The 72,089-nt window shown below is 42.4% G+C and overlaps 1 protein-coding gene and 1 pseudogene across 2 annotated transcripts; both read right to left on the bottom strand.

Annotated features, from left to right (window-relative positions):
* Positions 1-26,177: 26,177 nt before the first annotated feature.
* LOC128328651 (uncharacterized) lies at positions 26,178-26,276 on the bottom strand (annotated as a pseudogene).
* Positions 26,277-28,875: 2,599 nt separating this feature from the next.
* Positions 28,876-68,974, bottom strand: LOC128328487 (plasma kallikrein-like). 2 transcript variants are annotated; one of them, XM_053258524.1, is made up of 15 exons: positions 68,909-68,974; positions 67,085-67,143; positions 55,419-55,581; positions 54,843-54,946; positions 52,834-52,993; positions 50,431-50,540; positions 49,532-49,691; positions 47,986-48,095; positions 47,694-47,853; positions 47,481-47,596; positions 43,084-43,258; positions 40,654-40,829; positions 40,369-40,464; positions 36,984-37,123; positions 28,876-29,226 (listed from the first exon to the last, which is right to left on the bottom strand). In XM_053258524.1, exons 2-15 carry the CDS (start codon positions 67,140-67,142, stop codon positions 29,071-29,073), a joined length of 1,884 nt encoding a protein of 627 aa, XP_053114499.1. In that variant the 5' UTR covers position 67,143; positions 68,909-68,974; the 3' UTR covers positions 28,876-29,070. The 2 variants fall into 2 exon arrangements, with proteins under 2 accessions (XP_053114499.1, XP_053114500.1); XM_053258525.1 differs by lacking the exons at positions 47,481-47,596; positions 47,694-47,853 and having other exon boundaries at positions 68,909-68,972.
* Positions 68,975-72,089: the final 3,115 nt, after the last annotated feature.

Genomic DNA, 72,089 nt, shown 5'->3' with positions numbered 1-72,089 from the left:
AATATTCACTAAAACACTCCATTTTCATTATCTATCTATCTATTTATTTATTTATTTATTTATTTATTTTTGCTGTCACATTAAATTTGTATTCAAAATATCCTATTTGACTCCCAAGCTACTTAATAAAAAAAGAACCGGGAATGTATACATATATCTAATTACCGGAAAATATCACATGACCCTTCTTCCTGATCTCTTCCAATTGCTTAAATCCTGATCTCTTAGATTGCTTAAGCCACATAGAGGGGGAATGAAAACTTAGGGTGATGGTAAGGTAAAGTGTGCCGATTTCGACTCCTGGCGCCCACAGAGCCCTGTGGTTTTCTTTGGTAGACTACAGGAGGGGTTTACCATTGCCTCCTCCCGCGCAGTAGGAGATGATGCCTTTCAGCATCTTCCTATATCGCTGCTGCCTGATACAGTACCAGCGGGGATTCAATCCAGCAACCTTCTGCTTGTTAGTCAAGCATTTCCCCACTGCGCCACTTAAGGTGACAGGGTAATGGTACCGCATGGAAATATCTGGACTTGAATATTGGATTTCAGGTACTATTATGTTTTGTTTTGTTGCTGTGTGGGGAGGGGGTATTTTAAAACTTGTTAGTGCTTTGTAACATGCTGAAAGTAGATTTAAGTACTGATAATTGGAAGGAGGCGCTACTTTAACATGAACAAAATGAACTAATGTTATAGAAAAATGGAAAACAACTTTTAAGATTGAGGGTAAATAGAGGAAGCAACTGGATCGAGGCATACTGAAGGTTTTAAATGCCAAGGTTGGAAAGCAAGTGGGTATTTCGTTAAAATAAAGAGGACAAATCATTACTCATATGATTATGGAACATCTTTTTAGATGCCTCACTCCTTTAGATGCCTTACCCAAATCCAGTGAGGAGTAATCCACACAAGGAAACCACCATACACACTGCAGGTTGGAGGAATTATTCTGTATCCAGCAGCTCAAGATGCATACGCTCTTGGCCCCAATCCAAGAATCCACAAATGAAAAAGCAGGCTGGCTATATACTTACTACAAACAGAACATTTTAATATGTTCAGATATGGCTGAATGGAAAGTGGTTTTCAATCATTTGAGAAGCAAGATGGAGACACAGCTTTCCTCTTGAAATACTGGAGATATATGTAACTGGAATACATTTTGTATTGAAGCTTATTAGCTTGGTTATCCTTAAAGAAGAGTTTTGAATTCATTGGCGATACTTCCTTTTCACTCTTACATCCCTTGAACATACATACATTCTGCATTCTCTTGAATAAACTCAATAGAGAATATGTTGCTTATTCACGAAACCTAAATAGTTGACTTATCAAAGGCCAGAAGCAATCTTATATTGTCTATCTAGAGTGCCTTTTAGATATTATAGTGGTGTGGGAGCTACTTTTCCATGGGTTCACCCCAAGGTGTTGCTGTAGAACCACTGCCCATAGCTCTCTCTATGCATTCAGTCATGTCTGGATCTCGGTCACTATATGGATCAATGCATAGTTACTGTCCATATAGGCAGTATTTATTGTATGTTCATTAACAATTTGATTGCCACCCTCCAATCCTAGCCATGCAATGTATGATTCTGTCGATGCCCTGTTGGGAACCTAGAACAGGGAACTCATCTGGGCAGTAGACATGATTGCTCCTAAGCGTCCCTTCCAAATGGCTTCAAAAATGGCCCCTTAGTATACTGAGGAGTTGCGGGGGCTGAAGCAGTTGGGTAGGCGACTAGAGCACAAGTGGAGGAGAACTCGGCTCGAATCTGACAGGATACAGCATGTGACCCATTTGAAGAGTTATGCGGTCGCGGTCCGTGCGGCAAAAAAGAGCTTTTGGTCTGCGCACATTGCATCTGCAGGTTCGCACTCAGCATTGCTATCCTGGGCTGTGAGGAGTTTGATTTCTGCTCCTTCTACTTCAAATCAGTCCCCGGGGTCATTCTGCTGTGATGCCTTTAATGGGTTTTTTGCAAACAAGATCTCCTGTATTCGGGCCGACTTGGACTCCACTGTTTTTACAGGATCTATGGAGGAAGTATCCAGCAATCCCTCTTGCAGTATTAGATTGGATCAGTTTCAATCTGTGACTCCTGAGGATGTGGACAAGCTGCTTGGGGCTGTGAAACCTACCACCTGTTCTCTGGATCCTTTCCCAACTTGGCTGCTTCTATCTAGCAGGGAGATTGTTGGAGATGGCCTAGTTAATATCATAAATGCATCACTGAGGGAGGGTAGGGTGCCCCCTTGTTTGAAGGAGGCATTGATTAGACCACTCCTAAAGAAGCCTTCTCTGGATCCCTTAGTGATGGACAGTTACATGCCAATCTTGTCACGCCCTCGATCTCCGACAGCGAGGAGGAAGGGGAAGCTGTCAACTTTCCAGGCGATGCAGGAGTGTCTGAGGGGCAGAGCCCGGCTGTCAGTATTCATGAAACAGCTGTGGATAATGACTCTGAGCAGGCACAACAACCTGAGGCAGCAGAAATTGTGAAAGACCAATCGGAAGAAGAGCTATGTAACCAACCCCCGCTGACCCCCCAACAGCGGCGTGTCACGAGATGCAGGGATCAATTAGAGACTCTTAGGAAAAGCAAACGCCTATTGCAGAGGGCTGATAAGCCTTAAATCCCTGCCAGCTGGGAGCTCTTGTGGCTTGCACTATATATCATGTCGTCAGTCGGCTACTCCCTGCTGAAAAACAACATTCGTCACTATATGTCGACAGCGTGCAGCCAAGTCCGGTCGAGACCCCGACAAATCTCCAATCTCCCTTGGTTGGACAAGGTGATTGAGAGGGTGGTGGCCAACCAGCTCCAGGCAGTCTTGGAGGAAACTGATTATCCATTTCAAACTGGCTTTAGGGCTGGCTATGGGGTTGAGACAGCTTTGGTCAGCCTGATGGATGACCTTTACCGGGGAATCGACAGGGGAGTGTGACTTTGCTGGTTCTTCTGGATCTCTCGGCGGTGTTCGATACCATCGACCATGGTATCCTTCTGGATCACCTGGGGGAGTTGGGGATAGGGGGCACTACTTTGCAGTAGTTCCGCTCCTATCTCTCGGGTAGATTCCAGATGGTGGAGCTTGGTGACAGTTGCTCCTCAAAACGAGAGCTGCTATATGGAGTCCCCCAGGGCTCCATTCTGTCACCAATGCTTTTTAATATCTACATGGAACCGCTGGGTGAGGTCATCAGGAGATTTGGTGCTGGGTGTTATCAGTATGCTGATGACACCCAAATCTACTTCTCCATTTCATCATCAGAAAATGGCACTCATTCTCTAAATGCCTGCCTACAGGCAGTAATGGGCTGGATGAGGGAGAACAAATTGAAGCTGAATCCAAGCAAGATGGAGGTGCTCATTGTGGGGGCTCAGAATCTGAGGGGTGAGTTAGATCTTCCTGTGCTGGGTGGGGTTACACTCCCCCCAAAAGGAGCAGGTGCACAGCTTGGGAGTATTCCTGGACCCAGGCCTCACCCTGGTATCTCAGGTGGAGGCCATGGCCAGGAGTGCTTTCTATCAGCTTCGGCTGATTCGACAGCTGCGCCCATTCCTTGGAGAGGATGACCTCAAAAGAGTGGTGCATCAACTTATAACCTCCCGGCTCAACTACTGCAATGCTCTCTACGTGGGGCTGTCTTTGTACATAGTCCGGAAACTTCAGTTAGTTCAGAATGCAGCAGCCAGATTGGTCTCTGGGGCAACCAGGAGAGACCATATTATGCCTGTTTTGTAACAGCTACACTGGCTGCCGATATGTTTGCGGGCAAAATACAAAGTTCTGGTTATTACCTTTAAAGCCCTGAATGGCTTAAGTCCAGGTTATCTAAGAGAGTGCCTTCTTTTACATGATCCCCACTGCACATTAAGATCATCTGAGGAGGTCCGTCTCCAGTTGCCACCGGTTTGTCTGGTGGTGGACGACGCAAAGGCGGGCCTTCTCTGTAGCTGCTCCTGCTCTGTGGAATGCACTCCCAGCAGAAATTCGTAATTTGAGATCATTGCTGTCCTTCAGGAGAGCCCTTAAAACCTACCTATTTGGCCTGGCTTTCCAGGGTTTTAAATAATTTACTGTTTTAAATTAATGCCCTGATTTTCAGGGCTTTTAGCTGTTTTATTGGTTTTATTGTGTTTTAATAGTTTGATTTTAATTGTTATTTGTTTTAATTGTTTTTATCATGCTGTGAGCCGCCCTGAGCCATTTTGGAAGGGCAGTATATAAATCTAATAAATAAATAAATAAAATAGTCCAAAAACATCTGGGGGGCCAAAGTTGAGCAGGCCTGCTCTACAGGATCCCCACTGGGATAAACTTCTCAACAACACAACATAAAAGATTACTGGATAGAATACAACATGTCTTCATCCAATTTCTAGGGACTCTCCTCTCCCTCTGAAGGTATTTCTACCAATGCCGCTACTGAGGGTCCTTCAGCTCTCAGGAATGGCTTTTTGAGGGGCTCAGAGAGGGTTGCAAAAAGGAGGTGGACAGCAAAAATGTCTTGCACTTGAGCTGTTGAGTGAGTGCTGCTCTGGAGGCTATCCAAAGTATTCACATGCATGTACACCTGGAGGGGAATAAGTGAAAAGCTCTCTGATGAGTCTCAGTAGAATATCTCAGTTGTCTCCAAAAGTATGCTATTTGCACCAGGTGCTATGGACGTTTCATTGGTGTGGTTAAAGATTAATGGTCCATTCATGCAAATTGTTGCTTGATGCTGTAGACAACAAGTGATGAAAATGCATGTATGAACCAGCTCCATACATTATGCTTGAGAGATCTCCATTCATTCTATAGGCATCATTGTATAACAACAGGGAAAAGGGCAAGTCCAAAAGGCATTTCATTCCTTTCTCTTGAGGTGATCATAACAATTGAAACACCAAAGGCCTATTCGCACAGTCATCAAGATTATGCTTCTTTGTAGCAAATCAAAGGGCAGCTGCTGATGTCATGAGGTTTTCCAGTCTACTGGCAGTGCATGCTGGGAAGGCATGAAGGCCTCGGAGGACTATCAGCTGCTGATTTCAGTAATGGACACTTCGTGCCAGGCATGGCTTAATTATTTTCCTGAAGATTTGCTAACCCAAACAGAGGTTCTGATAGTCTCCTGCTAATAGTCTGGGAGCTCTCTAATCTCCAACCCATCCCCAGAGGTTGTGTGAACAGGTCTATAGTCTGGCAATGCAGCACGGAGACATGAGACATCCAAGGATGAGGCAATGTAAGGAAGCAGTGCCTGCTCAGGAGTCAGGCAATGTACACAATAAGAGCAAATCAATTCTTAGCATCAAGTGCCACAACTATCTTAAAAACTTAAATATCTGAGCCAGAGAAAATGAAGAGAAACTAAAGAAAGGGCAGAAAGCTGGTGTCAGTACAAGAAAGAAGCAAGAAATCAAATGAATGAATGAATGAAGAAAAGGTGTGGGAACCAAAGTTTCACATGGATATCATACATATTTTGTGTCCTCTGAGATCTGATCTGGCTAATAAACAGTCCAATTATCTGAAAGATCCTGTTCATTTAGAGACTACCCAGATGCTCAAGAGTACCCCAATAGCTCTTTTTAAAACATAAAGCCACTTCCAAAAGGAAGGATTTAGAGAAGTGGCAAAGGAGAGCAAGGTCCCTTAACTCCTTTCTTCAGCCACTATTTTTCTGTTATCCCCTGCTAGCTTGGCTAAGAGGCACCTTTTAACGCGATGATTCTCTTTATTTAGCGGAGGAGAGTAACTGGCCATATCCCCCCACCACAGCACAGTACCTCCAGTGACTGTTGCTGGTGTCTATCTTGCATTTCTTTTTAGATTGCAGGCCCTTTGAGGACAGGGATCCATCTTATTTTATTATTTCTCTGTGTAAACCGCCCTGAGCCATTTTTGGAAGAGCAGTATAGAAATCAAATAAATAAATAAATAATATTCCAAATCATTCCCCAAAGCAGCTTTTCCTTAAGCCAGGAGGAAAATAATAATAATTTATTGTTAAATAAATAACAAAAAATACACATTTGTAACACCTGGAGGGGAGGAAAAACATTGCTTGAGAGGGTGAGACTGGAGTGGAGAAATTGTTGGGAGGTGCTGAAAGGTTAAATGCCCATTCCCTCCCTTGCTACATCTTTGCTCTAAATTTCCTCCTTCCCAAGTGGGCCACTGATTCATGTTAGCACATAACATGTAGTTTACTCCTTAAGTTTCTTAAATGAGCTGATAAACACATGTTTATTTTATTTAATTATAAAAAAATATTTTCCTGATGTCTCAAAGCCTTGATTTTAATTATGTGCAAGGCAATTCTGCCTCAAATGGTTCAATAGTCTCAACATACAATAATTCAGTTTGAATCTGAAGGCCACTAACTAACCATCTTGGTTTCCAATTTGCATATTTCAAAAGCCACAGATTCTCCATATTCTTTATGGAATCATTGTTGGCCTTGTTTATTTGAATACAGAAAGTTAAAATTGCTTACACTATTTGTGCTCCTGACATTTTATAGCATTTCCCATAGGATTCAATACTGTAAACAGTACTATAAGCAGCAGATCAGCTGCCTCCATATCCTTCAATAAAGTAAAAACCAGAAATTATACTTCATTCAAAATGATTTTGTTCACTGTCTGTTAACCAGATGATGTGTCATTTTATGGTATTTGACTCCAGAAAGCATTTACTCAGCATGGCTGTCTACCCCCATCTAGTGCTAGGAAACATACATAAGCCTTAGGAAATGAGTGTCAAGAACTGATGAATTAATCAACCCTTAAAAATTACGCTTGGCTGGGTTATTTGCTCAGATGGCAGCTCCTTGGAGTACACACTCCAGTAGTGGTTTTTGAGCTGTGTTCTAGGAAAACCTAGAGTCCCCTGAAACTTTGCAGAGGTTCATCAGTGAGAAGATCTGCACTGAGAGACAAAGTTGCTCTAAAGACAGTTTGCCCACTTTCAGTCTTCTCTTGCAGTACACAAATTAAGGCAAGTATTAGGTGTGTTTCAGGTGTACTCTCAGTTCATACATAGTAATGAAGAAGCCCAACTGGCCTGCTAAACACTCTGGGTGAGCTGACCGTGCACCTAGGGCAAGTCCCAGAATATTTTACTATGTGTAGCAGACATGCACAGGTTCCACATTTCACGTGCCAATGTGCAAAAGATTTCCTGAGGGTAGAAAGTTCAAAGAACGATTGCATGACAGTAATGCAAAAATATTTGTACTTTTGGATACAAAGGTATCCATACTAGGAGAAGTTTAATAAAACTCTCAATTTGGGGAGAGAGGGTTTAACACCCAGATAGCTAATGTATTATGACATGTATATCCTGTCCTTCCATCATGGATTTCAAGGTGGCATTCATGAGGTCCCCAGGCTGTCACCTATATAGTCAGTATCCACACCTAGATCTGTTTCAGTAGTTGTATCGTGTGTCCTCAGACCATGCCCTGAAATATATAGAATTACCAAAAATAAAAATAAAAATGCTAAGATCAATATCACTTCTGTCTTACCTGGATTAAGTCTCAGTCTGTTTGCCCCCATCCAATCCAGAACAGCCTGCAGACACCAGTTCAGGACATCCACGGCCTCTCTGGTATTCACATATAGTTACATCTCCTTAGCAAAGTCTTTAATGTCTTTTAAATCTTATTCTGTCCTCATCCATATTGAATAATATTTATAGAAAAGAGGGAGCAGGGTCTCTTATTTAAAGAGGAATATTCACTTTCTATAAGGCTCCATCTTTTTTTCTGTCAAGATGCTCTGTGCCTTTAACATGCATAGTAGTCAGAGATTCAACAGGTGCTGATTTATCTACCACTATTTATCCCTTCCAGGATAAAGTATCTGATTAATATGTGCCTGAATAACAGCTTCAAAGGCATAAAGCCTCTGTAAGAAAAAGATGACCATTATGTAATTTTTTTGTTGTTGCTGTTCACGTGACTGTTTCCAGAATCCCATTGTGCTTTGTAGAAAGGATTGATTGATTGATTGATTGATTGATTGATTGATTGATTGATTAAGCGCCATCAAGTCAGTGTCGACTCTTAGCAACCAAATAGATAGATTCTCTCCAGGACAATCTGTCTTCAACTTTGCCTTTTACTGTAGGACTCTCAGTGGTGCATTCATTGCTGTCGTAATCGAGTCCATCCACCTTGCTGCTGGTCATGCTTTCCTTCTCTTTCCTTCTTTTCCCAGCATTATGGACTTCTCAAGGGAGCTGGGCCTTTGTATAATGTGTCCAAAGTATGACAGTTTGAGCCTGCTCATTTACGGGGGTGTCCGAACCGGTCTGGCGGCCATTCTAAAGAATGGCCGAACTGCCGGACCGGTTCGGCCCTGGCTGGTCCAGGTCCGGGTGGGGGGTATGTCTTTAAGGGCGGGAGGGCTTGCTTACCCCCCCCCCACCTCTTTTCCCCCTCCAGCGCCCATATTTAACAGAATAACGGGGCGCTGGAAACCAGCCGTCCCCACCGCCGCCCCCTGCCGCCGCGAGCAGATTTAGCCCAAAAGCTACCGATACCACTGCCGCCGCTGCCCGCCAGCCCTCCCTCCCTCCCAGCCGCCCGCCCGCCCGAGTCCTCACCCGATGCTTTGTAAATAACAAGAGGAGCTACCGAACAGAGCTCCTCTCGCTAGGAAGTCCTGCAGCATACTGAAGCTTTGAGCGCGCACGCATGCGCGCACCGCAAAGGACACCAATCGCCGGAGGCCCGGTCTACCCGCCGGGAAAAGGCCGGGTAGACCGGGCCTCCAGCAATCGGAGGCCCGGTCTACCCGGCCTTTTCCCGGCGGGTAGACCGGGCCTCCGGCGATCGGTGTCCTTTGCGGCGCGCGCATGCACGCGCAAAGCTTCAGTATGCTGCAGGACTTCCTAGCGAGAGGAGCTCTGTTCGGTAGCTCCTCTCGTTATTTACAAAGCATCGGGTGAGGACTCGGGCGGGCGGGCGGGCGGCTGGGAGGGAGGGAGGGCTGGCGGGCAGCGGCGGCAGTGGTATCGGTAGCTTTTGGGCTAAATCTGCTCGCGGCGGGGGGGCAGCGGGGGGGGCGGCTGGTTTCCAGCGCCCCATTATTCTGTTAAATACGGGCACTGGCGGGGGCAAAGAGGCGGGAGGGGTAAGCAAGCCCTCCCCGCCCTAAAAGGAAGGCCCCCCTTCGGTGCCGGTCTGGACTGCTCCGGACCGTGCACATGTCTATGCTCATTTGTGCCTCAAGTGAAAATTCTGGATTGATTTGTTCCATGATTCATAGAAGGTGCAGATAAGACCAACCAACATGATAAAGGGGTTAGAGCACCTTCTCTATTAGGGAAAGTTAAGGTGTTTCAGGCTTTAAACTTTTAAATTTAATGTTTTTTATCTATTTTGATCGTTATCTTTTTATGAGTTTTAAATGTTTTATATTATATTTTACATTTTAATTCTGTACACACCTTGAGATTTTTATACTTGGCGGTATAGAAATTCAATAAATAAATAAATAAATAAATAAACTAAGTAAGTAAGTAAGTCATGGCTGAGGCTTATAAAATTATGCACAGTGTGGTGTGGAAACAGATGACAGAGAGAAGACTTTCTGGGGGTCATCCAATGGAATCTAGTAGTAACAGATTCAGGACAGTATGTTTGCACAGTGCAAAAGAGTTCACTGCCATAAAATGGGGTAATGGCTCCTGACTTTAAATGGATATTAGACAAAACTCATGAGCAATAAGTCTGTGGATAGCTATTAGTCATAACTGCTATATGAACGCTCCATGTTCAGACAGTAGGCCACAGGATACCATTTCTTGGTGCTTCTCGGCAGCAATAGCAGGGAAGAGCTGTGGCCTTCATGTTCTGATTGTCTCCCAGAAGCAACTGGTTGGCTACTATTAGAAACAGGATGCCCGATGGCATTCATACAGCATTGCTCATCTTATTTCTTATGTGCTCAGATAGAATATAATTTTCATGTCTATAGCTATGACATGCAAAGCTTTTCATATCCTGACCCTGCATCCTACATTTCTCATTATTATAATAACAACAACAAATATTTATTTACTGCTTTTCAACAAAAGTTTCCAAAGAGGTCTACATAGAGAAATAATAAATAAACAAGATGGATCCCTGTCCCCAAAGAGCTCACAATCTAAAAAGAAACATAAGATAGACACCAGCAACAACCACTAGAGGGCTGCTGTGCTCAGGATGGGTAGGGCCAGTTATTCTTCCCCTACTAAATAAAGAGAATCACCACATTTGAAAGCTGCCTATTTGCTCACTAAATATTCCTTTGTTTAGTGAGTTCCAGGGGTGTACTCAGTCTGTAGAACCCTTTGATGTTTTATCAGAGAACGTTCTTAAAACAGCATCTTTTTATTGTAAGTCGATTACAAAGCACACAACTTCAGCAGATACAAAAACACAGCAGAACATGTTAGCCCACTTGCTGCACACACAACAATGCAACTAACTGTGCTCACAGAGGAGCAGGAGGGAACCTGGGAAACAGCGTTCCAACCTTCTTAAAGGTGCACAATACATATGCCACAGTCATGGGCTAGATACACCCCGCTCTGCTCCGCATGAGTTTCAGTTTAGTTTATTTACAGTCACAGACCAATAATTTAGACTATACATAATAATAAAAGAAGTGTGAACATAAAATATATACATAAAATATAAAAACATATATATGAAATATAAAAATATATTCAAAGGGTCTAATATTATCTCACCCTAGTCAATATCTCAAATTTACACAATTTGATTTACTATCTGTTGTCTAGCATTCTTAGCTGCCACACAAAACTTAGCAACTTTAGTTGTTACCTCCTCCTTCTGATCTGAGAGCAAATAATAATTATTTATTTTTATTTTATTTTTATTTATTTGATTTATATACCGCCCTTCCAAAATGGTTCAGGGCAGTTTACAGTTAAAACAAACCACTAAAAACAATAAAGAGCTAAAACAAGTTAAAAACAATATAACAACTAACAATTTTAAAACATTTTAAAACAACAATTAAACCATTTTACAGTAATTTAAAAAAAAACCCAAATCAGGTTTTAAATTTTAAAATAAACCAGATTTTAAAACCCCCCAAAATTTAGGATACTGAGTAAGCTTGGGTGAAGAGATGGGTTTTCAGGTGGTTTTTGAAAATTGCCAGAGATGGGGAGGAACGTATCTCAGCAGGGAGCGCATTCCACAAACTCGGGGCAGTGACCAGGAAGGCCCGTCTCTGTGTAGCCTCAGATGACCTCAATGGGCAGTGGGGCTTGTAATGAAGAAGACACTCTCTTAGATACCCAGGGCCTAAGCCATTTAGGGCTTTGTAAGTTATAACTAGCACTTTGTATTTTGTCCGGAAACCTATTGGCAGCCAGTGTAACTCCATCAGTAAATTAACATAAGATACATCTGTATGCCCTGGGAGATCAGCCAATAAAAGGAAATATGTAAGAGAAGCAAAAATCCCTATAAAAAGGGCAATGAAGTAAAATATGGAAAATTGGTTCCTGTTCTCCAGAGCCACAAGGGCATAATCTCTGCTCTTTAGCTATTCCTCTAAATCTGCCCTCTAGATCAGCTGAAGGTAACATTAAATCTGGTCAATGTAAACATTCTGCAATATTTGACAATTGTGAGCTTATCTAAATAATTTTGCAGGTTTAATATTATAAGGTGGTAATTTTTTAAAAGAACTTCCTTCAGAATTAAAGACCGATCAATCTGTATTTCCATGTCATAGAACTGCTGTTTTAGTACCAGTCTTGCACGAGAGAATCCCATTTTCAATAAAACATCTGGACTAAAAACATATAAACATAGTCTACGAGATATTGACAACTTCCAGCAAGAGTTGGAATTATCAGTAAAGATTAAATGGACAAGGCCTTTGGAGAAAAAAAAGCAACTTCAACCAGTAGCTCAGAATGGAGAACCTCATCCGGGTCTCCACCATACTGGTTTCCAACCACAGTATTACATTTGGAACACATCTAGGAGTTGGTAGAATAGATCTCAAGAACTTCGTCTGAACAACCTCCAAAGATGCGTAGTTAGTATACGGGCCCAGCTGTGATCCTTAAAGTAACTGAGAACAGGCTTTAGCCATAAATAATTTAATGGCTGCTGGTACAAATTGAGCCTCATCCTGATAGAAATATGATTGTATGGCGAATGACAATTTACATGCATTTTGGGTAACATATTGCAGATGCGTGTTACGTTTCATAGAGGCCTGAAAAACAACCACTAAATATTTAAAGGTCTTTACTTGTTCTAGTTTATGTCCAGCCAGAGACCAATTCAAGGTCTCTATAATTAATTTCCAGGGCATACTCATTTCAAAAAGAAACCAACGAAGAGAGTGATCTACGAAGACCAATAAGAGACTGAAATAAAATACAGCATCATCTGCATAAAGCAAAATATTAACCTGTCTATTGGCCAATTTGGGTGGATGAAAAGATGGATTTGTAATGAAATCAACAATGGGATTAATATAATAATTTAAAAAAGCTGGAGCAAGTATACAACCTTGTCTTGCTCCTCGAAAGGTAGAAACGTTTTTAGTGAGGATTCCGGCTGAACTGCATCAGATCTTCAAACATGAGTTCTTATGGAGCTTATAAATCAGAAGTAACAAACGTCGATCAATTGAGGAATTAAAGAACCTTTCCCATAATTTCTCTCTGGATATCAAATCAAAGGCTGATTTAAAATCAACAAAAGCAGCAAAGAGAGTGGAATGGTATAAATTAGAATATTTTTCTGCTAGATGTTGTAAAACTAGAGCATGATCAATACTAGAGTGATTGGCCCTAAAGCCTGCCTGCTCATCAGCCAAAACCTTCTCTTTATCCATCCAGTCCTGTAATTTGGTAAGTAAATGGGATGCATATATTTTACCAATAACATTAAGAAGGCTAATAGGGTGATAATTAGATGGTAAATGTCTTTGACGTCTCTTATATATAGTAATGACAATCGCCAGACCCCATTCGTTAGGGGGCGAGGCCATCTGATCAATAGCTGTGAACAGAGAGGCTAGTACTGGCAACCACCAGTCCATGTTATTCTTGATGGCCCCCACTGGTAAATTGTCTGAACCAGAGGCCTTACCAGATTTTAAAAGGTTCACTATTGAAGCAATCTCTGGAAACGTTACTGGGGTCCACTTAGGTAATAAATTGGGATCCAACTCTTGTTCTAGTCATAGAAACATCATAGTTGATCCCTCTCTAGCATATAAAGTATGGAAATATTCAGTCCATTCTCCAACAGGAATGAAAAAGGATGGCGGAGAAGGTCTAAAATTAGGATGAGATGTTACCCCAAACCACCAGATGGTATAGTGAATGCTCTTTTGCTACAACGTTTGTCCAAAGATTTGGGTTGTAACTTTCAGGGACTTACTCTTAAGCTGACCTTTGATCTATTGGATCCTTTTATTCTTAAAGGTCCTACAGATGATGGTTAGCGAGCGGAATATTCCCATTGGGCAGGTAGCAGACCTTTATTCATTGATTATATAGCTATATCTCGATCTCTAATCCCCTTTTTAGAGAAATTTAAAATAGATAATTACCTAGAAAGTGACCATCTTCTGGTTACTCTTTATTTGAAAGGGTTTGATCAAAATAATATGGGACCTCTTGATATTGATTTAGGGCTATTTAATGCAATTCATCCTAGATGACTTAAATGGACCTCTCAGCTAAATGAATGCATTGCTAACCACTTAAATACTGAGGTTTGCATGCAGTATCATGCTAAGATAATAGATGCTGTAGATAATCATATTTTAATGGGAAATTATAATAGGTTAATATGTTCTTTTTATCCAATTTTTTCTGTAAATAATTTTAAAAATGCTAAACCTTACACTAAATTCTCTCAGCCATGGTTTGATCATGAATGCTGTGCAGCAAAAATGGATCTTGTTAGCCCCTATAATCTGTATAGGTCTAATTCTAAGCAGGTCACTCCTCAAGATTTGATTGATAAAAAAAGATCTTATAAAATTTTACTTACAACGGGGGGGAAGGAGGCTAAAAGGAGGCATATTATCTTTGCAGCACAGGCTAAAAATGTATCCTTGTTTGGGTCTTTGGTAACATCTGTTCCACATGATATAAAAGCTCTTTACTACAGGGGAACAGTAGCATAGCAGTGCTTGTCCTTGATCCAAAAAATAGTTCACACACAGGATGCAATAACCACAATGTCCAAGCCTCTGGAAATAAACTGTTTGTATGTTACAGCTGTACCATGGTAAGGAAGAAGACCATTGCTGGCAGATCTGCTTCAGGAGTTTTAACATTACAGAGCGTTTCCTCCTGACCAGGAGCTGACCCACTTACTTCAAGAGAAGTGGCAGCTCTGCAAAGATATGAAAGGATCTTTAACTGTGCTGATCTCCCTGTATATTGAAGTAAATGGACAGTCCATACCATCAGGACTTCCATGTGCACAAAAAAAGTGCACAGGACTCAGGAACAAGCTGGAACATCACATTCAGATACGATGGCCCCAAACCAAAGACTGCAACACAAAACTAAGAGTATTTGAGGGAGTATTTGAGGGAGCGTGCATCACATCTGCACCACAAGACAAATGCAAGCACAAGAGAATGCACTCAGAAAACTGCTTCCATGTGCCAATCATCTGTGCTGAATATGGATGACTGTTTTTAATTCTTATACAATCAATAGTGTTGCACATTTTTCATGTTTAAGTCAAGACCCGTCAGATATTCAAATTGTCCATTCAATGATATTATCCTTATTTAGGATTTCAATACTTCATATTTCAAAATCTGAATCACATTTCAACTGACTTGGTTTTGCCAACTTTATGAAAATTACTATAAAGAGTGCCATCAATTGCTGTCTACTTGGAAGAAAGCTGTTCCATGTGCTTAATATTTAGAGAATAGTTCTCCAACATTCACTCATAGGTCCGCTATAAATTGTGAAAGACTGACAGCTAGCATTATGTCTAAATTACATGCCTGGTTTAAAAGTCTATGGACGTTTTTCTTTCATTGACTGCTAGAGTTCGTATTCATAGCCTTGTTTGCTTTAGTAGTACAGAGTAGGCATTAGACATTTACTAATCGAGGAGGAAACAGAAGTTGGAGCTAGGATGAAGAGTGACAGTGCTTCCAGTCATATGTGCAGTTCACAAAGCCTCATCTGTGTTCCCTGAATGCTGGCTGCATAGAAATTAAACTGGAAGATTGGAAGTGGCAGTGCTTAATGCAGGTTGGAAGTGGAACCATTTGGTTACTCCTTGCAGCATGTGAAGAAATAGTTCTCCCTTTCTTATTAATTCCATTCATCAGCAGGAGAAAGCCAGGGTTGCTCCAGGCAGGAGAGAACTATTTTGCAAGCAAGTCCATGTACAATAAGGCAGTGCACTATAGGCAAGATCCCTAAAGATTTCCAGCTACCCAGATTTGTTCATTATTTTTTAAGAGTGCCAAAGATAAGTGCCTTCTGCTTTCAATTTTTTTTTAAAAAAAAATTAATATAAAAACAATAGTTTTTTTAAAAAAAACCAAGATGTTGTGGCTGCTGCTACTACTACAAATAATCACTAGACTCTAAGGCTATTCTTGTGCATGCAAAACCAGGCTAAGGGAGTCCAGCCCAGTTTTGCACACGCATGTGTATTGCCGGGATCGGGTCAATCCCAGTGGCACCACAGTGGCAAACCTGCCTTCAGAAGAGGAAACTTCTCAGAAATGAGGGGACTGGTAAAAAGGAAGTTCAAAGGGAAGGTCAGGAGGGTCAAATCACTCCAGAAAATGTGGAACTTATTTAAAACCACAATACTAGAAGCACAGTTGGAACGTATACCAAGAAGGAAGAAAGGTACCGCCAAGTTCAGGAGGACGCCAGCATGGCTAACAAGTAAAGTCAGGGAAGCTATAAAAGGGAAGAAGACTTCCTTCAGAAAATGGAAGTCCTGCCCAAATGAAGATAACAGGAAGGAACATACTAAGCAAAAGAAATGCGAGGAGACAATAAGGGATGCACAGAGAGAGTTTGAGGAGCATATAGCTAGAAATTAGGGATGTGCGAACTGGTTCGGATCGGAACCGGTTCGGATCCGAACCGGTTTTGGTTTGGCGGTTTGGATCCGAACCGAACCACCCCCAGTTCATTTCGGATTCGAACCGAATGGGGGATGTTCGGTTCGGACCAGTTCGGACCGGTTTGGATCAGTTTGGACACCTGAAAATTGGTAGGATGGTAGCTGACACCCAGGGGTACCTGTCACCCAAACCCCAAAGCAATTGGACACTCGTCCAATTTTTTTAATGAATTTTTGAATATTATTTTTATTTTTTTTCTCATAGGATATAATACAACTCGAACCAGGCCATTATTCCTTATTGTGGAGCACCCATGGGTGCCAACAACCATGCAAACCCTGAAGCAGTCAGACACCCCTATGATTTTTTATGAATATTTGAAATATTTTTAATTATTTTTCTCATAGAGTATAATGGGACCCGAACCAGTCCATATCCCCTATTGTGGAGCACCTAGGGGCACAAAAGCGGGGTGGGTGGTAGACAGACAGGGGTGCCTACCACCCAAAAAATCCCAAGGCAATTGGACACTCCTCTGATTATTGGTGAATTGTTAAAGTATTTTTTAATTCCTCGTAGAGAATAATTAGGATTGCATCAAATGTATAGCTTCACGTCGGGGGGAAAGGGGTGTCGTAGAGTGGAGTGTGGTGACTGATAGTTCCTAGGGTGGGCAAGGAAGCTATCAGAATTATTTGAAAGGAATTGGGCAAAGGGGTGATATTTAAGTGATTTTTGAAGTTTACGCGTCTTTAAGGTTTTTCTCCATAAAGAAGCATGGAGGTGTCAGCAAATGTATAGCTTCACGTCGGGGGCAAAGGGGTGGCCTAGAGCAGTGTGGGGTTGCTGGTAGTGACAGGTAGGGGCAAGGAAGCTACCTGAATTTTTTCAAAGGATTTGGGCAAAGGGCTGATTTTTGGTTAATTGTTGAAGTTTACGCGTCTTTAAGGTTTTTCCTCATAATAAGTTATAATGGAGCTTTCAGCAGCCCCATAGGTGCACTTGGGGGGTGATGGGGTGGCCCAGAGCGAGTGGTGGTGTAGTGCACATAGGGTGCCAACCACTCCCATGGGTTTCTAACCCATGGGGTACAGGGTTCTCTTGTTTCTGAGGTATTGAGTGTGGATTCTATGATACCAAATGAGATTTTCAATGAGACACCATGAATCCACTCTAATATGCTATCATAGAATAGCATAGCACCACCACTCACTCTGGGCCACCCCAGCACCCCCCAAGTGCACTTATGGGGATGCTGAAAGCTCCATTATAACTTATTATGAGGAAAAACCTTAAAGACGCGTAAACTTCAACAATTAACCAAAAACCAGCCCTCTGCCCAAATCCTTTGAAAAAATTCAGGTAGCTTCCCTGCCCCTAACCGGCACTACCACCAACCCCACACCGCTCTAGGCCACCCCTTTCCCCCCGACGTGAAGCAATACACCCTTCATTATACCTAATGGGGGGGGGACTTAAAGACACGTAAACTTCAACAATTAACCAAAAATCACCCCTTTGCCCAATTCCTTTCAAATAATTCAGGTAGCTTCCTTGCCCACCCTAGGAACTACCACCCACCACACTCCACTCTACGACACCCCTTTCCCCCCGACATGAAGCTATACATTTGCTGCAATCCTAAATATTCTCTATGAGGAATTAAAAAATACTTTAACAATTCACCAATAATCAGAGGAGTGTCCAATTGCCTTAGGATTTTTTGGGTGGTAGGCATCCCTGTCTGTCTACCACCCACCCCGCTTTTGTGCCCCTAGGTGCTCCACAATAGGGGATATGGACTGGTTCGGGTCCCATTATACTCTATGAGAAAAATAATTAAAAATATTCCAAATATTCATAAAAAATCATAGGGGTGTCTGATTGCTTCAGGGTTTGCATGGTTGTTGGCACCCATGGGTGCTCCACAATAAGGAATAATGGCCTGGTTCGAGTCCCATTAAATCCTATGAGAAAAAAATAAAAATAATATTCAAAAATTCATAAAAAAAATCGGACGAGTGTCCGATTGCTTTGGGGTTTGGGTGACAGGTACCCCTGGGTGTCAGCTACCATCCTACCAATTTTCAGGTGTCTGAACTGATCCGAACCGAACCAGGGGGTGGTTCGAACAAAACCAAAACTGAACCACCCCCTCCTGGTTTGGACCCGGTTCGGATGCGAACCGAACCGGGCGAACCGGTTTTGTGCACATCCCTACTAGAAATGTCAAGGGGAATAACAAAACTTCTTTAAATACATCAGAAATAGAAAACCTGCCAGGGAGGAGGTTGGCCCCTTAGATGATATGCACATATAAGTAACTTTCCATTGCCTCAACCATGTGGATTAAAACAAAACACATATATCTTTAAACTATTGTTGTGAGAACCTCCTGTTCAGGGGCTACAAGCAGCACCCCTCTATATGATTTGGAACTGCAAACTTGCAGTCCCCATCTTGGCTACCTGGATTATGAGCCCTCCACATGCCCATATTTGGCCAAATCTCAAGTTAGTCGCTCAGCACAAGCTGCATGGGGGGCAGGCAACACCAGGTCAAGTATGATGGACAACTACAAGGTGATTTCCCCCATGCTTCTCTCCATTCACAATTCAGAAGGGTGCTGGCTGAGCAGACAGGAGCTATGGAGAAAGACTATTTCTCAAGAGAATAGTAAAACTCTTCTCCTTAGAACAAAAGATTAGTCTTGCTAATCTCCACAACAGGAACTCAGATACGGCTGAAACACTCCCACCCCACTATCGCAGTATTAATGGTCTGGCATGGGCCAGAGGAAGAGGCTCATTAGTTTAAAAATAATTCTGATCTTCCCACCTGGAAGGTCTTCCTGATCCGCGAGATAAGTTTTGAACTCGCCCATTCACCTTATCCTATACCGGTTTTAAAAACCATTTCATTTTATTGTTCAAGGTTGCACACATCCGTGATTGAATCATACAATACGTATTCATTTGTTAACCACAGATATCATTCCCTGCAACCAGGAGGCGATTCCATCTACCGCAGCTATTGCTCCAGCTTCTAGTTTGGACCTGTCTCCAGATCCACACCACATTTTTAGGGACAAGTTGTAGGGACACATAGGGACACCTCAATGGCATAGTTTGTGATGGTGTCATCCACCCCGATCCAAGATGGCAGACTAGTAAACTGTTGAGGAGCAAGTGGGCTAACTTGTGAACCACTTAACCGATTTGAACCAAATTTGCTACAGCTGTAGGGACACATGGGGATGCCCAAAGGGCGTGGTGTGTGATAATGTCATCTACTCTAGTTCAAGATGGCAGGCACATGAACATCTGAGGCACAAGCGGGCTAATTTGTGGAATGCCTAGTGTCTAACCAATTTAAACCAAATTATGTATTGTTGTAGTGCGTGACACACAGGGACACCTCAGTGATGTCGTTTGTGATGATGTCATCCATCATGATTCAAGAAGGTGGAACCATAAACTTTTGAAGCACAAGTGAGCTAACTTGTAAACTGTTTAACTGATTTGAACTCAATTTGCTACAGCTGTAGGGACACTTAGGGACACCTCAGTGTCAAAGATTGTGATGATGTCATCCACCCTAATCCAAGATGGTGAGCACGTAAACATTTGAGGCACAAGTGCACTAACTTGTGAACAGTCTAACAATTTTGAACCAAATTTGCTACAGCTGACTGGACACATAGGGATGCCCCAATGATGTAGTTTGTGATTATGTCACCCACCCTGATCCAAGATAGTGGATGCATAAACCTCTGAGGTGCAAATGCACTAACTTGAGGATTGTCTAACTGATTTGAACCAAATTTGGAACAGCTGTAGTAAGTGACACACAGGGACACCTCAACAGAAGGCTTTGGGATTACTGAATTGAGTTATTGACCATTTAATCAACTAGACACAAATATAAGATTAGAAAGTGATGGTCATATGTATTTCCTCTTTAGATAATAAATAAAAATATATGCTGGATCAAAAAGGATAATCCAATTAACCTCCCCTCAGATATATAGCATAATTCACTTGGTGTAAGAGGCAGTTCTTCAGTTAAGGATGCCACCCCCCCATTTTAGGCCTGGGTGCTTTTCAGATTACACACTACAACAGGGATAAAATGCTTCGACTTGGCAGGATCGTATTGAAAACAATCTCCAGAAACTCAAACTCCTACAATGGGAAAATACAGCTATTTTTCTGCAACTCACTTGCAATGTTGTAGCACTATAACACAAAGATAAAATTGTTGTTGTTGTTGTTGTTAATTCAATTTCTATACCGCCCTTCCAAAAATGGCTCAGGGTGGTTTAAACAGAGAAATAATAAATAAAAAAGATGGCTCCCTGTCCCCAAAGGGCTCACAATCTAAAAAGCAACACAAAATAGACACCAGCGACAGTCACTGGAGGTACTGTGCAGGTGCTGGGGGTGGAAAGGGCAGTTATTCTCCCCCTGCTAAATAAAGAGAATCGCCACGTTAAAAGGTGCCTCTTTGCCAAGTTAGCAAGGGTTAACTTAACATCCAAAAGAAGGCATCGGAAATGTGAACGGCACCTTGCTGTCAGCACAGGTACTGTGGTGTCACAACACAGGAATTATGGAAGCACACTTAGCAAATCCATAGTGACATTGTTATAGTGTTTAATCTGGAAAGTGTCCTGGAGTCTCCTCCTGGGCGCTTTCCAGATTACACACTGTTCAGAAGTAAAATGCTTCGGCTTGGCAGGATCATTTTGAAAACGTAGATAGTTTGCACAACCCTCCTACAACAGGAAAATACAGCTATGGTTTTGTGATGCATGTGCAACACTGTAGGACTAAAATGCAAGGATAAAATTTGAAAGAAGGCATCGGAAATGTGAATGGCCCCTTGCTGACAGTGCAGGGACTGCGATGTTGAAACACAGGCAGTACGAAAGCACACTTAGTGACACTGTTGTAGTGTGTAATCTTGAAAATGCCTAGGAATCTCTATTGGTCTCTAAGTTAGTTTTGAAAGGAATCTTGGAGATGGAAATGGCTTGACATTGGGGAAAATATTATTTAAAATATTGTGTAAAAAAATTCCAGGAATATTTTCAGTCATAGCTGGCAGCACCTCTGTTTAGGACCTTTAGGTAGAGCAACTTGACCCAGGCTCAGACGGGGCATGAGACTTAATTTGAGCAAGGGCTTCGTCCTAGAGAACTAACTTAGTTTCCAGAAAAATTACTTTAGAACAAGAGCCTCTAGGATCTTCTGATTTTGAGGGAAAGGGATTGGGGAAATTGAAGGTACACATCTACATTCAAGGTCATACATGTCATGCACACATTCAAGGGATATTGATGTCTCTGATACCCCACCACCTGAAGAAAATGTGATATGTGCCCAGCACTAGGAGATATACAAGCAAAGTCTAAATGGCTTTAAAAAAAAATAAAAATCATCTTTGTCCCCAAATGACACCTTTTTGGAGTTTCTTTATCTCTTTTTGGAGTTTCTTTATTGGAAACCAATGGACATGTGGCTTGGACTGACTTATGCATAAAGCTTTAAGAGCTGCTACTACCATTCCTTCACAATCTTTGCATTTTTTAAAAATGGTTTCATATGGCTGTTTCAGCAATTTTTGAGAAAAGGAAATTGCTTTAAAAGGATGTTAACGACTGTAAGGTTTGATCTCTCTTAAAGAAAAGCTCTTTTGATGGGTGAGCCAAGGTAACTTCTTTATCAGGAGAGAGGCAATTTTACTAGAGCAGAAAAGACAAGCTAATTTAAAAGCCAAGATACTTTGTGCAAAGAATCTTTTTAGGCATAGACAGCTTTTGTGGGAAATATGGAACATAAAGTAGTATTTTAACGGAATTCATTGTAAAAGTGTTGGACACAATGTGCCTTTAAAGTATAGTATGTATCTTGTTAAAAGCCCTGCTTCCTACACCACAATAGAATATTCTAACTTTTCAACATTTTACACACACACACACAAATGATATTTAGGCCTGGATCCAAATGGATCGGCCTGCCACCACCTCCTCCTCCTCCTCCTCCTCCTCCTCCCAGCGGCCACCGTGTGCTGCCACCATTGTCTCCCATCCCTGTCGCTATCTCCCAGGCAGCTGCTCTTGCAAGAGCTGCCACACATGGGATTAGTGACAGGTACTTTTAGGAGAATTAAATATATACTAGCCAACCCCGCACAGAGCATTTGTGAGGCGCTTTGGGGCCGGCTGTTTCCCCCTCCCCCTCCCTCCTGCCCCGGTTTCTCCTCTCTTCCCCTTCCCTCCAGCTCCGCGCTCGCTAGCCCTCCCCACTCCCATTTCTCCCCGCAGACAGAGCCTCACCGGATGGCCAAAAAGGGCCCCCCCGCCCACTCACCGCCACCATTTTTTTCTGCCTCCCATTCACCTGCCGCCACAGCTTTTCTCTCCCGTCCTCCGCCCGCCTGCCTGCTGCTGGCACTTTTCTCTCCCTGCTCCACCCACCGCTTTTCTGTCCACCCGCCTGCCGCTACCACTTTTCTCTTCTTGCCTGCCCACTGCCACTGCCATTTTTTTCTCCCCCCTCCTCAGCCCACCTGCCCACCGCCACCACTTTCTTCCCCCTCTCCTCCTCCCTCCACACTCAGCTGGACCTCTTGCCGGAACTCTCACAGCGTGTTGCAAGAGTTCCGCCGCCAAATCCTGGACACGCATGCCGGCTAAGAGAATTAATTATATTTAGATAGATGCATCATTGCATTTTCATTTTTTGTAAGCAGCTACAAAGGGTTCTAATCTGGATCAAGGTAGCTGCGCAGGGGAAGAAGAGGTTAACCCTTCCCTTGTACCATTATCTTGGTACAGAGAATGAATCTGTACCTCTTCTGAAGGAATTGCCACTCAGGAGAATCATCACTCCTGAAAGATTCACAGGAGATCAACTAAAATGCCCTCAAAACCTTTTAAGAAAATGGGAGAGCAGTGATGGTCAATTGCTGTAACAGCTGAGATGGAACTCTTCTCCAAACACAATTCAGTCTTCAAAATTAGTGGCGGAGGGTAGTCGGCCAGAGCCTGGCTGCTGGGATCTCTGGTTTGTGATACAACTCATGGTGTTTTACAGTTGTTCTAACAGTTGTCCAGGATCCACAGACAGACTTTGCCACAAAAGCTGATCTTACAAGCAGCTGGGTTCTACAGTAAAGTTGGTGCCACCCAGGAGCAAATCTAGAACTAGTTTGGGGGAGCAAATAGGTGGCAAAAAGCATCATTCAGGGAGTGAGGATTTTGCTACACATTAAATACTTATAGAGGTCTTCAGGATGTCAAAAGCAAACTCTCTCCCGGAGGCCTGCTAGGTGATGGTTGGGCTAGCCAGGAAGGTACACATCCAAAAGACAGAAACCTGGAAAGGTTACAAGTACTACTGAATTCTATAACAGATATTTACTATCAATTCAGAATAGACAAAGCAGAATGGAGGCTACCTTATAATGAGGAACAAATAAACAAATTTGACAAACAGAAGCTCATTATCCATGCCACAAAAGCCATGACTCTCTTCAATGAAGAATGTGTCAGCAAATATGGAACCTTTTAATGTTAGTTAGTTTATTTACCTTATCAAGAAGCTTGCTTGAAATTTTAAACTTATTCAGAAAATGGGTCAGATTCCTCTTAGAAAAGACTGTCTCTTTTTGGATTCGGGCAAGCAGAGGTGCACCTAGGCAATTTTGGAGCCTGAAACTAAAGGCCATTCAGAGGCAACCCCGCCCTCCTGCCACCGTGTGGGCAAACACACCTGGCCCTCAGTAACCCCATCCATCCTCACAACAGGAGATTGGGTAGGCAGGTGGAGCAGGCCTTTTAAGATAAACGGAGGCCTTTTAAAGTAATTCAAGCTATAGACCCATAATATATGATGATGACATTCACACAATCAAAAACAGTGTTCTAGCCAGGGCACTTTCCAGATTATACGCTGTTCAGTGGTAGTTTAATTTGGCTTGGCAGGAGCGTCTTGAAACTGTAAATAAAGGGTGTTATGCAAAGCCACCTGCAGGGGGAGTAGTCTTTTCTAGCTTGCGCAAACCTACAACAGGAAAATACAGCTATCTTTTTACAACGTTGTAGTACTGAAACGCAAAGATAAAACCCGAAATAAGGCATCGGAAATGTGAATGGTACATTGCTGACAGCACAGGGACTGCAATGTTGAAACGTAGTATGGAAGCACACTTAACAGACACGTAGTGACACTGTTGTAGGATGCAATCTGGAAAGTGCCTGGGTTTAGGAGCTGTGTGTGCTCCCAATTTTCAGTTGTGTGGAAGCAAACTATGAGGAAAAACCTCAGTAGAAGTGATGGTGTGGAAGCAAAGTAGGAGGAAAAGCTACCCAGGTTTTCCTCCTACCTTGCTTCCACACCATTGCTTCTATCCAGGTTTTCCTCTTACCTTGCTTCCACACAACTGCAAAATTGGGAGCACACACAGCTCCCAAACCTGGGTAGAACACAGTTTTTGATTGTGTTAATGACCTCTATGAGTGTATTTCTACAGTTTGCTGTAAAGTTCCTGTCTGATGGATGAGGGAGTGAAAGGGGGATTAGGAAATACCATATTTTTCGGACCATAAGACGCACCTGACCATAAGACGCACCCAGTTTTTACCACCCACCCAACCGCTCAACACAAGAAAGTCACCCCCCACACTCCGATGACGGGCCGAATCGGCCCAAACTACAGCCGACGATGACCGACCGACCGCCTTCCCTCCCAGCCGACCGCCTGCCTGCCTGCCCGAGTCCTCACCATAAGAGAGAGGTTGTTCAAATAACTTGTTCAAATAAGAGAGGAGCTCGCAAACAGAGCTCCTCTCTCTGCAAAGTCTCGGCCCCAACTGGGGCTTTGGGCACAAAGGACGCCTGGGGCCGAGACTTTGCAGAGAGAGGAGCTCTGTTTGCGAGATCCTCACTTATTTGAACAAGTTATTTGAACAACCTCTCTCTTATGGTGAGGACTCGGGCGGGCGGCTGGGAGGGAGGGAAGGCAGGCGGGTGGTCAGCTGGGAGGGAAGGCGGGCGGTCAGTCGGCCGTGGCGGCGGCTGTAGTTTCGGCGGATTTGGCCCCCAATCCGGTCGCGGGGGGGCGCCGGGGGCGGCTGGTGCATTCGGACCATAAGACGCACCTTCATTCCCCCCCCCCCATTTTTTTGAGGGGGAAGTGCGTCTTATGGTCCAAAAAATACAGTATTTTGTGGGGAGAGCTCACTACCCCTTGGAGTCATCCCTGGTTCCATCTAACAGTAAACACTTCTAAATGATGGAGCACCCAGAGTCAAGGCCCGGTATTCCAAATCCAGCAGACTGGTGCAACCTGGCAGTAGCTCTATTTCTTACCATTTTCTTTTCCTTGTATGAGAAATTGAGAGCCAGCTTCATTCAATACCTTGATTGAGATTTGAAAGGGCCATGCATCAGGGCGTAGGTTGTTGTTTTGGGACCCTAATTCAGCATGTGTTGCTGGTTAAGTAACTCTGGGATACAGCATGCAAGTAAGGGAGAAGAAAGCTCTAAAATCATGTTCAAGTTAAGTTGGTCCCATAAGTAACTCCACTGGCTAACACAATAGCTGCACAGAATAATTTTGCTGATTTTTCAGACTTAACATCTTGCTGAAACTTTTCTTGTGACTCTCAGCAGTGCTGTTCAGTACGTTTTTGTCCACATCCTTCTTCTGGTAGATGTTTGCTTCAGACTCCATTAAGTCAACATTGCTGACTTATTAGACCTGCAACTATAGATAAGAATCTGAAGGTAGCAATTTGTTGCAAGTTTAAAAAGCATACTGCTGCAGCAAATTTGGAGAACAATTGGAACATGGGAGCTGTAGGAAACGGTGGTGTGAGGACCAAACTAGACTCAACCTGAATGTTGTACCTTTATTTTGCTTTTCTTGTTTTGTATATGTGCATTGATGCTATTTGGAAGCTTCCCTCCCAAAGCAAGTAGCAGCCAAGGGGCCCTGATCCAGACTGAGACCATGTTGTTGGGGGGGAGATTTAATTTTCCTTCTCCACATAGGCACCTCTATCAATCATGAATTTGATGTCATCCTTGTGCAGGGGCAATGCTAATCTTCTCTGTATCATTCCAATTTTAGTATATGTGTTGGCACGTTTCAGTGCACTACACATGGCAGTTTTGGAAGGGTGAGTCAAGAAAGTACCATATGCTGAATGTCTCTGTTGTTATATGAGAAGCATAGAAATAACAGCTCATGTTGTATTTTACTGTGATTTCTATAAAGATATTTGCAGAAAATATATATTACATTTTTATTAGTTTTCCAGGCCATCCAGACTGGTTTTTCCACTGGATATATTTGTCTGAACAGAGCAATGAAATCTCAAGCAACATAGCTAGGTTTGTCTGATCGCAAGCAAAGTCCGACAGGAGATGTCCACACAATCTTGAATTAGCTATAGTTTCTTTCTGTAGTTAGCACATTTTGGTAGGTGTATGAATATATGTATGCCAGTGGATGGTTGGTGTGGGGGCTTGTGAGTGGGGTAATTTAGGATATTTCTGTGTTATCTAATGAAGATTCAGGCTGGCTGCAAATGGAGAGGTCGTGTAGAAGCCTGGAGCCCCATCCCTTCCTGGAGCTCAGGCAAGCCTTGATCCAACACTGGTGCTTGAGCTAGCCTCGCCTTCCTCCCAAAGAGGTTCTGAGCAGCCAGGCAAGCACTTCACTTCTGGTGTTGTGTTTTGCTCTGGCACGGCATTGCCTCTGCTCCTGGGGTCCCAGCAGCAATGGAGGGCAATCATTGATTGGACAGGAGCCTCACTGGGGAGCACCAGATTCCCAGCATTCCAGGTCTTCTCTAAGGGGACCACTGCAAAAGGGAAGACGAGCTCTAGCTCTTCAGAGTCTATTGAATCTAGGATGCTTTCACTGGGGCAGGGGGTCTCAGCTGGGGCATGCTCCTTCTCTGAAAGGGTATCCTCCAGGTTGGAGTCCAGGTGGGTCCTAACATCTGTGCATAACTATTTGTGATGAACAGACCTGTGTTTACCATATCTGGTCCCAACTCTTCTTGCTTTGTGAGCATCCAGTCCTCTATAGCCTCCCCCTACCCTCTTCTTCCTCATTTGTTTGCTTGTGTTGGATTTGCAGAAGAAGAAGAAAGAAGAAAGAAGAAGAAGAAGAAGAAAGGACGGGGCGGGGGGGGGACACACAACAACAATATAACTTCAATTTTCTTTTCTTTTTTAATGTGTGGGTACCCTTTCTGTACACATCTCCCACAGATATCCAGGAAACTTCATCTACCAGATTCTCCTTTTCTGGATAGTTGCAGATTCACATTCAGTTTCATTTCTCCTCTTTCTGCAGGAAGCTTGCAAAAACAGCATAACTGATCAGAGCCAAACCACCACCTAGTGGCAGTAGGAGAAAAAGATTCTTATGCAGAGAAATAAATATACATCCCATTTTGTTGTCATTTGATTCCTGATTTTTGTGCTAGCCAATCATTCTCTTAAACTGGATAAATATATTAGACTTCAGAATATTTAGCAGAAAATACTTCTTTTCCCTCCTAGATTCACCATTTCTGTTTAATTTTGAATAGCTCTTTCTTGGCTGTGGCACTGGCAGTGAAATACATCTATCTGCTGTCTCTGTTGTAACATCCTTTTGTGGGAGGGAGACAAGCTGTCTTTCTATTTGGGCGGCAAGGACGCAAAGCGCCAGTTCGGGAAGAGACTTTAAAGAGAGTGGAGCTCTGCATGCGAGCACCTCTCTCCTTCTGTTAATCGAGAAGCGGATCAAGCGGAGGATGTGTTCCGGGAGCAAGGAGGTATCGGCAGCTGGGTGGGCGGGCGGTTGGTCGGCGGCGGAAGCTGCGGGGGCAAGTGGCTGGGCCGATTTGGCCCTTAATGGGGGGGGTCAGCTGGGAGGGAGGGTCGGCGGCGTCGGCTGCAGGTGCCTTTTAAAAAATATTTAAGTGGCCTCCGCTCCGCCCCCGGCCTCCGTCTCTTTTGGCCGAGGCAGCGGCTAATAGTGCATTTTATAGCTGATACTCATAGCCGGATCCTCTGCAGTGTAAGGCATGCCTAAACTCACTGAATTCTGTATAGGATCAGGTCATTCCATAGAAATCAGTCCCTCTAGATTTATTGGGAGTTGCTAGTGAGTAAACATGTTCAGCATGAGGCCATAAGTGTCACTAGTTTTAATATTTATTTATTTATTTATTTATTTGATTTATATACCGCCCTTCCAAAATGGCTCAGGGCGGTTTACAATTAAAACAGAAAACATTAAAAACAATTAAAACAGAGATATAAATATAAATACCAATTTAAAACAACTTAAAAAACAATTAAACTATCAAAACAATTAAAACCCTGAAAACCAGGTATTAAAACAATTAAAACTGATTAAAAACCCTGAAAGGCCAGGCCAAACAGATAGGTTTTAAGGGCTCTCTTGAAGGACAGTAAAGAATCAAGATTACGAATTTCCGCTGGGAGTGCATTCCACAGTCCAGGAGCAGCTACAGAGAAGGCCCCCCTCTGAGTCGTCACCAAACAAACTGGTGACAACTGCAGACGGACTTCCCCAGATGACCTTAACGTGCGGTGGGGATCATGTAAAAGATATGGCCATGCATTCTTTCTCTGTAGATTAGAATAGCTTATCCATAGATAAGAACACACATTAGTCAACTCAGCATGTGCACCTAGAAATAACACTTGCTACTTGAAAGGATTTTTTAAATTTTATTTTCATTTTCTTTTCATTCCATACATTTACAACAATTGTTTTGTTTTCCAACTCTGCTATACTTTGGTAAGATGAGAGAGTAGATTTCCAGAACTTCAGCATTTCTCAGAGAATTCCAAAGGTGTTTGAAAATGACATTATTTTACAGATACAATTATCTCACTGAATATTTCTTATACTATGAGGTTTTTTCTAGAATCCAGTCTACAAACTCAGCCACATTTGTATAAACGCCTGGCTGCTCTGGACGAGCACATCCTTCACCCCAGCTGGTAATGCCAACCACATACCAGAGCCCCTGGTGTTTACATGAAAGAGGGCCACCTGAATCTCCCTATAGCAAGGAAAAAAGAAATGCATACAATGTAAGTTGTGTCTCCATATGCCTAGGTAAAGTGAATAAAATGCTTCCTGAATAAAATATTCAAATTAACAACCGCCAAAAGTCATTTTACAAATATTACACTGGTTACCAATTTGTGTCTGGACTCAATTGAAAGTGCTGGTTTTGGTCCTGAAAACCCTGAAAGATCTCAGACAAGGTTATGTGAACCTTTGTTACTAGCAATGCTTTTCTGCCAGATCTCAGAAGCGCCCCCCCCCCCCCGCTTATGTTTGAGTCCCCAGGCTTGGAAGATCTCACTCTTGACATGCTCAGATGCCTCACAGCATTGTGAGCTCTCCATTTGTAGCACATGGAGGCAGGTCAATTAGTTCACAGTAGGCTTTTCACCCCTAGATTTGGCTACTAACAACAAGCAAATTGGAAAAGGAGAGCAGATGCACACCCTCCCTATGTGGGACACATAGATTGGTTTTTCTTCTCTTGCAATTTTCTAAAATCATTTTGTCAATCAGGAGCTAAGTGTTGCATGGATTGACTACAAGAAAGCCTTCGACTCATTGCCTCACACATGGATACTAACACGTTTAGAAAAAAACTGGTGCAAAAACCATCAAAAACCAGCAAAAACATTCAGATAACCCTAACCCTAACCCCAGAAGTTAACTAAAGCAGGTTAACTTCCAGTCAAGGCCACTCTGCACTTGAAGTGAACCTGCTTCAGCCCCTCCCCTCCTTTTGCGAAGGATAGCAGCAAGCGAATGCACTGATCAACTCAGCAGGAAGAATGCAGCTAAGGCTTGCAGCAGTAGCTCACCTCCCTCATAAAAGAGGTTGAGTCAGTGATAAGGACCTAGAGATGCACTCCTTAAAAGTACTGATTGGATTACTGGACTCTCCATCCATGCAGATTTCCTCTTCTCATGTCTATGCACTCTGTTTTCATGACAATCAGCTTTGGCTTGCCTCGGCAATTCCACATTGTTACACTCAGGAAGAGCAATCAGCAACAATGGAATCCTTGCTGGTTCCACCCAACACACATACTCAGCAAAAAAGGTCAATTGGAATGTTCCCCCAGGACATGAATTGGGATATATCAGGCCCCAATTCCATGATCCAGTCTGCTCTTTGTGTACCAACTACCAAGTCACCAGCTGCTTGGGTGATTTACAGGTCACAGGCCACCACACCAGGCTGTGTTCAGCTCTCCAGACTGGCTTTCTTGCCCAACTTGATCTACCCAGTCTTCCTCACAAACATAGGAAGCTGGTTCCACAGAGGAAGCACCCCCATGGATTCACCTCTGTCAACTAATCCCTCTAGTCTCATTGCACTTGCCTTTGCCTGAGCTGTCCCTGAGGAACGAGATCCTTTGGTTGTTCCAGGAGCCCCGACGTCTCTTTGCCCAAATCAGGTTATATGACCATTTGCCCCTCACTGGGCCCATATCTATCCCTATTCTCCGTTCTTAAATCCAACCACCTCTCTCTCTCTAAAAGTCTCTTTCTCTTGCCCACCTGGGAATGTATATAATTAGGTCTTTAAGCAAAAACACCTCTTTGCAGTAATATTACTAATAATTTAGTACTATTGCTTTAACCATACATTTCTTCCGCTGTACTCCTACCTACAATAAATACTTTCTTTTGATTTTTGAAACTTATACCTTGCCTCAATCCAATCATTTCCTGGGTACACAACTTTGCACAAATTTAATCTGATGCAGAACTGTTACTTTCTGAGCTAATTTCCCCATGCAAGCCCGAACACAATTTTGGGGGTGTCTACCAATCACCCCAGGGCAGTTCCATTAATACATTCTTCTATATCAGCTATGGAGCCCTGCTGCCTGGGCTGCCATTAATACAACATTTGACTGCAAGTCAAATTCCAGAGGCAGGAACTTCTCAGTGGTTGCAGCACAGGTGTGCCCTCCTTTTCTTCAGACAGATGGTGAAAAGTTCTGCTGCTTGAAATTGATATATATTCTAATATATTGTTAAACAGCTGCTATCTATGTTTTTACTTTGCTGTTGTATTTTACTTTTTTATTTTTATATATCTTGTGAGCCACAACTGAGTTGTCCCAGATTGTAAGAGGGCTACAACATGCCCCTCCTCCCTTGAACCAGAACTTAGAACCATCAGTCACATGCTGTAACACTTTTGATGAGTTTTTTGTGGATACTATTTCTTGAATTTGAGCCAAATTGGATTCCACAGTTATTGCAGAGTAAATTATGGGAGTGTCCAGCAACTCTCCGTGTATGGTTAGACTGGATCATTTTTAGTTTGTGACTCCTGAGGACACGGACCAGCTGCTTGGAGAGGTTCACCTTATCACTTGTTCTCTTGACCCTTGCCCAACATGGCTTATATGATCTAGCAAGGATATTATTAGAGAGGGTCTTCTTAATTTCATTAATGCCTCTCTGAGGGAGAGCAGGATGCCTCCTTGTATCAAGTGCGCTTTCCAGATTACACCCTAGAACAGCAGTAAAATGCTTCCGTTTGGCAGGATTATATTGAAAACGACCCCCAGAGTCTCAAATTCTACAATGGGAAAATACAACTATCTTTCTGCAACTGACTTGCAACTAGGGGTTTGCAATTCGGGATTTCGGGTGATTCGGCTCGGACCCGAACCGAATCACCCCTGTTCTGTTTTGTGCCCGAATCTGGGTCACCCGAATCACCCTTGATTCGGTTCGGATTCAGATTTAATCCGAATCCGAATCCGAATCGATTCGGGGGGAAGGAGCCCAGGGGCAAAATTTTGGGGTGGCGTGGTAGTGCCCAATGGGTAGAGTCTACCACCCCAATTTCAGGGGGATTGGGAAAAATCCTGATTTTTGGTGAATTTTTAAAGTTTTAGTGACTTTGGGGCAGTTCGGGGGCATAGCATGGGATCTGGGCAAAAGGAGTGGGGTGGGGTGGTATTGCCTAATGGGTGCAGGCGACCACCCCAATTTCAGGTGGATTGGGCAAAGGGCTGATTTTTGGTAAATTTCTGAAAATTTCATGTCTTTGGGGCAGATTGGGGCCTATTGGGGCAGAAAGTGGGGCCTGGGGCAGAATAGTGGGGTGGGGTGGTAGTGCCTAATGGGTGGAGGCTACCACCCCAATTTCAGGGGGATTGGGCAGAGGGCTGATTTTTTGAGAATTTTTGAAGTTTGGGTGTCTTTGGGGCAGATTGGGGGCAGAAAGTGGATCTGCCCCAAAGGAGTGGGGTGGGCTGGTAGATAGTGCCTAATGGGTGGAGGCTACCACCCATCCCCAATTTAAGAGTGATTGGGCAGAGGGGTGAATTATGGTGAATTTATTTGTATGAGGTTTGTCTTCATAAGGTGAAATGTGCTAAATTGATTACTTCCTCATATTATTCATAGTAAAGGAAAGTGTGAAAAAGTGAAAGTGGGGTCATGAGAGTTGTTTAATTGAAAAATATCTCATTTGCTATGATAGAATGAGAATTCACACCTCAGAAGTTTTTTCTGAGGTGTGAATTCTCATTCTATCATAGCAAATGAGATATTTTTCAATTAAACAACTCTCATGACCCCACTTTCACTTTTTCACACTTTCCTTTACTATGAATAATATGAGGAAGTAATCAATTTAGCACACTTCACCTTATGAAGACAAACCTCATACAAATAAATTCACCATAATTCACCCCTCTGCCCAATCACTCTTAAATTGGGGATGGGTGGTAGCCTCCACCCATTAGGCACTATCTACCAGCCCACCCCACTCCTTTGGGGCAGATCCACTTTCTGCCCCCAATCTGCCCCAAAGACACCCAAACTTCAAAAATTCTCAAAAAATCAGCCCTCTGCCCAATCCCCCTGAAATTGGGGTGGTAGCCTCCACCCATTAGGCACTACCACCCCACCCCACTCTTTTGGGGCAGATCCACTTTCTGCCCCCAAACTGCCCCAAAGTCACTAAAACTTCAAAAATTCTCAAAAAATCAGCCCTTTGTCCAAACCCCCTGAAATTGGGGTGGTAGCCTCCACCCATTAGGCACTACCACCCCACCCCACTATTCTGCCCCAGGTCCCACTTTCTGCCCCAATAGGCCCCAATCTGCCCCAAAGACATGAAATTTTCAGAAATTTACCAAAAATCAGCCCTTTGCCCAATCCCCCTGAAATTGGGGTGGTCGCCTGCACCCATTAGGAACTACCACTCCACCCCACTCCTTTTGCTCAGATCCCATGCTATGCCCCCAAGTCACTAAAACTTTAAAAAATCGCCAAAAATCAACCGTGAACCGAATCACCCGAATTTTTCGTGCCCGAAATTCGGGTGATTTGGCTCGTGCCAGAAAAATATCGGGGGACATCGGGGGTGATTCGGTTCAGCCCCGAATCACCCGAAATTGTTCATTTTGGGCACAGATCGTTCTGTGCCCGAAATTTTTTGCACATCCCTACTTGCAACGTTGTAGCACTGTAATGCAAAGATAAAACCCAAACTATAGCATTGGAAATGTGAACGTCACCTTGCTGTCAGCTAGGGGTGTGCCCGAACTGGTCCGGAGGCCATTCTGGAGGCCTCCGAACCGGTCCGGTTCCGAGCCGGTCTGGCGGCTCGGCACGGAGGGGGGTTGTAGCTTTAAGGTCGGGGGGTAGTACTTACCCCCCGCCGCTCTTCCCCCTCCGGCACTGTAGTTTTAGTAAATGTTTCTGGGGCAGCAGCGTTCCCTCTGCCGCCCCTGGCCCCGTCGTTAGCCCTGCAGAGCTCCAGTAGCCTATACGCATGCGCTCGTTCTGGCGCGCGTGCTCACTCGCCGCCACCGCGTGCGCGCTTCGTATGTGTCACACGTCGACGTGTGACGTTTACAGAGCGCGCGTGCGCACTCGCCGCCACCGCGGCGCACACTCCATATGCGTCACACGTCGACATGTGACGCATACGGAGCGCACGCGCAGCGGCAAGTGCGCACGCGTGCCACAACGAGCGCATGCGTATAGGCTACTGGAGCTCTGCAGGGCTAACGACGGGGCCAGGGGCAGCAGAGGGAACGCTGCCGCCCCAGAAACTTTTACAAAAACTACAGCGCCAGAGGGGGAAGAGCGGCAGAGGGGGGGGATAAGTACTACCCCCCCACCCTTAAAGCTACAACCCCCCCCCGTACCCATCCAGACAGGTTCGGAGGGATGCACATCCCTACTGTCAGCGCAGGGACTGTGATGTCACAGTACAGAAAATATGGAAGCACACTTAGCAGATCCATAGTGACACTGTTGTAGGGTTTAATCTGGAAAGCACTGAGGAGTCAATTGTTAGACTACTTTTGAAGAAATCTGCACTGGATCCCTCAGACTTAGGTAATTATAGAGTTAGGTAATTATAAACTTCCCGTGATTGCGAGGGTGATTGGGCAAGGTGATTGAGAGGGTGGTGGCTTCTCAACTCCAGAAAGTCTTGGAGGAAGCAGATTATCTGCACCCATTTCAAACTGGCTTTTGGGCAGGCTGTGGTGGGTGGAGACTGCCTTGGCTGCCATGTTGGATGATCTACAATTAGGAATCAACAGGGGGAGTGTGTGACTGTTGGTCCTTTTGGTAGCTTTCAATATCATCAACCATAGTATCCTTCTGGACCACCTGAGGGAGTTGGGAGTGGGAGACACTGCTTTGCAGTGGTTCCAATCCTATATCGTGGGTAAATTCCAGATGGTGTCCCTTGGAGACTATTGCTCTTCAAAATGAGAGCTACTGTATGGAGTTCTTCAGGGCTCCATTTTGTATCCAGTGCTTTTTAACATCCATATGAAACAGCACCAGATCTCCTGATGATCTCTCCCAGTTGAGTTATTAATATGCTGATGACACCCAGATCTATTTCTCCATAACAACTTCATCAGGAAATGGTTTAACCTCCCTAATGCCTGCCTGGAATTCATAATGGACTGGATGAGGGAGAACAAACTGAAGTTGAATCCCAACAAAACAGAGGTACTTATTGTGGAACGTTGGAACTTTAAAAAATGGTTTATATCTGCTTGTTTTGGATGGGGTTACACTCCACCTGAAAGAACAGGTACTTAGTCTGGGAGTACCTCTGGATCCAAACCTCTCCCTGGTATCTCAGGTTGAGGCAGTGGCCAGGAGTGTTTTCTATTAGCTTTGACTGATATGCCAGCTACATCTATTTCTGGAGATAAACTACCTTAAAACAGTGGTGCTTGCTTGTAGGGATGTGCACAAAAATGGCTTGGCCTGTTTGGTTCAAATGTGAACCAGCTTCAAACCAGGGTGGGTAGGTTCGGTTTTGGTTTTGCATGAACACCCTGCCTGCCCACCCACACACACCACCCAGTTCAGTTCAAATTTGAACCCAATTTGAACTGGTTCTAAAAGTTTATACATAGGGTATAATGGGGACTCAAACTGGCCCATTTTTCCCTATGTAGAGCACCTTGGGGCACAAAACTGAGGTGGGTGGTAGGCACCCAGAGTTGCCAACCGACCACTGAAGCAATCAGACACTCCTGCGATTTTTAATGATGTTTTTGAAGATATTTTCCCATTTTTGCATTTCTCCCATAGGGAATAATGGGGATTGAGGCAGCCCCATTCCCCCTGCTTTGGCCTTTTAACAATCTATCTCTATCAGAGTCCTCCCCCTGCCCCAGTGGCAGTGGGGTGGGAGCAGGAGCGGCACTGGCCCCATCCGTTCAGGCCAAGGTCTTTAAGCAAATGCGAGGCACACCTGCGTAAAGGAGATAATCACAAGCCTGTGACTTCACAGGCTTGTAATGATCTCTAAACTGCGCAGGCATGCCTGACAGTTGCTTAAACACACTGGCCCAAATGCACACAGCGTCACTCCTGTTCCTACCCCACCACCGCTGGGGGAGGGAGGGAGAGGGGATAAGGACTGCTCCCCTCCCCTCCCCCCGCAGCCAGCCCTCAGCCGCAGTAAGAGGTTTTTTTTTAAGCAGAGCTTTGGCAGGGCAGGCCCCCCAAAGGAGTTTTGGGGGGTGGCCTCGTGGGGTGGGCCACAGCTGCGTGGTCCGGGCTCCCAAATTACCTTGGTGCGCCCCTGGTAAGGAGAGCATTTTCCCACAAAAGCGCTCTTAATCTGGCAGCTCTATTACAACATGCCTAACAGGTAAAATTTTGGCAATACAGGCAGGTCTCTGTGAAGTGGGACTCCCCCAGATACAAGAGGCAGACTTGGTGGCCATCTGGAGATGGAATTTTAGAGCGGCAACCTCCTCATTTCCTAAAGATGAATTTACTGGCCATATGCCCATGCGGGGATTGAGGGTGGACGGAGAGAACCACTTAATTAAGAACGCCAAAAGGAACAGTGAAATAAAATTCTATAAAGGGGTCACCAGAATAAAAAAGTGAAGAAAATCTAGAGCAAGAGACAAGTCTCACAGAGCCAGAAGTTCTCTGAATGGTTGACGCGATAAGGTTAGAACATAATGGAAGATGAAGAACTGAGGAGCAGGAGAAGCACCTTGCTATATATAGCTGGGTTGGGGAGGGGGCCTTCACTCGCCTAAACCTAGAGAGCACTAAGAGCTTGGAACGTTCCTGAATGGGTCTCCATGCATGCACAGAGCCTATCAGTATGAAGTACAGGGACCACAATGAAGAACTAGCGATTTTTAACACATTTAAGATCCTCTCCAAATTATAATTCTCAGGATCCTTTGGCAGTTAAACTGGTTTAAATGTGTAGCACATATATGCCCTGAGTAACACATAAGATGCTCTTACCTTGCATGCATCCTTTCCACCTTGTCTGTAGCCAGCACACCTCATCTTGTTACTTATTATTTGATCTTGGTACCGTGACTGACATTCGGCATTTGTTATCAAAGGAATTTTGAGCTTTTGCAGAACATCTTCTATCTCACCTAAAGTGATATGTGACAGAAATAAGTACATGGGGGGCGGGATAGCACCAATGACACGCAAACTCAGTAATTCCCAAACTATGCATTGCATTATCATGCCACAAGGAATAATCGAGGGCTCCAGTGAGCTCAAAAGTACTATTCATCTGCAGAGATTTCCTGCTGCATGATTTACTTCCCTGGCCTTGACATGCAGCATCCACTCCAGGTGCATAATTCTGCCCCATCTGTGCATCAAATATGATTCCTTGGGGGGGAAATTCAGCTTAAAGCTCTGTGAACAACCTTCTAATATCAAAGAAGTATAGATTTAAAGTCATGACACTGCTATTTAGAATATTTGGGGAAAGTAGCATGCAACCCCTCTGAGCAGCCCTATATACCCCAGATCATATAACTGGGTTATACCAAGTGAGAGACTGACTCTGGAATTATGGATGGTGGGAGTGAGAGTAGTCAGTAGAATTGCTAAGATTTTAGTTTTCTTTCGGGAATTTGTGATCAAGTGGATGCAGGTTAATAGACCTACACTGAATCTAGACATGGGAAATCCCAGTTATCTGGGAGGTGGATTTGCCCATTACCAACAGGGTAACAATTGCTCTATTGGACCAAGTACACAGTCTGGAAGTTCTCTTTGATGAGCACTGCTTTAGATAACCAGGTGGCTACTGTGGCAAAAAGCACATATTACCAATTGCAACATTTACCTTATTATTTATTTATTTACACTGTCAGACAGGTGTTATTGACTGGTTTGTTTTATCCAGACATCGAGTCCTTCCCAAGGACCTGGGATGGCTGAATTTTATTATCAATGTTGTTGCTGTTATTATAGATATCATCGCAGAATATAGGCTGTTCCCAGTAAAGTTGCTTTTTGTAAATAATAATAATAATAATAATAATAATATAATCAGCTGTTGTAAAAAGATCGCACAGACTGACTACAAACAAAGGCATGACAAGGTAGCAGGGATGATACACTGGAACATCTGCAAAAAATACAAGCTACCTGTAGCCAAACATTGGTGGGACCATCAAATTGAAAAAGTTGAAGAAAATGAAGATGTAAAAATATTATGGGACTTCCGACTACAAACAAACATCTGCCACACAATACACCAGATATCACTGTAGTCAAGAAGAAAGAAAAACAAGTTAAAATAATCGACATAGCAATACCAGGGGATAGCAGCATAGAAGAAAAAGAAATAGAAAAAATCACCAAATACAAAGATCTACAAATTGAAATTGAAAGGCTGTGGCAGAAAAAGACCAAAATAATCCCAGTGGTAATTGGCACCCTGGGTGCAGTTCCAAAAGACCTTGAAGAGCACCTCAACACCATAGGTGTCACAGAAATCACCATCAGCCAATTACAAAAAGCAGCTTTACTGGAAACAGCCTATATTCTGCGACGATATCTATAACAATTGACAATAAAATTCTGGCATCCCAGGTCCTTGGGAAGGACTCGATGTCTGGATAAAACAAACCAGTCAATAACACCTGTCTGACTGTGTAAACAAGATAATAATATGATATCTATACCGCCCTTCCAAAAATGGCTCAGGGTGGTTTACACAGAGAAATAATAAATAAATAAGATGGCTCCCTGTCCCCAAAGGACTCACATTCTAAAAAGAAACACAAGATAGACACCAGCAACAGTCACTGGAGGTACTGTGCTGGGGGTGGATAGGGCCAGTTACTCTCCCCCTGCTAAATAAAGAGAATCACCACGATAAAAGGTGCCTCTTTGCCCAGTTAGCAGGGGAAGAATAGTTCCTATGAATGGAACCCTTTCCTACTCTTCACATGCAAAGACATAATGCACCAATTCAGACAATATTTCATCCACCAGCCCTGGTGTAAGAGAGTGAGGCTTTTCCCACGAGCACTGGAAAGTGGGCTAAGGGAGCTTAGCCTGCTTCCCAGTGCTCATGGGAACCACCGGGCTCGCGGGCAAGCCTGGTGTTCCCAAGGCAGCTAGCCCACCTAAAACACCCTCCCCTTAAATGAGGTTAATGGAGTGGGTACTTCGTTAACCTCATTTTGTTGCTGTGTGTTGCCACAGCACGTGGCAACACACGGTAGACCCCCCAACCAGGAGGGCTTGGTAATCTTTCCAGGGTGCCCCATGCACTCATGTGGAGCATCCTGGGACTTCTGGGGGCCATACAGACCCCAATTTCTGCATCCCCCACTGGCTCCGTGATGGAGTCGGCAGTCATGTGGCCGGCCAATCCGATCGTCTGCAGGGAGAGCGGGCTAAGCATGCTCTCCCCCAAACCTCATTGAGGCACTTCACAGCAATCATGTGAAGCACCTCAGTGTGTCTGTGTGTCTGTCTAGCCTCTTTTGGATGAGAAGTGAGCCCAGGAGAGATGTTGTAAGAGACAGATTGAGGGAGATGGAGTTTTCTGAGGAGAGATTTTGAGAGTGGAAAAATGAAGGCGATCTGGAAGAGATATTAGATTATGAAGAAGGAGAGTTTGAGTCAGAAAGATAAGCGAGAGAGGAAAGACAGAACTACTGAAAAGGAGAAGAGAAGAGTGGCTTTCCCCCTCTGAGTATCATTCCTTCTTTCCAAGAGTCAGCACCAAGAGCTGAAGCCTAAGAACTTCAGTTAAGCTTGAGGAGCAGCTGATGAGACTCCTTCCTACAATGTTGGTCTCTGGAGTGGACTCTGGATGGAAGGTTACACTAGCACACATGATGGAGTCATGATAAAGAGCTCACACATCCTTCTCCCTTCTAATATACCAGGACACTTTTTCCTAACAGGGTGAGTGGGGGGGAGTTTCTGTTCATCCTCTCTCCACATTTGCTACAAATACTAGTTTAAACCTATTGTGTGTGCTCGGATCAGTGAATGAAATATTGTCTGAACCAGCCCATATTCTAACATCATTACCTCATTTACCTGGACGATAGTAGCCACTATTTAAAATGGTGGTTTTGTTGTATTCAGCAATGGGAGACCAGTTATTCAACCCAGCATAGTATCTTTCCCAGTGACTGTATGCTGGTGACTCTCCTGGCTTTTTAAAAAAAAATTGTGATCCCCTTTGGGATAGGAACTCCCCCCAACACACACACACACACACACACACACACACACACTTCTTTTGCTTTGTCAGCCACTGATAACTTTTTTGTTGAAAAGCGATATGCAAATATTCTAAATTCTCATTTACAAAAACAGGTACTGCATACTTCTAAGGTTTATTTTTAAGTACCTCTCTCTTTTGTGTAGCCCCATCCAGTCACCCAGCAGTTCGTATAGCCCATGTCCTTTTCTTCATTGGATGGCAGGCAGATTGGTTGTTGTGAGTCTAAGTTTCCATTTAAAAGAATTAGGTTGGTTAATGTGGGGGACTTTCATTATAAAATATGCCACATTCCTAATGGAACTCTAATGCTATTTTCTAACTGGATGGAACAATAACTGGTTAAAGCCAGCTTATTTTTGCTTGAGGGATAGCAGTGCTGATTTCCTTAAGTTAAGTTAAAATTTCACATACCACTGAAATTCATAGGTCTGTCCAGTTTCATTAAAGCGATGTCATATCCTCTCTCTGAAAAGTCATAGTTAGGATGAACAATAATCTCTTGAACGCTGAAGAAAGGAGTGCCTTCACGTATCTCTGACTGTTTCAAAATGCCACTGTAAACACGCCAAACCTGAGGTAGTGGAAGGCTAAGCCGAGAAACAACAAAAGAATCCCCAGATTAGACAGTGTATTTTTTTTTAGTTCAAGGCTGCTTTCCACAGAAAGCATAGATCCATCTCTTCCCTCTCTCTTATAGTCTTCTCATTAGTATTCTTAACAACAAACACTAATTCCTCATAGCTACTGTCCTTTGTGCTTTATTCCTCCACCCCAAACTCCAAGAAGCCCTTTAGAACATGTGTAGGCTAACCTGCTGCCTCCAGAGGTACTCTGCGAATGAAGCCAGGTGAGGTGGTTGCCTCAAGTGGTAGATAGGTAGAGGTGGCAGGTAGCAGCCACCTCTAACAGCTTCACCCCACCTGAACATGTTGCCACCCTCTAAGATATGTTTTCTTGTACTGTGCCACCCACCACTGCTGTCCTTTACTCCTTCTCCCTCCCTGCCACATTGAGTCCTCTACCTAGTCAAAAGGCAGGGAACCTGGAAGTTGAAGAATTAAGAAATGATTAAACACTTTTCCCGCTACTTCCACTTCCCTGGCCTCTGCTTTTTGAAGAGGCTACCACTGCAAACATGAGGTAGAGGGAAATGGGTTCATTGCCTCCTCCAAAGGGTGGGAGCTCTCAATCCCACCCTTGCAAGAATCCCACTTGCAAGGGTAATCCCACCCTTGCACCCTTCCATACGAGGAAGGGAACTGCCAGCAACCCCACCTTCCTTGAGTGGCATCTTTGCAGAACCTTCCAAGGATCAATCTGCAAGTTACCCATGCAGCCCTCACAAAAGCCCAATTCATACATTATGCTGTACGGGTTTACAGAAGACTGTGCATATATTTGTTTGAATGACTGAATCTGTGTACAGATCTGTACCTGTGTACACTATACATGCATTGTACAAGTGTTGCGCATAATGTGTGAATGGGGCTAAAGTCTTTGTAAGGGTTCCACATAAGGAGAAGGGCTGCTAGCAAAACTTCTTTGCCCAGTGCCATTGCAGAGCTTTGCAAGAGATATCCCGATAGCCCTTGCAAGAGATATTCCGATAGCCCTTGCAAGCCTTCAGGGGAGGATTAAGCATTTTGCTGCCGATAGACAAAAAGACTTTTGCCGCCCTTTCACCTTTTTGCCTCCCCCCCCCCAAAGTTAAGGAGGGGACTTTCTCCTCACCCACTCCACCTTTGCTGCAGCTTCCACTGCCCACAGAGAGGGGCAGCAAAATTTGAGGAGGGGCAAAATTTGCTCCTCAAATTTTGCCGCCATAGGCAAATGCCTACTCTGCCTCTCCGTTAATCCACCACTGCAAGCCTTTAAAATGTGGGTTAAGAAGAAGAGCCTATTGATGGCATCTTCTTATTGCTCCGACCCCCTTTCAAGCCTTGAAAGGTGGCCAAGGTGACAAGAAAGGTTTCCCAGCAAGCAACCTCTTCTCCTTAACCCGCACACACCCCTTAAATGCTAAAGGGAGTGGGAAGCAAAGAGAGGCAATATTTTGCTTCTCAGCTCAGCCATCCAAAGACCTTTACCACATTTCTGGCTGTTTCTATTATCATCCCCCCACTTCTCCTCTCTAGATGTAAGAGGAAGGTGAACAAACAATAAGCACAAGCCTGAAGCAAGGAGTCCTTTCAAAAAAAAAATTATCCGTTTCACTTATATGCTGCTCTTCCTATAACTCACTCGGGAAGCTCAGCGTGAATTAGATGGAGATACATAGTCTCCTAGACAGTAGCTCTCAACAATGCAACTACTTCATGTGTCCTTAGACTGTTCTCTGGAAAGACCACATGGAAGAATGAAGCACTGAATGCCACATCATAAAAGCCCCATGCGCACATTATGTTCAAGACATGCAATAAGTGTATCACAGATACAGATCTGTACACAGGTACAGTTATTCACATGTTTTATTGAATACAGGTACAGCAGTACACTTCCTGTTTGTTCCTATTATGCATTTGAGAGGGCTGTACCCAAGTTCATTCTTAACAGGAACGCAGGTACAGTCATTCAGACAAAAACATGTCAGAGTGTACAGACATCTGTACACTTGTACAACATAATGTCTGAATAGGGCTAAAGTGTCCCATTTCAGATAGTTGCTTGCCCCATATCTAGTCTAGCCCTAAAGGGTAGATTCATTAGTTGAGCATAAGCAGGCCATCATACCCATAACTAGGAGATATGTAGCTGCTGCTAATATTACTATTTTTTATCTCTTGCTAGTTAGAAGCTATTCAAACAAATTATTCTTGTTTACTGTACAGGGATGTTACTCACTCTTCTATACAGTGAGCAGCCGTCAATATCCATTGGTCACTAATAATGGAACCACCACATAGATGACGCTGGGTTGATAGCTTCACATGCAAACTGACTTGCCAGGGCCATTCATCAACTGAAGAATTTGTTCCTCCAACAACCTTTGTATCCAGTCTAGGTTTCTGTACACATACTAAGAGAATACTTACAGCTATACAGCCAAGTTTGATTTAGTATTTTTAATGCAAGCATTTAGGAACATAGGAAGCTGCCATATTTCTAAGTCAGACCATTGGTCTATCTAGCTCAGTTTTGTCTACAGGGATTCTCAACCTTGGGTCCCCAGATGTTACTGAACTTCACCTCCCATAATCCCCAGCCTCAATGGCCTTTGGTTGGGGATTATGGGAGTTGAAGTTCAACATCATCTGGGGACCCAAGGTTGAGAACCCATGGTCTACACAGACTGGCAGCAGCTTCTCCAAGGTTGCAGGCAGGAATCTCTCTCAGCCCTACCTTGGAGATGCTGTCAGGGAGGGAACTTGAAACCTTCAGTTCTTCCTAGAGTGGCTCCATCCCCTGAGAGGAATATCTTACAGTGCTCACACTTCTAGTCTCCCATTTATCACGGCGGACTCTGCTTAGCTAAGGGGACAAGCCATGCTTGCTACCACAAGACCAGCTTTCCTCCCTCTCAGAGATTTGTTTCCTCAGAGTTTTGTTTATTACAACATACCACCACAGGGGCTTTTATGCACAGCAGGTTTTACTGCAAATTTACAGGGAGGCTTTACTGCGAACTCAAAGTTGTCCCCCCAAAAGTGACACATATAGTACATTTTTTTTAATCCCAGATATAAATCGGGTTGCACTCCAATGCAGAGTAAAAAATCCAAATTGTGTGTGAACTGTTCCCCGATCATCTGCAGGGACTTTGGGGTAAATCTAGCCAATATGTAAAGGCACTCCCTCCATGCAGGAGGAGATGCAAGTTAAAGGGCTTCAAAAGCTCCTTGTGAAAAGCTTCCAGGTGAGTTAAATTTACATCATTTGGATTTTATTCAGTGATTTGTTGTTTGTTCTTTTTATTTTCTTTGGGCCACTTCACAGATTACATTTTTTGTGTCTATGCCTAAGATGTTTTAAATGGACACCTAAAGGTGTGAAATTATGTGAATGTAACTAACACATGCTTTCAAATTCATGCATCATAAAGGTGTAGTTGTTAGCTGCAGCTCCTTGTAGAGTGTACATTCTGTGGTAAACTTAGCTTTGCTTTTACGTAGTAGGATAAATTGCCCGAATAACCTGTAATAAGGCAAAGGTTTAATGGGTGATTTGATGCAGAGCAACATTTATTTTCTGTGGAGCCAGCAGATGGAACTAGCGAGTATTGGAAATGAAATTGTGAATATTGAAAATAGAACATAGGAACATAGGAAGCTGTGTTATACTGAGTCAGATCATTGGTCCATTTAGCTCAGTTTTGTCTACACTGACTGGCAGTGACTCTCCACCGTTTCAAACAAGAGTCTCTCCCAACCCTACTTGGAGATGCCAGGAATTAAACCTGCGACCTTCTGCATCCAAAGCAGATGCAATTCCATTGAGCTACAGCCCCACAAGAAGAGACAACCATGATTTATTTCTTTTTTTAAAAAAAGAGAGAGAGAAAAGAGGAGAGACCAAAGGATACCAGGACTCAAATTTCCTTGTGTTGCCTCCTCTGACTCAGAAGCCCTCTTCCTTAAATACAGATGTATGTATGTATGTATGTATTTCTTTAAAATTTCTTGTATACAGCCTCCTCCAAAGACTCTAGACGGTGAACAATAACAATAATAATAATTATTATTTTTAAAGGGCAAAAGCCTAGCAAAAAAAGGTAGGTCATGAGAAGGGCTTTGAAAGCCACTAAGTAGGAGGCTGAACAAATCTGGGGGGCAGGGTGTTCCAAAGAAGAGGGGCAGCCACAGAAAAGGCCCTCCTACAGGCCCACGCACCACGCACAACACCAGAGCCCAGGACACTAAGGAGGGCCTGCTGAGAAGATGTGCAGAGAACAATTGTCTTTAATAAGCAGTACTGGGAATGCACACTGAGCATATCCAAATGCATTCCCTTCTTTATCATCACTGTCTAGTGCTTACTGTTTTCTAGGGCTATTAATCTCTAGGGCTTAGACCTGGCATTCAGGTCTGGTTTGGGGGCTGAGGCCTGGTGAGCCCCATCACAAATTAAGCCTTAAAGAGGCTTGCTCCATGAAGCTCTTTGAAGACAGAAAGTAAACACATGCCAGCAAACAGCAGCTGATGGTCACTTTGCGGCTAGAGAGAGCTCAGCTACCACATTAATATTTGCACAGAAATGTTTGCGCAGAGCTACCACGAAAAGTTCAGGGACATGAGTAAAATTCTAAACAGCTAGATTTTGCTTTATAAAACACAGGAAAGGTTGGCTTACAAAGCTGAGTGTTCTATTAAGTACAAAGAAAAGAAATCTAAAGCTTCTGAATTCTGGGGAATATATCGTCTTATTTATGCATTTTCCTATGTAAACCACTTTGAGAACTTTGGTTGAAGAGCGGTATATAAATATTTGTAGTAGTAAACAAATATTTGCTAATTATGCTGAATGTTCCAGTTTTGCTGCAGAAGTTTTGAATGTAAAATTTTATTGCAAAATTTCTAGTCAGACATGTTAGCATGCTTTAGTTATTTTGGTAGGCATCAAATATAAAATCTCAAAGTGTCCACTGTTAAATTGTCTCCTGGACAAAATGCCACTGTTTGTCAATTATCAACTAGTCAAATACTAAATACCATTATCAAATTCAGAGTGCTGGTGTTAAGCTTTGAAGCCCTATATCAATTTATTTAGGCTCTGGTTAGATGTAACTCTTAGATGCAGAATGCACCTAGTGTAATTTTTTTTTTAAAGGAGAACTTTAATCCATCAGAGGTGGGAAGACATAAGGCTTCAAGGAACTTCTTTTCTTTCTTTCTTTTCTCTGCCAAAGGCTTAAGAACTACCAACAGGAAATACTAGCTTGAGAGACATAGCCAGTCACAGATTGGCAGCTTGGGGAGGCAGGGCCCATTACAAAATGGCAGCTTGTGCAATAATTTATATTTTCAGAATAATAGATATTAACATCAAGCCCCTTGAATTCCAGGAGAACTTTACTGCAGGACAGACAGGAAGCAAAAGGCACTGCTTTGTGGAGGAAGAAACTAGAGATAAATTAATAGGAAAGGAAAGGAAGGCAACCCTGAGCATTCAAAGAAATGACCTAACTCAGCAAGCCAATCAGATTTACAGTATTGGCTGGAAAGGAAGAGAGAAGCAGGCCTGAAAACTTCTCCTGAGCGAGTAATGCTCTGCCTTAGAGCTTATATAGATCAACATATCTAAACAGTTGTCAGTGATGTGAAATACATTCTGTGAGCTCTGCTGGACCATACCATAGATCCAGTGGCGGACTGGCCAGGGTGTCAGCTTGCCCAATGGCAAGTGGGCCCTGTGGGCCCCTGATGAAGTGGGGCCCCTTAAACATTAGACAATATGTTAAAAATGTTAATGACCTTTTAGTAGTTTGAAAATATAATAGAAGTTCCAATATTATTACTGTATGCAACTAAAATTTACGTCATATTACTATTTTAATGTTAAAAAATGATAAAATCATTTTTCGAAGATACTTTCTGGAGGGAAAGAGGGGAAAGAGGGGAACTCCCTCTTTCCCTCCAGATCTTGCCTGATGTATCTCTTCCAGAATTGCCCCTTCTCTGACTCAAAGCTAAAGATCATAAAGACAAGGCTAAGAAATTCACTGTCTGAGGAGAACTTGGAATCATACAGGTTGCTATCCATTGAAAAGGAATTGTTAGATGAACTGGATACAGAAGCAATTATTGACAGATTCGCACAATCATCTAGTGTACTCAAACGATTGCTCTTAATATAGTGAACTGCATGAAATATGCTTTTGAACTACCTGTTAATGTGTCAAATGTTCAGTACAAGCAAACTATTTAAAAATATCCACCATTTATTTAAAAAAAATTAAAAAATTAAAAATTCAATTATAACAATCTGTACTGTATACTGCCAGTAATATGTAGAATATATGTACACTGTAATTACTAAAAAATATACATTTCACAAAAATTTTAATTGTACCTTTTTCCCACTTATGTATTTTTGAAAATTTTATTTATTTCTTATAAAAAGTAAATGATAGCCTTATAGTTGTGGGTGGGCCCCCTTTGTCTCCTGGCAACCAGTATTTTTAGACCCAGTCTGCCACTGCATAGCTCTATCCAGTCTGGCATGCTCTTTTCCAACAATGGCTGGCTAGATGTCTCGAAGCCCACAAGCAGACAAGTCAGCTGCATACTCTCCAATTTACTCACCAGGACTGTCTTTAACTTGACACAATCTTAAAGAATAGCCAGAAACCATTCCATTCTCAGACACAATTCCCTCTGGAGAGCCATTGGCAGCCATTCTTAGGTAGCATTTGCACTGACTATAGAAACAAGAAATCATGCAATCATGCTAAAAAGGTTCATTAGCATACAATATTTTTAGTAAATTTTAATACTTTAAAAAACCTGAAATTTTACCCTTTTGAGTTGCATGATACTTTGTTGGGAGAATAAGTAAAAAACTGGCAGCGAACTGTGGCCGTACAAAGCTGCTGGCATGCCTCATGCCCATCAGTATATTCCATGTTCAGTTCTGTCCCCAAAAAGCTTACATTGGAGAAAGTGTGCAAATGACAGGCTGCAAACATTGCAAACAAACAAACAAACAAACAAACAAAAACCACCGGTAAATTAGCTTTACATAGACAAGAAACTGATCTATTTTGTGAGTTGGGCTGGGGGGATATATTATAAGTATAACATGCATTACCAGGTGTAGCTTTCCGGCAGTTTAGAAGACTGTAACCTGATGCAGCATTTCTCCTTTCTAAAATACTATCTGGCCTTCCACTTTTTGATGACATCATGTGACAGACATACCTAAAACAAAAACAAATTCAGAACTAATGTTGATAACATAACTTCTATTACCTCCAGGACCCTTTTATTTCTCCAAGGTCAGATTGCTTTATGCAGGTTTTGTCTAGTTTTTGCCTTCTCATTTTTGACATGGCCTTGCTTGCTTAAGACGGTGCCATGGTTGTGTTCGGCTGAGGCCTTCTGCTGGGCATCTGCTTTGTGCTTCAGCCACCATTGTGGATCTTGATTGACCTATAAGGGTGGTGGGATAGCCCTGACCTATAAGGGTGGTAGACTGCTGGTAGACTATGGCAGCCTGCCATGGTCTACATGTTTGGGGGTTATTGGTTTCACTGGGCATTGCTCATTCTCAGCACCACTCCCACTGGAGCAGAGGCATCATTTCCCCATCCAGCCCCTCGATGCAGTGTTACTCTACTCTACAACAAGAGGCCAGGCTGGGGCTTTGGTAAAATGATGCCTCTGTTCCAGCCATGATACTGGGGCTGACAGCAAAGAGCACTATCACCGCTGTTCCCTATCACTGCCACCTAATATACCTTTCAGGCCCCACCCAGATTGTACCTGGCAGGCCTACTGGGTAGTGACAGGCAGAAGCAGTGGCAGCAGGCACTCCACGCTCTCTTTGACAGCACCACAGCTGCAGTGAAGGCACTCAGGGGTGTAACTATAATAGGGCAAGGGGAACAAGTTGTCTGGGGGCCCACTGCCTTGCCCCCGCCCAGAGGCAAGTCACATGACTGACTCTTCCAGCTGCGCACCCGCCCAGGCTTCCTTCAGTTGTATTCATCCTCGGAAAATGATGTGAGTGTTAAGACCTGGAGCTACCAGAACAGCATGTCTTTCTTTAGTACCATGAAATGACTTGCATCGTCCACAATTTACAAAACCATTAAAAAAAAAAATAATTTAGGATGATGTTCTATTGTGGCACATAGGGGATGTGTGTGTGTGTGTGCGCGCGCGCTTTTTGTTACCACTATTCAGCTTCATTTAAGATTTCTTTACTTCATGAGCTGAGCTTCAGTGAGGGGGGCCATTTTAAAATCTTGTCTCTGGGCCCACTCCAACCTTGCTACGCCCCTGAAGGCACTATTTTCTCAATGCCCTAGCCCGATCTCCTTGCTCCAGAGCAACACTAACTCAGGGAATGGGCTGGGGCATTCTGGGGAAATGGCATTTCCTCTCCAACTGCAGTGGCACTGAGACTCAGGAGTGTTGACAAACAGGATCCAGACAGGCAGGCACCAGTGGTGGCAGACTCTCTAGGACCCTTGCATTTGCCACATGTTGATATCACCCTAGACATTTCTTAGTAATCATTATTCATAGTATCTTTGAATCATGTTACAAGAAAGTATAACCACCTCTTGTTATGCCACTGTAAAGTTAGGGAAAAGCAGGACATCTTCAAGTTACTCCATGCTTATACTCACCTTTGTTTTTTTACGTCCCACTTACTGTTGTAAAAAGCAAAAAATAAGCAGTTTGGATGGTAAGTACAAATTGTTCTACATACAAAGGTGTCAGGTGTCAAAACACTTGCAATGGAAGTCCCAGAAAACATTTGATGTTGAAAAATATCCATCTGACAATCTGCATAGAAATGGAACATACAAGGTCAAAATATTTCATGCACTCATCAGAAGATCAAGAAACATGGATATAGCCACTTCAGCCAGTGAGCTACAGAGTCTGAAGTTCTCCATTCTTCCAGAATTTGCCTTTTCCAGGAAAAATAAAAATAAATACAAGACCAATTGTTCCCTAAATAAATATTGAGCTTAGCCAGAAGCTAATTCAGTGGCTTGGGCAAATCACGGGCTGATATGAGGGAAATTACTCAAAGTAATTTCCATTGAAATTAAAAGGACAAGTTAGGCATTGCTTAACTTGTCTTTAATTTCAATAGGACTATTTTGAGTAATTCATCATCAGGTCATCCATTATCTTTCATCCTAGCCTACCACACAAGATTGTTGTGAGAATATATTAATAAAAAGCAGATGATCTGTGAAATACTTTGTGAATTTTCAATGATTTTCAACAAGTTTCCAAAGCAGTTTACATAGAGAAATAATAAATTTCTAATAATAATAATAATAATAATAATAAGGTGAATAATAAGGTGAATAAATAAATTTATAATAATAAGAAAAAATTATAAATAATGTTTAAAATGATTATGTTTGATGATTCACATCCACATCATCTCCCAGTGTATACTAGTGCCCTGCAAAATTTTATACTGTAACCTTATGGTATATATTTGTACACCTTGCATTGTATTAAAACAGCCTACAATGTACCATTCATCTTATATATAGATATTTACCTGTTTCAGCAAGTTGACAGGGTTTTAATGAGAATCCCGATATAACATTTGCAAGCTGTCTTATCTGGGTTGGTGTCCCTGTGGCACTATGCTTCAAGAAGCATTTATTGCTAAAAAGAGCAAGCAGGAACGAATATTTTCAAATGCACCCAATTTTTCAGGCTACTTAGCCTAATGACTGCCTGATCAAGTCAAGTTCGACATGGGGGTAATTGAGACTCAGGAACTCAAGTTAATAACTCAGTATATTGTGTTTGTAACTCATCCCCGCCTAGAAGCTTTCTGTTTCTATACCCTCTGTTTCTCCGCCCTGAGTTTCGATTCACCTTCTCAAGCCAGCCCTCTTTGTGCTTCTTTCATGCCCTCTTTCCCCCAGTAGCCATTGTCCCAGGTCATTACCAGCTTGAGTTCAGATTCTCAACCATCCCCATGCCTGACTATACAGCACAAGGGAAATAAAACCTAGATATTGTCCATCTCATGGGTGCCTGGAGAGGGTACAAGAGGGGGCAGTCTCCACACACACACACACACACACACACACACAAACACACACATTTTGAGCCAGTTCCCAGTGAATTTAATACTCAATGGCACAACTTTACAATTTTACTCCCAGGTAACTGTGTATAGGATTGCTGGCTCCCTCCCCCCACACACACACACTCCGCACCCCAGAAAAAGTCCTGTGGATGCCCATGTTATGAGAAGTTTAAAAGTTTTAACAAGATAACGTTTCCAGAAAGTGATACTTACATAGAGTAGAAAACTACAGAAAATCATAAAACAGGTGCAAGGTTTGACTGTAGTTGTGAATCAAATCTTTTATTAGAATAGCAATTCATAAGTATTGCCCAATTCATCATAGTGGCAGTCTTGTAAGGTAGACAAATATTATTGTCTCTGAGGAGTTAATTGGAATAATGCTGCTATAAAAATATTAGGATGTGAGGTTACTGATATATTAATATACATTCTACTTGAAAAATGAATGCAATAAAATGCTGATATACACAGATATAGATTATTCCCTCCTTTCAGGTACATTTGCCAGGTATTGAACAATATTTTTTTTAAAAAATTTTTTAATGTTGTTGCAAACCACCCATAGAAGGGTGTTTGGGGTGGTATACAAATATAATAAATAAATCATACTTAGGTCCAGATCCTGATTTATTTAAGAACTCTGATGAGAATTAACCAGGATTGCTCAGTTCAAATGTCATGTTGATTCTTAACCAGAATTTAAAGCAGAATACTTCCAACTTTCATACAGACAGGAAAGAGAGAAACGCATGCTCCCAAACCTCCCAGGATTACATAATGTGATATAATCCTGGTTTCATATTATATCTGAACTGGCCCATTGTATTCTGGATTGTGTTAGAAAGATACTGGTAGCCTCATAGCATCTGTGGGTGTACATTATCCTTGTTTAGCATGTGCAAGAAGCATAGGAAATGCTCCCATCTTGTGAAATGAGCCACCATTGTACAATTTGGAAAACAGAATGTGGTGCTTGTTTCTCTTTATTACACTTCCTTTGAAGTGCCAGTACTGATGTGCCTTACACTGAGTGTGTTGCCCGTGGTCTGGTCCTCCGTGAGAAGCTCTCATTGGCTTGGATTCTTATCATTACTAGGTTCTTGGTTAAATATTTCTCTTTTCATTCATACAATGGATGTACTACAAAATGGATGTAGTTCTTTGTGGTAGTGAATTGTATAGCTCTTCAGCATTACAGAACTGAGCTATTTCTGTCTGATGAGTTTTATTTGCTTTTGAGTGTGTCTTTACCTGCAAATCTCTCTCCTCTCTGAGAGGACAGTATTAAATATCAAGATTAAATTGTGTGGGGAGATTCTCGTGTAGTTTTATGTTCTGGATTGACACCTCTTAACCTCAGATGGTTTGTGAAGCCTACCTTGTTCATGAATTAGAATTCCATCCCTGCATAGAAGGAGCCATTGGTATTAAGATGCCAGCACTCTTCTTCCCATGCAAGGCATAGCTGTGCTGTGCAAACGGCATCAACCACAACCACTTAATTATGTGATCAGTGCAATGTATCAGTCCTGGAGTAGAGCTTCTCTGCCACTGTTCCCTTTTATTGCAATATGTGGTAGCCTAAATCTCTTACTATACTGGAGCTATAACAGGCTGTTTGGGGCAGAGTTATCATTAAAAGTTAGTTCTTAGCAGAAAGCTGTGTCTGGTCTGTGTTCTATACTTGCACTGAGATCTGAGCTACAATATAATAATACACATGCATTAACACAGTCCATCCCAGTCTCACTCACTGTGGGCAGAATACGCTTTAGCTGCTGCAGGCGAGCTATTATTTGTTAAAGCCAATCCATAGGAACAATTTGGCCCAATAAAAAGCATCTGAGCCTTATTTACCGCAATGTTGAACTATGAAATGAACCAACGGTGTACGTGAAAAAGTGGCAATGATCCTCATTGGTACATCGTTTTTGACATTGCTGATAAGTGCCTGCAGTGGTTACATTATAATTTGTTCCTTGCATGTCCAGTCCATTAAAGGTTTCTTTGCTGCAAGCTGGAAAAGAAGAAGAAGAAGAAAATCAAATGAAAAGGGGGTGTAGCAGATTAAAGCCTTTGTCTCAGAGCAAAGAAATGCTGAATCATCCCTGCTGAGCTGCTTGGCTAGACATCTCCTAAAACTATCCTGTATTATCTGTAGGTTCAAAATGCTGCCACCGCCACCCCTCTTATCAACAGAGCTTGAACCTCCCTGAGCTTGTGGTGGAATCCCAGGAGAAACTCTCTTTTTGTTGCTCTTGGGCAAGTACAAAAATCCATGTGCAAGCCTACAAGTGGTGAGAAAACTGATAGCTTCTGACCATTTAAGAATGTGATTGTACCAGAGGAACTGTGCCCCCTTCATGACCCCACCTTGTCCTGAATTAAAAGCCAGAGGCAAGGCTTGTAAAAAGAAAAGAACTAAAAACAGTTTTATTCAATTACTGCAGGCTGCTTCCATCGAAGGCTTCTAGCTTTCTTAAATGCACTAAAAAAATACATAGTAGGTTTCAAAAATAGCTTGTCTTAATGCACCCTTAAATGTTTATAAACATTTATAACTATGCCCTAGGTAGGATGGCATAGGCTAGTGATTCTTATTTGAATTACGTTACAGGTAAACAATTATAGAGCAATATCAGGAATATGCAGAAGCACACACACCAAAGACATATAAATTTCTAATGCACAATCTGACTAACAAACTGTTCCCCATGGTGAATTCCCTTTTCCTTGAACTTACCCAATTCCTGAGGAGAATCAAGCTCCGTGCAATCCTTTCTTATTTATTATTCCATGGAGTTATTCCATGAGAGAAACCTCCATGCTGGCTTCAACCATGATGGAGCAAACTCCATTGCCCCTCACTAAGCCTTTCCGCACATGCTTCTCTCCAAGAAAGACTGCCCTTCTTGTTCCCAGAATTCCAAGCAACCGCTCTCTAGGTCCCACCTACATGGGGTACTGATTGGCTGCCCTGGAGTTCACCAGCATGTCAGTAATGACAAGGGTTTACTCCCTGTTAATTCTTTAGAGGGAGGGAAGCCTGATCTCTATCAGGGGGGAAACAGATTCATAAATATTATTACTTTTACCCTTGCTATTATAATAGCTTACTCCTAATTTTGTTCAATGCCTTTGTCAATTGTTGTGTCTGTTCAAGCTGAGGGGCACTTTGCTTTTCAGAATTACATCATGGCAGGAATATTTGCAGTGTGAGAAGGACAGGGGCTGCAACGTTGAATGGTTTTTTAAAAAATGATCAGCTCAAAATCTTGTATCTTATTTATTTATTTATTTAGCATTTTTATACCACTCAAAACTCATGTCTCTCAGCAGTTTACAATATGTCCCTAATTAATCAGGAAGCAGATATTTAGAAATATAGAAGATATAATACACATACATATAAAAATTACACAGGCCTGAATGCCTCTTCTAGGATCAACATCTAAAGTGGGGAAAATACATGTTATGTAAAGTGCCAAGTTTGGCCCTTCATTTTTTTAATTTCTCAAACATAAAAAGCACAAGTGGAAGAGATCAAGATCAGGACTCTGGCACACAGGGAGGTGCTATTGAATCCCTTCCCATTGCACTATGATCCCATCCCAATGAAAATGCTCAGGTGAGACGCTTCCATTGATGCTAATGGAAATGCTTTTGCTCATATTTTCTCCTCTTCTCTCTTGTTCCACTACATCCCACCTTCTAACACCCTTCATTCTCCTGTAAACCACCTTTCCAAGTCTAGGTTCTTGCTTTCCATTCCTTGCTTGCAGCCATTTCCCCCTTGCCATTCCTTACTAATAATTCCACTGATTCTTTTGGCTACTTTAGGAAGTCTTGGAGTCCACAGCTCATACCAGTGATTCGACTGCATTGTTTTAAGGAATGTCCAGATATTGCTCCATTCATGGACAGTTTTGGCAATACTTGAGTATCAGTATCTTTCAGGAGGCATGCAAATCTAATATTAAGGAAGAAAAAAAGCAAAGTTACTTAAATACCATTTATTTTTTATTTATGCCCTCCCCCCAAAAAACAAAAACAAACCAAGAACCTTGCCCCTCCCTTTGTTGTCTCTGTTTTATAGCTGCTTCTCTCATAAACACAAAGTAATCTCATGTTTGTTTATCTAAGATTTATTCAGGAAAAAACTCCATTTTTCCTCCTTCTTTCCCTCCCTTTCCTTTCTGACTCCACCCTCCACATTCTCTACAGGATCCCCGCAGGGACAAACTACCAATCAACAAAACATAGAAGATTGCTAGATAGAATACTACAGTCTCTTCATTATTAAAATGTAATTCTTAGTTTCTCTGGGCAGGAACTTGTCTTGTTTGCTTGTATTACATTGTAAAGCCTCTTGTACTTTGATGACTACATACTTTAAAACATGCAGGTATAAATAACCAGATATGCAGGGATTTAAGCATTACCTTTTTTTAACATTTTCCATCCAGTTTCCTGGAAGATAGGTGAACAATAGACACCTTGGGTGATATGTACACACTTTTTGGCAATAGTCTACATTTGGAGTATAAACCATCAATACATCTCCTCCTTGGAAATATGTATTTTCATAGACATGAGACACGCATTCTGAGGCAGAATAATACAAAGTGTTAGCCTATGTTCATCTACAGTCAATCCTGACTTTGAGAGAATAGACTGGTGGTCTGATTTTAGAATTCCAGGTGCTACTAGAAGGACTTCAGAAAGTCACCAGAAAAGGCACACATGAAGACAGAAACTTCAAGTAGATTTATCTTATGTTCAATCTGATTGCTACTTGGATTTAGCAGTTAACATCCAGACTAAGCTACTCAAAAGTACTACTCAGGAGTTACTCTAAAGGGCTATTCAATTTCAGTAGCACTACTCAGGAGTAATTTAGTCTGCATGTCGGCCAACCACACATATCCATCTAATTGATACACTAGATCCTTTAGTCATATCTATACTTTTCATTTCAACTGATTAAAACTGCTTTTACTGTTGTGTTGTTGCTGTTGTTGTTAATATTATTATTATTATTACATTATTATTACATTTATAAACCGCCCCATCCAGAGGGTCTTGTTGTTGTTCCCCACCTCAGAGAGCTGTAGTTTGCAAGGATGCTGAAAATAGTGCTGAAAGTAGTTTGTTAAACATTCCTGAACCCTTCACACAACCACAGTTCCCAGGGTTCCTGGGCTGGGTAGCCATGACAGTTAGACAGACTTCATATTTGTAAGTACAGACAATGAACTTATAGGCAGTAGAAGCTGGATAAATCAGTATATTTTGAATGGGAGTAGATGAAGACTCTGTTCTACTTCATCAAATGGGTAAGGTCTCAAGAAGATTTAACTGAAGGTTTATTCAGCAACAGCTCCATTTTCAGCTTCTCCTTTCCCTCTCTTTTTCTTCTTGACTCCTCCCCCACACTCTCTACAGGACCTCGCTTGGGACAAATGTACAAACAAACAAACAAACAAACTGCAAAAGATTACTGAATATATTACAACACATCCCTCTCCTTTATAACCACCAAAAATCTGGTGACAAAGTTTTGCTATGAAGTATGCATGACAGGTAGCCTGTCACACACACTTCTCCTAAGTTTTGGGTTCGCTAGCACAGGAGCTATTTGTTCTTCTGGTACCAAACACTGTCCATCACTTTCATCCGCCTCCTCTGGGAGTTCAAAACTGGAGGCAAGATTAAATTCCTCTTCAGTTCCTCTCTTGAGATCAGACTCCCTTCCTCTTGTCTCATAATATACATGCTGGAAAGTCTTGAACTGTTCCATTGCTCCACCCCACCATTCAATATCATAGAATATCTTCGGATTTTGGTTATTTGTTTTGGTCCAGAATATCAGGAACATCTCTTTCTCACTTTATAAGGCAGCCTTACTCAAGTCCTCCACCTGAAATGTTTGCTGTTTTGCATCCCTTTTCTGAATTACATACAATTTATATTTTGGTTGCTTCTCCCTTCTAGATCACAAATCTCTGCATCTTCAGGGTGAGATGGCATCCCTTATCATTTGTTGCCATTGTGTAAGTTTGGTGGTAGCTTTGCATCCTCTCAGTAGTTCAAAAGGTGATTTTCCTGTAGTAAAATGAGGAGTAGTTCAATAAGCAAATAGAGTTTCATGGATTGCCTCTTTCCAGGGTTGTAGTTGCATAGTAGCCAGTTCTAAACTTTCTTTCACTAATCTGTTCATTCTGTCCAATAAGCCATTCCCTCGAGGATGGTACAAGGAAAGAGTCTTGGGTTTTATCTCATGGTTAGGGTTGCACCATTTCAAATGAGTAAGCTGTGACCCATTGTCAGTCACTAGTTCTTTAGGAAGATCTTCCCTCACAAAAACTGCAGCCATGAACTGGATAACCTTGTTTGCAGTAATGTCAGCAAATGAAACTTCTGGCCACCTGGAATAGTAATCCACCATCACTATTACAGATATTTGTTTTGCAGGTTAGTTATCAAAAGGCCCCATTATATCCAGAGCCATTTTTCCCAGGGACCATTGGGATACTTTATTGAAGTCAAAGGGGTGATAAATACCTTCTTCACTTTATCAGATGCAGCATGAGCATACAGTGCCTGATTATACTTTCAGTATGTTTGTCCATACCTCCTTACCCCCTCTAATTCATCTTTTAGTCAAGCTTATGCCCAAATGACCTTTGTGGGCAAATCTGAACACTTTTGCTTGTAAAGAGATTGGCATCAAATGATCAGTCCTCACCACCAGATCACTGAGAAGAGACAGCTCACTCACTATGTGCGTGTATTGTTGAAGATGTTCAGGTACTTTGTTTTTGTCCATTAGTTATATAAGATTTAATTTCAGTAAGCACTTGATTAGCATTGAGGGCCACTTTCCATTCAGATGATATGATCACTCTGTGAGTGGATGAAGTTATTGCACAAGTACTACTCCTTCATCCTCATTTTCTGGGATCTCCTCTTGGCCTGTAAGTAGAAGTCAAGATTAACAATATGCAGTTGTATTCTGAAGACCTGGAAAATATTCCACCTGGAAATCAAAATCCATATGTCTGGTGATCCATTCTTGGGGTTGTTCTGTTGGGTCCCTGAGTGGCAAATAAATCTGATAGGTGTTTATTGTCTGTAAAGTGGATTTTCTGCCCCACAAGTAAGTCCTGAAGTGCCTCATCACCCAGAAACATGCTAGATCTTCTTTTTCAATGACAGAATACATATTCTCTGAAGCATTAAGCACTCTGGAAGCAAAGGCAACTGTAATTTTCCAATCCCCTTTTTGCTAGGTCAAGACAGCTCCCAAACCATATTTGGAAGCATCAGTGGTTACAATAGTGTGCCTGTTGGTGTCAACAGAGGTGAGAACAGGGCATTCAGCAATGCTCAGTTTGATAGGCTGAAAACTAGCCTCACAGGATTGTAGAGAATTAAAGACTTTGTTTCAGAGCAATCTCACATGAAGGAAAGAAATGCTGAATCATCCCTGCTTGAGCTGCCTGTCTAGGCTTCTCCTAAAACTATTCCCTGTTCCTGGAAGGTTTAAAATGCTGTCACCACCACTCCTCTTATCAACAGAGCTTGAGCCTCACTGGGCTTGGGATGGAATCCCAGGGGAAACTCTCTTTATTTTGCTCTCGGGCAAGTACAAAAACCTTCCATGTGAAAGCCTGGACATGGTGAGAAAAAAAATTGCTTCTGACTGTTTGAGGATGTGATTGCACCAGAGGAATCCATCTCCCCGCCCCCCGCTTTTTCCTGAGTTAAAAACCAACTCGGAGAGGCTTGTAAAAAGAAAAGAACTAAAAAAACAGTTTTATTCAATTACTACAGACTGCTTCCATCGAAGGCTTCTAGCTTTCTTAAATACACTCAAAAATACTTAGTAGGTTTCAAAAATAGCTTGTCTTAATGCACTCTTAAATGTTAAAAGAGTCTTTTGCAACGGCCTAGGTAGGATGGCGTTGGCTTGTGTTTTTAATTTTGATTAGGTTACAGGTAAACAATAATAGATCAGTATCCGGAAATATGCAGAAGCACATACACCAAAGACATATAAGTTTCTAATGCACAATCTGACTAACAAACTGTTCCCTATGGTGAATTCCCTTTTCCTTGAACACCCAATTCCTGAGGAGAATCAAGCTTCCTGTAATCCTTTCTTTTAAAGACTACAGAGTTATTACATGAGAAAAACCTCCATGCTGGCTTCAACCATGAGGGAGCAAACTCCATTGCCCCTCACTAAGCCTTTCCTCAAGTGCTTCTTTCCAACAAAGACTGCCCTTCTTGTTCCCAGAATTCCCAACAACCACTCTCTAAGTCCCACACACCTGGTGTACTGATTGGCTGCCCTGGAATTCATAAGTGTGTCAGTCAGGACAAGGGTTTACTCCCTGTTAACTCTTTAGAGGGAAGGAGACTGGTCACTACAATGCTTTGTCCCAATAAAATGCAGCGTTCTTTTTAAAAAGATGCAATGGAGCAATTTTTGAGGCAAATTGTCTAACAGAGTTAGAGTGATACAGAGTCCTAAAAATGAGTGAAGGGCATCTATGTTTTGTAGCTCTGGTGCTTTCCAAAAAGCTTTCACCAAGTCTGTTCTGGGATGTACACCACTCTGAGATATTGTGTGTCCCACGTACATCACCGAGTGTGTGCAAAACTGTCATTTTCCTGCAGAGATAGTAAGTCTGTGTTGTTGGCGTTTTCTTAACCCCTCTGTCAGTTTAGCATCATGCTCTTCAATGCTGGGTGTTTCCTCAATGGTTTTGCCATACACTAAAATGTCATCCTGAAAGTAAGTGATGCCATCCATAGTCCAAAATGCATCAGTCATTGAAATACGGTCATTGAAATGCATGCATCAGTCATTGAAATACGGAAGCTGCAGAGGCTAATCAAAAGGGCAATCTTTTGTATGATAAACACCCTCTGTAGTAATGAAGGCTGTGCATATGTGATAACTTTAGAGCAGAGGAATTTGATTATAGACTGAAGACAAGTCAAAGTTGTGAACACTGAGGCCTCTTTCAGAGTAAGCAGTATTTTATATGGGTAATGGATGAAAATCCACCACCATGTTGTAGTTCATATCTCTTAAATCTCCACACATTCAAAGTGTACCATTTGATTTCCACACAAGAACAATGGGAAAGACCCATTCTGACAAATCAATAAGCTCTATGATGTCAGCATGCTATAGTCTTAAGATCTCCTCTCTTAAGCAGTTGAGGCAATCCTATGAGTATGTTCCTCACTTTGTGTGGTACAGGTAATACATTTGCCTTTATCTGAGTTTTGTGTTTGAAATGTATGGCAATTCCAGGAGTATCAGCAAAAACATATGAGAAATCAGCAGTCATATCAGCATATGGATGCTCCATCATCTGTATTATGGGTTCCATGCTATTTGGGTATAACACTATCCGGAGAGCTTTCTGATGGTTCCATCCCAATAGTGAGACTCCTTTTTGTGACACATACACTTTCCCTTCTGCAGTACATCCTTTCCAGGATGGCCGTGAAGTATCCATTTATGGCAATAGGGGAACTCCCATATCTGCATAGGTGGGTGTCTGAAGGCTGCAAGTGCAGATCTGATGTAGTAAGGAGTTTCTTGTAAATCAGATGGGAAATGATAGTGTATAGAGAACTGGAAACATCCAGCATCCATACTTCACGTTCATTAAGTTTAACTTGACAATGTGGAGAAGCAGGCTCTGATTCTGTCACACTTAAAACACAGCCAGGAAGTGGTACAGCTGCCTCATCCTTATCATATGGTGAATCAGTAATGGAGTAGACAAAAGACTTGCAACCCTTAGCAAAGTGTGCCCCCACCATCCACTTTTTCTTTTCTTTTCTTTTCTTTTCTTTCTTGCACCTGTTGCAAGTTACATTCTGTGCAGGACAGTGAGCAGAATTGGCTTTGTGGGCAGAGTCTCCACAATGGTATTTCCTCTTTCATGTGTTGCCACTTTCTGGGGCAGTACCATATGAGAAGATTTGGTTTGGAAGGATTCAGACTGAACAGCCTGGATTTCAGGAGATGGATTTTGGGGTACCAAAGAGAGCAGTCTGAACAGTGAAGAGCATTTTCCACCCTCCTGGCCATCTCTATAATTTTATCCAAGGTAAGTTTCCACGTAGCAGTTTTTTATGCAGTTTGGAGCAGTTTGTTTTCATAACAATCTGATCATGGATCATTTCATCAGTAAAGTGGGCAAACTCACAGGTTACACTTAAGACACACATTGCTGTGACATACTGATTGATAGATTCACCAGGCAGTTGGAATCTAGAATAGAACTTGTAATGTTCAGCAATCACATTCAAAGTAGGGTTGAAATGATCATCTAAGGCTTGAAGAGCAGCTCCATAAGAATTGGCATCTCCTTCCAAGCTGGCAGAAAAGGGCAAATGATTATATATTCGTTGGCCTTCAGGGCCCAGGCAGTGAAGCAATATAGCTTTCTGCTTTGTTGGAGTAAAATCAGGGGTATGTATAGGGAGGAGAACATTGGATAAATAAGATCGCCATTGTTTCCAGGAAAGAGCAGGTCAAGAAAAAAGGTGGTGGTGGGATCTGAGCCATGCTGCAATGGGCATCCAAGGAAAAACAAAGTCCAGGATTGAGAAGGGGAAAGTACCTTCAGGGGTTGTGCAGGTCAGGAAGCTGGAGAAACAATCAACAGCAGCGATCATAGAAAGTAGTTCAGTAATGCAAGGGAATGAGATTGCAGGGACATTCACAAGCTTTGCTTTGCAGGCTCACATGCTTAGCTGGTTCAAAATCTCATCAAATATCTTATAGCTGCTTCCCTCATATACACACAAGGAAATCTTAAGTAGATTTACAAGGTAAAGTGTGCCGTCAAGTCAATTTTGACTCCTAGTGCCCACAGAGCCCTGTGGTTTTCTTTTGGTAGGATACAGGAGGGATTTACCATTGCCTCCTTCCATGCAGTATGAGATGATGCAGCTCATCTTCCTAGATCGCTGCTTTCTGAAATAGTATCAGCGGGGATTCAAACCAGCAACTTTCTGCTTGTTAGTCAAGCATTTCCCTGCTGCGCCATTAGGTGGCTTAAGTAACTAAAGGTTTATTCTGCAACAGCTCCATATTCTCCTCTCCCTCCCTTTTCCCTCTTGACTCTTCTTTACTCTCTACAGTATCCCCCTTGGGACAAATGTCCAAACAACCAAATGCAAAAGATTACTGAATAGAATAACAATTGGCAATTTGTTTTAACAAATCTCCAAAAGTGATTTTGGCTTGGGTTCACTATGATCTATCCAAACAGCTTATCTGGTTGAAAACTGGCTTGAATCTGAAATAATCATCAATAAATTACTGCAATAAATTGTCAATAAAATAATCTAATGACAAGGTTTTAGGGACCTTGTAATGACAATATTGATTCCCACATACCTTGAGTGTGCCTGGATTAATATAGTAATTTGAGAAATCCATCCACCCAGTTCCCTGTGCATCTCAGTACCTCAGCCAATACAAACCTCTAATTCTCAAACAGTCTGTTTCCCCTTGCCTCTCAAGGTGCACAGTTTCTCATCTGTTCACATCAAATAAGGGAGCTCATTATCATATATCCTCATTTGGAAATATTTTGTTCACAAACAAATCTAAAGTGCTACAGGTCTTCTATCAGAAGTAATTTAAAAGTCACATTTCTATCACAACTGTGCCTGTTAAATAACAGCAAGTTTCAACCTGCCTAAAAGGGCTTGTAAATTGGAAAATACAATAATTGGCCTAACGTATTCTTCCTAATTTGTTGTCAGAACAGTCACTGTAAAAAAAAACCACAAGATTGAAAGATTTCTGTAATTGGGCTTTGCTGCTCAGAGAAAGTAAATCATTTGCACAGTCAGGCAATGAAAAATGCACAACAGAAATGTCCCTTTATTACTGCCTTTCAGATACCTCTGCAACCTCCTACAGTTTCTTAAGTCACAACAAGACTGCTGGATTTAAAGTTATTGATATTTCCCATGGAAGTCCTTTCAGCTTAACAACATGCAAATGCTGTGAAAAGATGTCTCTCACCATTATCCCTATTGAAGCACAATAGGGTTGGTCCAGAATAAATCAGAAGTCACCCATGCTCAGATTATGGATAAAGGGGCCAACCTGGTATATATCAAAGAGACTTTGTTGGGGGAGGCTGGTGGCCCAGTCTGGTCCCAGCTTCTGCCTCCAGGGTAATCTTTTGAGGAGCAGGCAAGGGGTCATGGACAGGAAGGCAGAGTGGCTGTGGTCTACAAGAATAGCATCTCCCTTGCCAGGATATTTATTGAAGGGTCTGACCATATCAAATGTGTGTAGTTAAGTTTGGGGACCAGGGATAGACTGGGACCTCTGTTAGTATATCGATCACCCCACTGTGCAACAGAATCCCTAACTGAACGGATAGCAGCCTTGACAACTATGGGCCTATCTCAAGTGGCCTTGGGACCAATGCACACTGGTCACATGCTTGTTCTGGTCTTTCACTCTGATCAGGGTGGTGTTCTATAGGTGGAGACTCCTGTGATTTTCCTATTGTCATGGATGAATCTCCATCTGATTAAGGTTGGACTCACAGTCATGTCCCACCTCCGCAGGAGTGAGGGCTTATTAGGATGGTCTGCCAGAAAGGCTATTGGATCCAATAGGATTCCCAGAAGCCTTGGAAGGATTTAGTGTTGGCTCTGCCAGTGATCCTGTTAATGCCCTGATAAAGAATTGGAACAGCAAATTCACCAGGGCAGTAGACATGATCCCTCCTAAGCGTCCTCTCCAACTCACTTCAAAACTAGCCCTGTGGTATACAGAAGAACTATGGGAACTGAAGTGGCAAGGAAGATAACTGGAGCGCAAGTGAATAAAAACTTAACTTGAATCCAACAGATTACAATATAGAGTGCATTTCAAAATCTATGCTTAGACAATTCATGTGACAAAGAAGTGATTTTTTTCTGCCCATATTGCATCTGCAAACTCACATCCAGCAGAGTTGTTCAGGATTGTGAGAGTGTTATTACATGCCCCTCTTCCCTTGAATCAAAATTTGAAACTGTGATGTTTTTAATGAGTTGTTTGTGGACAAAATGTCTCATATTCCGACTGACACTCAGAACCCACAATTACTGCAATGTCTGATGCGGAGGTGTCCAGAAACTCCCCTTATGTCAGGGCTGATCAACTTTGGTCCTCCTGCAGGTGTTGGCCTACAATGCCCATAATCCCTGGATATTGGCCACTGTGGCTGGGGATAATGGAAGTTGTAGTCCAAAAACAACTGGGGGACCTAAACTGAGTAGGCCTGCCTTATGTGGGTTGATTGGATCTGTTTCACTTAGTTTGTTTAACACATTTATATACCACGCACTACCAAAGTCTCTAAGAGGTTTAAAACAACACAACAAAATAAAATTTTCAACACATTTAAAACATATAAAACTTAAAGTTAAAACAATTAATAAAATTCAACTAAAAACATTAGCTAAAACTTCAACTAAAAGCTTGGCTGAAGAGAGTTTGTGTCTCCTGAGGATGTGGACAAGGTACCTAGAATGATGTGGCTTATACTATCTAGCAGGGGGCAGTTGTTGTAGAAGGGGTTGGGAGTGAGAGAGGCACTGCTTTGCAGTGGTTCCACTCCTACCTTTTGGACGGATTCCAGCTGGTCTCCCTTGGAGACTGTTGCTCTTCAAAACTTTTATGTGGTGTCCCTAAAGGCTCCATACTGTCTCCAATGCTTTTTAACATCTATATGAAACCGCTGGGAGAGATCATCAGGAAATTTGGTGCAGGGTGTTATCAGCATGCTGATGGCACCCAAATCTATTTCTCCATCAACATGACCAGGTGAAGGCATAACCTTCCTAAATGCCTGTCTGGAGCCAGTGATGGGATAGATGAAGGATAAATTGAGACTGAATCCAAATAAGACAGAGGTACTTATTGTACAACTCAGGAGATAATTTTGATCTGCTGGTTCTGGATGGGGCCACACTTCTCCAGATGGAACAGTTATGCAGTCTGGTAGTGTTTATGAATCCAAACTTCTCCCTGGTATCTCATGTTGAAGTGGTGGCCAGAGCTGCTTTCTATCAGCTTCGGCTGATATGCCAGCTGTGTCCATTTCTTGAGATAAATGACCTCAGGACAGTGGTACGTAAAGGGGCTGCCTTTGTACGTAATCTGGAAACTGCAGTTGGTTCAAAATGTGGCAGCCAGGTTGGTCTCTGGTCATCTCAGAGAGACCATATTACTCCCATACTAAAAGAACTACAATGATTACTAATAAGTTTCTGGGCAAAATACAAGGTGCTGATAATAACCTGTAATGCCCTAAAGAGCTTAGGGTATTTAAGAGAATGTCTTCTTTGTCATGATCCCCATTGCCTGCAGTTGCCACCAGCTTGTCTGGTGGCTACACAGGGATGGGCCTTCTCTGTTGCTGTCCTGAGACTCTGGAATGCACTCCCTGCTGAAATAAAAGCCTCCCCATCTCTGACAACTTCTTAAAAGTCTTGAAAGGCTTGTTTTTTTTAACCCAAGCTTTTACATCTGATTGTGGTTTTAAATTCTTTTAAGGTTTTCATTTTTGTCTTAATTTGTTTTATGTTATAAACCACTCAGAGATGGAAGTTTGGGGCAGTATATAAATTTGATAAATAAATAAAATAGATAATTAATTGATTGATTGATTGATTGATTGATTGATTAAAGCTAGCATAGCATAGTGGTCAGAGTGTTGGACAAGGGCCGGAAAGTCCTGAGTACAAATCCCCATTCAACCATGAAACTCACTGGGTGACTCTGGGCCAGTCATTTATCTCTCAACCTAATCTACCTCACAGGGTTGTTGTGAGAATAAAGATAACCATGTACACCACTCTGGGCTCCTCGGAAGAAGAGCAGGATATAAATGTAAGTAAGTAAGTAAATAGTTTATTTCAGGCTTTTTGAATAGCAGCTGACATCCATATTAAATTACTCATTTGTTGTCCCATTGAAAGTAATGGAGCAAGTTAATAATCACTAACTTGGTCCATTATTTTCAGTGGGGCTATGTACAAGCAGATTAGTATGGATGCCTGTCAGCCACTTGCTTGTGGCAAGTAAGTATTGCCTCCAGGTAACCAGGCAAGGACACAGTTTAAAATGTGATTCTTATTTTCTTTCAGACCACAAATGACTAACCTAAGTTTCTGGCAACTAGTAAAAAGTATGGGCTATTAAAGTTTGTGAACATATTTGCAAAAATAGTTTATTTATACAAGTGACATGTGTAAATAATGCAGCTGTTATTATCATGATCATATTATTATTATTATTATTACTACTACTACTATTGGTATGCATCACAACTGCGGATGGTCAGAGTCATTCTAAGTGAGGAAAGAGGGAGACATATTGTCCTTCGCCTCAGGCAGCAAAATGTCTTGTATGGTTGACTAGACCCAATTCTCCCAAAAGGGCCAGGGAAGGCATCAGTGGTGCTCCTCCCAGTTATGGCAGCTGCCCAACAGATGGTGCCTGACATCCTTATATTCAATATAAAACTAGACTTGTAAAATAATATTATCCAATGCATTAACAGAATGGGTACAATAATTCCATGAAATATTCTCTCCTATTCTAAACCATGCAGAAGAATATTCTTTTCTAAGTCCAGTAAAAACCTGCTTTTTAAAAATGCTTGCCAAATTTTGAGCGAATGTTCTGCTAGTTTTTGTAAAACCCAACATATTTCACAAGATTCACTGATGTTGCAGACTTGATTATATGAATTTGGCAAAAAAAATCCACTGAAGAAAAAACATATTCTGAAATTTGGGGGAAGGCCATTTGGCCCCCTCAGAATTAAGAATTCTTAGAGTTTAGATTTCCCCCAACACTTTATTTAGATAAATTATTAATTTTCCAAGTTTTATCTTTCTAACTTCCTGGAAGAAGATGAGCACTTTAATATATCTTCACAAACCATCAGATCCAAGAAACAACTGTTGATGTAAGCTGCCCTGAGCCATTTTTGGAAGGGTGGTATATAAATCAAATAGACAGATAGATAGATAGATGTGAAGTACTTACCACTATGTACTGAAGACAATAACACAATGAAATAAAATGTTTGAACAATCCATGCCATCCTAAAAATAAATGCAATTGAGTGTTTAAATGCCAGCTTTTAAAGTGTACTACAACTAATCTGGGTTTTAGAAGAATTTATCTGGAGTCCACATTCTCACAATCACAAGTGCAAGTTTAACCAAATAGACATAATAGTTGTGAGTAACATTGCTTTGACTGAAATCCCAAAACTAGGGATTAAGCCCCACTGGACATATTTCTGAGCAAACATGCATTAGATTGTGCCGTTAGCAATAGCACTTACATTTATATACTGCTCTATAGCCGAAGCTCTCTAAGCGGTTTACAATGATTTAGCATATTGCCCCCAACATTCTGGGTACTCATTTTGCTGACCTCGGAAGGATGGAAGGCTGAGTCAACCTTGAGCCCCTGGTCAGGATCGAACTTGTAACCTTCTGGTTACAGGGCGGCAGTTTTACCACTGCGCCACCAGGGGCTCGTTAGTCATTCAAAGAAGTATGGGATTTTGTAATTCAAAGATGAAACTATTTTGCTTACATGCACATATAATCTGCTTAAGGACTACTACATAGAAACTTTAGCTTAGAAAATTTAATATTATCCTTTTATATCAGATGTGTAGTAGTTCCCCGTTTGACCCTTCAGGCAACCCAGTCCTAAACTTTCTTACTCAAAAGTAAAACAGGTGATTGGACTTCCTCCCTAGTAAGTATGCACAGGATTATAACCTAAGGCTGCAATTTTATGCACACTTACTTGTGAGTAAACCCACTGAAATTTATTATCATTATTATTATTATTATTATTTTACATTTATATCCCGCTCTTCCTCCAAGGAACCCAGAGTGGTATACCACATACTTAAGTTTCTCTTCACAAGAACCCTGTGAGGTAGGTTAGGCTGAGAGAGAAGTGACTGGCCCAGAGTCACCCAGCAAGTATCATGGCTGAATGGGGATTTGAACTCGGGTCTCCCAGGTTCTAGTCCAGCACTCTAACCACTACACCACGCTGGCTAACGAGCTGTCAGAGTAAACATATATAGGATCGGCTACACAACTTGATGGTATAAATAGTAGTCTTGTGCTGCAGTAGGACTTACTTCAGAGTCAATATGAACAGGATCAAGTTGTTAGATACTGATCCTTCCTCGACACATTTACCCATAAATCCAACTGGGTACAATGGGAGAGCTAAGCATGTACTTAAGGCTGCGGTTCTAATGCAGGCTTATTTGGATGTAAGCCCCTTTGGATTCAGAGGGGTTTACTTTTGAGTAAGTACACACGATTATTGCTGCATACAGCAGATGAGTAATAGTTTGGTTGAAACATGTAGTATATCAGTGAAATATATCAAGATACATTCTGCTGTGGTCAGCAGTGAAATTGGTCTGAAATTCCTATCATTTTGTTTGATTATATACATTAGTATAAACACTAAGACTGCAATTCTGTGCACACTGATCTGGGAATAAGCCCAACTGACTGAACCCATGGAATTTGCAGTTCCATAAATATGCATGGGATTATGCTGCACCACAATCTTCTTCTCAGTAATGAGCATGCATTTTGTCGTACTTCATTGTTACATAGCCATTTCTAATCCATCTAATTAAGCACTGTGAAGAATGTATGTGATAGAATAAATTATTTTTTAAGTTATGCAACAACCCTTAGCAACTATTGATTGCTTGGACTGAATAGCTGGAAGCAATTAAAAGGAGTCGGTCATGCATCATATTCCAATTTGTCTTTTATTTGAAAGCAAAGCACCAATTGAATAAAGGATGTTCATTACCTGAAGACAGTTGCCGGACTGGTTGTAACTTTTCTGCCTTATGGAATGGAATATGCTGTGCCAAAACGAGGAGGGGGGGAGGGGTTGAGGAGTCCTAAAAAGAAAGAAAAAACAGACTCCTGCCAATCTGGCTAAGTAATGGCATTTGTGCCAATGTTTATCTGCCTGTGATATTTACTTTTGAGCAAAGCTTGTACTGTCAATATTGTTTCTGCCTTTGGAAAAAGAGATACAATTGGCCTAAGTTAACAGAGCTGCATTGACACATAGCTCTGTCTTTCTAAAAGGAAAAAAACAACACCTGTTTCTCAATTTATACCAGTTAAACCCTCTACTGCTCAATATGGGAACTGCATAAAGGGAAAAATCAAAGTGCACACAAATGTTTAATACTGTCTATCTCACATTCTGTTGCAAACTATGTACATTACCAAAAGGAATATGTCCAATTATTATTATGGTTTGGCCAATATTTACTTCTAAATCTATTTAAATCTACTTACTTATAACAAATTCTGTAGTGTAGCTTGTCCAGGTGCAAATGAGCATGGCATCTTCCAGACGATTGGACAGTCTAGTATTGACCCGAATTTGTATTCGTAATTTAGGCCCAGTTCTTAAGTTACAATGTAATGTGGCCACTGTTGAGGGAGCAACCAGTATGGACACAGTTCTGCACAGTAAGCTGTTCATGTAAAGTGGTATTCCCATGGTTTAAGACATTTTGAACCAGGATAAAGAAACGTGGTAACAAGTGCTAAGACGTGGACTGCTAGGGTAAAGTGTGCCGTCGAGTCAAAGTCCACTGCTGGAGACCACAGAGCCCTGTGGTTGTCTTTGGTAGAATACGGGGGTGGGGGGGTTACCATTGCCTCCTCCCGCGCAGTAGGGGATGATGCCTTTCAGCATCTTTCTATATCACTGCTGCCCGATATAGGTACCAGCGGGGATTCAAACCGGCAACTTCATGCTTGCTAGGCAAGTCATTTCCCGCTGTGCCATTAGGTAGCTTACCACAAATGGAATTTCTTTTGTGGAGCTGGTATTGAGGAGACCTAAATAAAAGAGAAGCCATCTTAAAGTCACAGTGAAACAGGAATAATTTACTATCTCCAGTTTTCACAGAGCAACTCCTCCTCCTTTTCCTTTGTCCTCCACTCACAGCATCAAGGACAGAAAAAAGAATTTAGCAAAGTTGCCAAAATTTAGCAACTTGCCGTTTTCTTATCACACGTAACAGTCTCATTTTATAGTGTTCTATCCAATGTTCTTAAAAGGTCAGGTTAGCCACACAAAAGACATCTTTTTCTACTTCAGTTTTGAAGATCTGCATTTCCCCACAGGAGTCCCCATGTTTAACTGAATAATGCATTCATATTGCCAGTAAAGGGGGGGGGGGTAGGGGAGAACCTGGTCACCAAGTCCAGAGCCTACCTTCTCCACTTTCCTCCATGCCAGCGGGCTTCAGTATTCACCCAAGCCTGCCACCTTGGAGGAAAACAAGGTGGGGAGCAGAAAAGCAGGGGCAAAAGTAGAAAACAGGAAAAAATTGGGGTGGGGCAGGGAAGAGAAGGCAGAAGCAGAAAAGGAAGGGCAAAAGGCAGATGCAAAAGACAGAAAGAGGGACAGAAAGGAGGAAGCAGGGATTGCATCCCCCCTCCCATCAAACAAGCAAGCTAATAAAAGATCAGACTTACCAGCAACCAGGGAATCCTCCAGGAAACAGGGAAATTCCTTCAGGCCCTCCTCTTAGTGACTCCAAAGATGAGGGTGGAGAGATCTCTGAGGTCAGGGGGGTTGTGGCAGGGGATGAGGGGTGCAATCAAGTACTAGTGCGCAGATGCTCTGTGCGAGTTAAGCTAGTCTTATATAATACTAGTAAAAAGGCTTGTATCTTGCAAGCATTCCACTTGTACCACAAGATGACTATGTACTCTCCCTTCATTCATCACCAGTTGATGAGCAGAAGAGATCCTTTGTTTTGGGGTTGTAACAGTATTGCAATATTTTTTGGTTTTTTGTGTCCCAGTGTTCATGGGAATCCAACATGGATTGAAATGCAGAGAACTAAAAAATCATACAGTAGCTGGTTCATTTCTTCATAGTTCTGTGAAACCCACACTTTCTTTCTCGAAAAGTACTTGAGAAAACTGCCAAAGTTTGTTGGAAGGTACCATTCCCCATGCATTTGAAATGAGTTTACCCACATTTTCCAGGAATTATTAACCTTTCCCCAGAATCTCCAATTTTTCTGATAGTCTGTGCAAGGACTGGAACATACCTGTGAAAACAGCATGTTTCTCTCTTTGGTCTTTGGTGATTTGGTCTGGGAGTTTCATGTCAATTAGGGAGCCCCAAGCAGGGCTGACTCTTTGCGTTTCACCGCTAGAGGTGGTGGCAATGTGCTTCAATGTACCTGGAGACAGCACTGATGTCACCCAACCCTCACCACCCAGACACCACCCCTTTCCTCCTGTGCTAGATTCTTCTTCAGCATACCTGCCTGGTAGCTATTAAGGGTGTGCAGAACCAGTTCTATTTGAATCTGTTTTGAATAGAACCAGCCTGGTTGGACCAGTTTGGGCTTGAACTGAACTGGACCCAAAAAAGGGGGTGCCAGCCTGAGCTGAACCGGCCCCAGTTCTAACGTACCCGTTCTGAACCGATTCGGCAGTTCAAGCGGGCAGGCTTGTAACGGGGAATTGGGTGATGATTCCCCTTTAAAAGCAAGGAGGGGACCCTGCCTACCTTTCTTTAAAAAGCCCCTAAAAGGGGCGGTGAGAGGGCACCTGTACTCGTATCTGGCAGCAGCGCAAAGGTGGCACAGTTCCTCTGAACTCTCTAGATCGAGCCTGGCATTTCAGCATGGCCCAGTTCTGGCCTCCGCACATTCCCCTTTACAAGCATGCTCCCTCAAACCACCAAATTGGTTCTGAACCAGTTCCACCAGGGGCCAGTTCAACTCAAACCAGCTCATGGGCTGGTGGTCCAGTCTGAGTTCAGCTTGAACTCTAACTGAACTGCTGGAAGCAATTTGTGCACACCCCTCGTAGCTGTTTACAGCTCCAGCTCTTCCTGCTGGCTGCTCTCACTTCATTGTTGCTGGTTGCTCCAAAGGTGCTGAAGTGATAACCTCTCTTGAACATGTGTATATGGGCCATTTCAGTTAACAGCCCCCCCC

The sequence above is a fragment of the Hemicordylus capensis genome, chromosome 5 (assembly GCF_027244095.1).
Source record: "Hemicordylus capensis ecotype Gifberg chromosome 5, rHemCap1.1.pri, whole genome shotgun sequence".
In the NCBI taxonomy this organism is placed as follows: Eukaryota; Metazoa; Chordata; class Lepidosauria; order Squamata; family Cordylidae; genus Hemicordylus; species Hemicordylus capensis.
The sequence above is the reverse complement of the archived record's forward strand: the minus strand, read 5'-3'. Positions and strand labels throughout refer to the sequence as shown.

Coding starts and splice junctions, on each gene's coding strand:
- LOC128328487 (XM_053258524.1), bottom strand. CDS start 67,142: ATGGCATGGATTGTTCAAACATTTTATTTCATTGTGTTATTGTCTTCA. Junction 47,854..47,985: donor CTGCCGGAAAGCTACACCTG/GTAATGCATGTT, acceptor CAATGTTTGCAG/CCTGTCATTTGCACACTTTC. Junction 29,227..36,983: donor GTGGAAAGGATGCATGCAAG/GTAAGAGCATCT, acceptor TCCTTGCTATAG/GGAGATTCAGGTGGCCCTCT.